Genomic DNA, 72,089 nt, shown 5'->3' with positions numbered 1-72,089 from the left:
CCAGATTCTCTGTTACGGGACCTCTCTCCTCTGTCTGGGTGCCAGGGCCTAAATGTGTGACAGTGGCCAGTTCCAGTGGTGGGTGACGTGAAGCCTGATTCTCTGCTATGACATGAAGACTGATTCTCTGCTGACATGAAGCCAGATTCTCTGTTACGGGACTTCTCTCCTCTGCCTGGTTGCCTGGGCCTAAATTTGTGACAGTGGCCGGTTCCAGTGGTGGGTGACGTGAAGCCTGATTCTCTGCTATGACATGAAGACTGATTCTCTGCTGACATGAAGCCTGAATCTCTGTTATGGGACCTCTCTCCTCTGCCTGGGTGCCTGGGCCTAAATATTTGACAGTGGCCTGTTCCAGTGGTGGGTGACGTGAAGCCTGATTCTCTGCTATGACATGAAGACTGATTCTGTGCTGACATGAAGTCAGATTCTCTGTTACGGGACCTCTCTCCTCTGTCTGGGTGCAGGGGCCTAAATATGTGACAGTGGCCTGTTCCAGTGGTGGGTGACGTGAAGCCTGATTCTCTGCTATGACATGAAGACTGATTCTCTGCTGACATGAAGCCTGAATCTCTGTTATGGGACCTCTCTCCTCTGCCTGGGTGCCTGGGCCTAAATATGTAACAGTGGCCTGTTCCAGTGGTGGGTGACGTGAAGCCTGATTCTCTGCTATGACATGAAGACTGATTCTGTGCTGACATGAAGCCAGATTCTCTGTTATGGGACCTCTCTCCTCTGTCTGGGTGCCGGGGCCTAAATATGTGACAGTGGCCTGTTCCAGTGGTGGGTGACGTGAAGCCTGATTCTCTGCTATGACATGAAGACTGATTCTGTGCTGACATGAAGCCAGATTCTCTGTTACGGGACCTCTCTCCTCTGTCTGGGTGCCAGGGCCTAAATGTGTGACAGTGGCCTGTTCCAGTGGTGGGTGACGTGAAGCCTGATTCTCTGCTATGACATGAAGACTGATTCTGTGCTGACATGAAGCCAGATTCTCTGTTACGGGACCTCTCTCCTCTGTCTGGGTGCCTGGGCCTAAATATGTGACAGTGGCCTGTTCCAGTGGTGGGTGACGTGAAGCCTGATTCTCTGCTATGACTTGAAGACTGATTCTCTGCTGACATGAAGCCTGAATCTCTGTTATGGGACCTCTCTCCTCTGCCTGGGTGCCTGGGCCTAAATATGTGACAGTGGCCTGTTCCAGTGGTGGGTGACGTGAAGCCTGATTCTCTGCTATGACATGAAGACTGATTCTCTGCTGACATGAAGCCTGAATCTCTGTTATGGGACCTCTCTCTTCTGCCTGGGTGCCTGGGCCTAAATATGTGACAGTGGCCTGTTCCAGTGGTGGGTGACGTGAAGCCTGATTCTCTGCTATGACATGCAGACTGATTCTCTGCTGACATGAAGCCAGATTCTCTGTTATGGGACCTCTCTCCTCTGCCTGGGTGCCTGGGCCAAAATATCTGACAATGGACTGTTCCAGTGTTGGGTGACGTAAAGCCTGATTCTCTGCTATGACATGCAGACTGATTCTGTGCTGACATGAAGCCAGATTCTCTGTTACGGGACCTCTCTCCTCTGCCTGGTGCCGGGGCCTAAATATATGACAATGGACTGTTACAGTGGTGGGTGACGTGAAGCCTGATTCTCTGCTATGACATGAAGACTGATTCTGTGCTGACATGAAGCCAGATTCTCTGTTACGGGACCTCTCTCCTCTGTCTGGGTGCCAGGGCCTAAATGTGTGACAGTGGCCAGTTCCAGTGGTGGGTGACGTGAAGCCTGATTCTCTGCTATGACATGAAGACTGATTCTCTGCTGACATGAAGCCAGATTCTCTGTTACGGGACTTCTCTCCTCTGCCTGGGTGCCTGGGCCTAAATTTGTGACAGTGGCCGGTTCCAGTGGTGGGTGACGTGAAGCCTGATTCTCTGCTATGACATGAAGACTGATTCTCTGCTGACATGAAGCCTGAATCTCTGTTATGGGACCTCTCTCCTCTGCCTGGGTGCCTGGGCCTAAATATTTGACAGTGGCCTGTTCCAGTGGTGGGTGACGTGAAGCCTGATTCTCTGCTATGACATGAAGACTGATTCTGTGCTGACATGAAGTCAGATTCTCTGTTACGGGACCTCTCTCCTCTGTCTGGGTGCAGGGGCCTAAATATGTGACAGTGGCCTGTTCCAGTGGTGGGTGACGTGAAGCCTGATTCTCTGCTATGACATGAAGACTGATTCTCTGCTGACATGAAGCCTGAATCTCTGTTATGGGACCTCTCTCCTCTGCCTGGGTGCCTGGGCCTAAATATGTAACAGTGGCCTGTTCCAGTGGTGGGTGACGTGAAGCCTGATTCTCTGCTATGACATGAAGACTGATTCTGTGCTGACATGAAGCCAGATTCTCTGTTATGGGACCTCTCTCCTCTGTCTGGGTGCCGGGGCCTAAATATGTGACAGTGGCCTGTTCCAGTGGTGGGTGACGTGAAGCCTGATTCTCTGCTATGACATGAAGACTGATTCTGTGCTGACATGAAGCCAGATTCTCTGTTACGGGACCTCTCTCCTCTGTCTGGGTGCCAGGGCCTAAATGTGTGACAGTGGCCTGTTCCAGTGGTGGGTGACGTGAAGCCTGATTCTCTGCTATGACATGAAGACTGATTCTGTGCTGACATGAAGCCAGATTCTCTGTTACGGGACCTCTCTCCTCTGTCTGGGTGCCTGGGCCTAAATATGTGACAGTGGCCTGTTCCAGTGGTGGGTGACGTGAAGCCTGATTCTCTGCTATGACTTGAAGACTGATTCTCTGCTGACATGAAGCCTGAATCTCTGTTATGGGACCTCTCTCTTCTGCCTGGGTGCCTGGGCCTAAATATGTGACAGTGGCCTGTTCCAGTGGTGGGTGACGTGAAGCCTGATTCTCTGCTATGACATGAAGACTGATTCTCTGCTGACATGAAGCCTGAATCTCTGTTATGGGACCTCTCTCCTCTGCCTGGGTGCCTGGGCCTAAATATGTGACAGTGGCCTGTTCCAGTGGTGGGTGACGTGAAGCCTGATTCTCTGCTATGACATGAAGACTGATTCTGTGCTGACATGAAGCCAGATTCTCTGTTATGGGACCCCTCTCCTCTGTCTGGGTGCCGGGGCCTAAATATGTGACAGTGGCCTGTTCCAGTGGTGGGTGACGTGAAGCCTGATTCTCTGCTATGACATGAAGACTGATTCTGTGCTGACATGAAGCCAGATTCTCTGTTACGGGACCTCTCTCCTCTGCCTGGGTGCCTGGGCCTAAATGTGTGACAGTGGCCTGTTCCAGTGGTGGGTGACGTGAAGCCTGATTCTCTGCTATGACATGAAGACTGATTCTGTGCTGACATGAAGCCAGATTCTCTGTTACGGGACCTCTCTCCTCTGTCTTTGTGCCTGGGCCTAAATATGTGACAGTGGCCTGTTCCAGTGGTGGGTGACGTGAAGCCTGATTCTCTGCTATGACATGAAGACTGATTCTCTGCTGACATGAAGCCTGAATCTCTGTTATGGGACCTCTCTCCTCTGCCTGGGTGCCTGGGCCTAAATATGTGACAGTGGCCTGTTCCAGTGGTGGGTGACGTGAAGCCTGATTCTCTGCTATGACATGAAGACTGATTCTCTGCTGACATGAAGCCTGAATCTCTGTTATGGGACCTCTCTCCTCTGCCTGGGTGCCTGGGCCTAAATATGTGACAGTGGCCTGTTCCAGTGGTGGGTGACGTGAAGCCTGATTCTCTGCTATGACATGCAGACTGATTCTCTGCTGACATGAAGCCAGATTCTCTGTTATGGGACCTCTCTCCTCTGCCTGGGTGCCGGGGCCTAAATGTATGACAATGGACTGTTCCAGTGGTGGGTGACGTGAAGCCAGATTCTCTGCTATGGCATGAAGACTGATTCTCTGCTGATGTGAAGCCAGATTCTCTGCTATGGGACCTCTCTCCAATTGATATTGGTTTATTTTTATATATTTTATTTTTATTTTAATTCATTTCCCTATCCACATTTGTTTGCAGGGGTTTTACCTACATGTTGCTGCCTTTTTCAGCCCTCTAGCTCTTTCCTGGGCTGTTTTACAGCCTTTTTAGTGCCCAAAAGTTCGGGTCCCCATTGACTTCAATGGGGTTCGGGTTCGGGACGAAGTTCGGGTCGGGTTGGGATCCCGAACCCGAACATTTCCGGGAAGTTCGGCCGAACTTCTCGAACCCGAACATCCAGGTTTTCGCTCAACTGTAGTTGCTATGACAACCATTCTCAGCTTGCAGTGAACCGCGGACGGTGTTACGGCAGTGTGTGGCTCTCCTAGAGATATTAGTTCCTTGCTTATAGGGACACAGAGTGAGAGAGTGAGTGCACATCTCTCCTTCCCTAATCACTTTCAGTAGAGGTGCTTTGTTTTTTTAACTTCTCATTCTTTGGTTTGTTCAAGTCTAATTAAAGGGTGCATGTCGCACATACACAATATATATACTTTTTAGAACTATCTTAATAAAAGTGAAGTTTTAATATATACCTGGGTCAAGATAGGTTCCATTGCCTAGTTAGGCATTTGTAAATATAGTAGAAAAATAACCTTACCCAGGTTGGTCCCAAATATATAAAAAATATATGAGGTTTCAGTTCGGCATTACAGCCTTTCTCAAGCCTCTTATGCTGACGTGAAACGTTGCAACCATTCTGGGCTAATAAAATAATTTTTTGGGGATTTTTGGAAAACTCTGTCCAGTAGTGATTTATGTTAATTTGACTATATATTAATTTACTTCTACTAAAAATGTGCTCGTATAAGCTGTAATATCTATATGTTACTCACATGTGGACGGGATAAATCCCACACCTACTGTGGAATTCACAGCTGTATAACCCACAAAGGCCACAGGAGGGCAGTATTTCCACAAAAATTTGGAGACAAAAAGGGGAGTTAAGATATTAACAGTGAAGATGGACACTACTGGTATAATAAGAGAAGACGCCTACACAACACCTGCACCACTGATAGCGGACTTAGGCTATTTTCACACTAGTACAAAACTCTTCCGGCAGAGGAACAGCCTGCCGGAGATCATTGTGTCCAGCATAGCTAGAAAGGGCCAGAGCACCATGCGCCATTGACTATCATGGGACCTGTCCAGGATCAGGTCTGTTTCTAGAATTAGTGGCGCGATTCGGCCGGACAAATACCTCTGCAAGCAACAGGACGGTTACCTACTGGGTCCCATTATAGTCAATGAGTAGTGATGAGCGAGCATGCACCATGAGTACCACATGTGCTCGAGCGCCATGCTCGAGTCTCCTTCCCGCACGTTTCACGGATGCTAAGCAGATAAGTTCAGAACGTGAATCTAACTCTGCGATCGACATACATTTAGTTGTGTGGGTGTAACATCCTGAAGTATGTCACTAAACTTCTGTTCCCCTGCTTCATAATGTTAGGTATATGCATATTGTCATCTGGTATAAGTTTGCATCACTCTCTCCATAATGTGCATTTTCCAGGCCTGTTGTATTGTATATTTGCTGTGGTTCTCAATATACACCAGCAGGTGGCAGCAATATGTAAGCAGACCATGGTTAGTTAATAGACCTAGACTGGAATAGACCATTCCAGGCTAGCTCCCCCCTTTCTGAGGAGGAGTGGAATGTTCCCACATCCTACTTCAGGGGGAGGAAGGAAAGTTCTAGTCAGAGTCTGTAACCAGCCCCCCTGCTGGGGTAGGCTATGTTAGTAGGAGCTCCCAGAAACAGGGACCCCAACCAAGGATCCAAGCCTCTGCTGAGGCCCAAGATCAACCTTCCCAGCCTGAGTCCCTTACCTCAGCTGGTGGACAAAGAAAGCAGCCCTTCACAGACGTATAGATCTCCAGGAAGAAACCATCATACCCTGCGAGCAGTCCTGTAAGTAAAGATCCAAAGACAAAGAGAAGATAAGTACCTCTTCAGCTAGTCAGACCTAAACTGAGCGGACTAAAGACAGAGCAGAGGATAGATACCTGCCAGTTTCTCTAGGCATATGATCAGATCCAGAATACATCTAAATTCCTGCCACATATTGCCAAAACCTGCTGGGACTCTAGACTATTGCTGTATACTGTATGGATCAAAGCTGCATATCATATCACCAAGTAAAGACAAGTTGGACCCTATTATCTGTGTGGAATCCCATCATTCCTCAATTACTCCTATTAACAACACTAATTTTGTTGCATGTGAGCCAGGATACAGGAGTCCAGCCGTACTACAGGTAGGAGACACCGTTGACACTACACAGAGACAATATCCCCCTCTGGCATTCCTCACCTGGTACGTGAGCTTATAACATCTTAAAGGGCCCTGCTACAGTACCTGCGCAAGCTGCAACTGGCGTCACGAACTTATATACATATAAACTGACCCACTGCATAGCAATCCCACTGACCCAGTGTCCTGCTCATTGCATGGGTGCAAGGCACAATCTTTTTACCCTGCCCTGAGCCCAGTGATCGAAAAAAAAAAACTTTTATCCGTCTGTTAGTTAGGTGGGCGGCGGCCATTTTATGCAAGCTCAGTGCTCCAGCACTGCATCTGAGCTTTTGTGACATTGAAATCCAATCTTGGAAAACTGCTCTAATAATCTGGTTGTAAAAAATCACCCTTATTTGGTAAATATACAACATCTGGTGCGTTTTCAGGATTAGTCAGTGTGAAATTTAAGCTAGAAATACAGCCATCATTTTCTGGTTTTTTTAAAACACACTTTTTTACATTCCTAGCTGCACCTGGACGTGTGAAATTCAACCGTTATATACAGCTTTCATATTCTGTTAGTAAGAAAAACCCGCTTTTTTGGCAATATACAACCTCTGGATTAGTCAGTGTGCAATTTAAGCTAGAAGTACAGCCATAATTTTCTAGGTTTTTAACCACCTCAGCCCCCATGGCTTAAACCCTCTTAATGACCAGGCCACTTTTTACACTTCTGACCTACACTAATTTCACCGTTTATTGCTCGGTCATGCAACTTACCACCCAAATTAATTTTACCTCCTTTTCTTCTCACTAATAGAGCTTTCATTTGGTGATATTTCATTGCTGCTGACATTTTTACTTTTTTTGTTATTAATCGAAATTTAACGATTTTTTTTGCAAAAAAATGACATTTTTCACTTTCAGTTGTAAAATTTTGCAAAAAAAAACGACATCCATATATAAATTTTGCTCTAAATTTATTGTTCTACATGTCTTTGATAAAAAAAAATGTTTGGTTAAAAAAAAAATGGTTTGAGTAAAAGTTATAGCGTTTACAAACTATGGTACAAAAATGTGAATTTCCGCTTTTTGAAGCAGCTCTGACTTTCTGAGCACCTGTCATGTTTCCTGAGGCTCTACAATGGCCAGACAGTACAAACACCCCACAAATGACCCCATTTCGGAAAGTAGACACCCTAAGGTATTCGCTGATGGGCATAGTGAGTTCATAGAACTTTTTATTTTTTGTCACAAGTTAGCGGAAAATGATGATTTATTTTTTTTTTTTTCTTACAAAGTCTCATATTCCACTAACTTGTGACAAAAAATTAAAACTTCCATGAACTCACTATGCCCATCAGCGAATATCTTTGGGTGTCTTCTTTCCAAAATGGGGTCACTTGTGGGGTAGTTATACTGCCCTGGCATTCTAGGGGCCCAAATGTGTGGTAAGGAGTTTGAAATCAAATTCTGTAAAAAATGGGCGGTGAAATCCGAAAGGTGCTCTTTGGAATGTGGGCCCCTTTGCCCACCTAGGCTGCAAAAAAGTGTCACACATGTGGTATCTCCGTATTCAGGAGAAGTTGGGGAATGTGTTTTGGGGTGTCATTTTACATATACCCATGCTGGGTGAGAGAAATATCTTGGCAAAAGACAACTTTTCCCATTTTTTTATACAAAGTTGGCATTTGACCAAGATATTTCTCTCACCCAGCATGGGTATATGTAAAATGACACCCCAAAACACATTCCCCAACTTCTCCTGAATACGGAGATACCACATGTGTGGCACTTTTTTGCAGCCTAGGTGGGCAAAGGGGCCCACATTCCAAAGAGCACCTTTCGGATTTCACCGGCCATTTTTTACAGAATTTGATTTCAAACTCCTTACCACACATTTGGGCCCCTAGAATGCCAGGGCAGTATAACTACCCCACAAGGGACCCCATTTTGGAAAGAAGACACCCCAAGGTATTCCGTGAGGGGCATGGCGAGTTCCTAGAATTTTTTATTTTTTGTCACAAGTTAGTGGAATATGATGATTTTTTTATTTTTTCTTTTTTCTTACAAAGTCTCATATTCCACTAACTTGTGACAAAAAATAAAAACTTCCATGAACTCACTATGCCCATCAGCGAATACCTTGGGGTTTCTTCTTTCCAAAATGGGGTCACTTGTGGGGTAGTTATACTGCCCTGGCATTTTCCAGGGGCCCTAATGTGTGGTAAGTAGGTAAATGACCTGTGAAATCCTAAAGGTGCTCTTTGGAATGTGGGCCCCTTTGCCCACCTAGGCTGCAAAAAAGTGTCACTCATCTGGTATCTCCGTATTCAGGAGAAGTTGGGGAATGTGTTTTGGGGTGTCATTTTACATATACCCATGCTGGGTGAGAGAAATATCTTGGCAAAAGACAACTTTTCCCATTTTTTTATACAAAGTTGGCATTTGACCAAGATATTTCTCTCACCCAGCATGGGTATATGTAAAATGACACCCCAAAACACATTCCCCAACTTCTCCTGAGTACGGCGATACCAGATGTGTGACACTTTTTTGCAGCCTAGGTGGGCAAAGGGGCCCAAATTCCTTTTAGGAGGGCATTTTTAGACATTTGGATACCAGACTTCTTCTCACGCTTTGGGGCCCCTAAAATGCCAGGGCAGTATAAATACCCCACATGTGACCCCATTTTGGAAAGAAGACACCCCAAGGTATTCAATGAGGGGCATGGCGAGTTCATCGAAATTATTTTTTTTTGGCACAAGTTAGCGGAAGTTGATTTTATTTATTTTTTCTCACAAAGTCTCCCTTTCCGCTAACTTGGGACAAAAATTTCAATCTTTCATGGACTCAATATGCCCCTTACGGAATACCTGGGGGGGTCTTCTTTCCGAAATGGGGTCACATGTGGGGTATTTATACTGCCCTGGCATTCTAGGGGCCCTAAAGCGTGAGAAGAAGTCTGGAATATAAATGTCCAAAAAATTTTACGCATTTGGATTCCGTGAGGGGTATGGTGAGTTCATGTGAGATTTTATTTTTTGACACAAGTTAGGGGAATATGAGACTTTGTAAGAAAAAAAATAATAATTTCCGCTAACTTGGGCCAAAAAAAATTCTGAATGGAGCCTTACAGGGGGGTGATCAATGACAGGGGGGTGATCAATGACAGTGGGGTGATCAGGGAGTCTATATGGGGTGATCACCCCCCTGTCATTGATCACCCCCCTATAAGGCTCCATTCAGATGTCCGTATGTGTTTTGCGGATCCGATCCATGTATCAGTGGATCTGTAAAATTCATACGGAGGTCTGAATTCAGCCTTACAGGGGGTGATCAATGACAGGGGGGTGATCAGGGAGTCTATATGGGGTGATCACCACAGTCATTGATCACTCCCCTGTAAGGCTCCATTCAGACGTCCGTATGTGTTTTGCGGATCCGATCCATCTATCAGTGGATCCGTAAAATTCATACGGACCTCTGAATGGAGCCATACAGGGGGTTATCAATGACAGGGGGGGTGATCAGGGAGTCTATATAGGGTGATCAGGGGTGATCAAGGGTGATCATTTTTTACAGAATTTGATTTCAAACTCCTTACCACACATTTGGGCCCCTAGAATGCCAGGGCAGTATAACTACCCCACAAGTGACCCCATTTTGGAAAGAAGACACCCCAAGGTATTCGCTGATGGGCATAGTGAGTTCATGGAAGTTTTAATTTTTTGTCACAAGTTAGTGGAATATGAGACTTTGTAAGAAACAAATAAATAAAAAATCATCATTTTCCACTAACTTGTGACAAAAAAAAAAAATTCTAGGAACTCGCCATGCCCCTCACGGAATACCTTGGGGTGTCTTCTTTCCAAAATGGGGTCACTTGTGGGGTAGTTATACTGCCCTGGCATTCTAGGGGCCCAAATGTGTGGTAAGGAGTTTGAAATCAAATTCTGTAAAAAATGGCTGGTGAAATCCGAAAGGTGCTCTTTGGAATGTGGGCCCCTTTGCCCACCTAGGCTGCAAAAAAGTGTCACACATGTGGTATCGCCGTATTCAGGAGAAGTTGGGGAATGTGTTTTGGGGTGTCATTTTACATATACCCATGCTGAGTGAGAGAAATATCTTGGCAAAAGACAACTTTTCCCATTTTTTTATACAAAGTTGGCATTTGACCAAGATATTTCTCTCACCCAGCATGGGTATATCTAAAATGACACCCCAAAACACATTCCCCAACTTCTCCTGAGTACGGCGATACCACATGTGTGACACTTTTTTGCAGCCTAGGTGGGCAAAGGGGCCCATATTCCAAAGAGCACCTTTCGGATTTCACTGGCCATTTTTTACAGAATTTGATTTCAAACTCCTTACCACACATTTGGGCCCCTAGAATGCCAGGGCAGTATAACTACCACACAAGTGACCCCATTTTGGAAAGAAGACACCCCAAGGTATTCCGTGAGGGGCATGGCGAGTTCCTAGAATTTATTTTTTGTCACAAGTTAGTGGAATATGATGATTTTTTTATTTTTTATTTTTTCTTACAAAGTCTCATATTCCACTAACTTGTGACAAAAAATAAAAACTTCCATGAACTCACTATGCCCATCAGCGAATACCTTGGGGTTTCTTCTTTCCAAAATGGGGTCACTTGTGGAGTAGTTATACTGCCCTGGCATTTTCCAGGGGCCCTAATGTGTGGTAAGTAGGTAAATGACCTGTGAAATCCTAAAGGTGCTCTTTGGAATGTGGGCCCCTTTGCCCACCTAGGCTGCAAAAAAGTGTCACACATCTGGTATCTCCGTATTCAGGAGAAGTTGGGGAATGTGTTTTGGGGTGTCATTTTACATATACCCATGCTGGGTGAGAGAAATATCTTGGCAAAAGACAACTTTTCCCATTTTTTTATACAAAGTTGGCATTTGACCAAGATATTTCTCTCACCCAGCATGGGTATATGTAAAATGACACCCCAAAACACATTCCCCAACTTCTCCTGAGTACGGCGATACCAGATGTGTGACACTTTTTTGCAGCCTAGATGCGCAAAGGTGCCCAAATTCCTTTTAGGAGGGCATTTTTAGACATTTGGATACCAGACTTCTTCTCACGCTTTGGGGCCCCTAAAATGCCAGGGCAGTATAAATACCCCACATGTGACCCCATTTTGGAAAGAAGACACCCCAAGGTATTCAATGAGGGGCATGGCGAGTTCATCGAAATTATTTTTTTTTGGCACAAGTTAGCGGAAGTTTATTTATTTTTTTTTTTCTCACAAAGTCTCCCTTTCCGCTAACTTGGGACAAAAATTTCAATCTTTCATGGACTCAATATGCCCCTTACGGAATACCTGGGGGGGTCTTCTTTCCGAAATGGGGTCACATGTGGGGTATTTATACTGCCCTGGCATTCTAGGGGCCCTAAAGCGTGAGAAGAAGTCTGGAATATAAATGTCCAAAAAATTTTACGCATTTGGATTCCGTGAGGGGTATGGTGAGTTCATGTGAGATTTTATTTTTTGACACAAGTTAGGGGAATATGAGACTTTGCAAGAAAAAAAATAATAATTTCCGCTAACTTGGGCCAAAAAAATTTCTGAATGGAGCCTTACAGGGGGGTGATCAATGACAGGGGGGTGATCAATGACAGTGGGGTGATCAGGGAGTCTATATGGGGTGATCACCCCCCTGTCATTGATCACCCCCCTATAAGGCTCCATTCAGACGTCCGTATGTGTTTTGCGGATCCGATCCATCTATCAGTGGATCCGTAAAATTCATACGGACCTCTGAATGGAGCCATACAGGGGGTTATCAATGACAGGGGGGTGATCAATGACAGGGGGGGTGATCAGGGAGTCTATATAGGGTGATCAGGGGTGATCAAGGGTGATCAAGGGTGAATAAGGGGTTAATGTGCTGTTCCTTTCATATTGAATTTCTGCACTGTATTATTTCTTGTTTTACCTATGTTGTTTAAGTCTATTGTTCTCTGCTGCCATCTGCTGGCCGGAATTTGTATGCTGCACGCCTCGTTCGTTGTCTATAAAGTTTTATCTCTGGGCGTGGTTTTAGCAGCCTTGGGCCTGGTCACTTCCTGTAGCCTTTTTCAGTGCTGCATCCTTTGTGACTGGAGACACACACCTCGGCTTGTGAAGGCATCAGTTTTTGACCAGCAGTTGCCTCAGCAGTTAGCCTCAGGAAAGACATCCACATCACAGCATCTACTGCATTCGTGTATTGTATCACCGTATGTCACTGCTCTGGATCAAATAAACCCACGTTTGATTGCATCCTCATGTCTACGTCTGGATCCATCTAACCTGAGCATCTGCCGGTCCGGTCTGCTCCACTGCTTGGATACGAAGGTAGGACAGTCACAAAGCCATTATCAGTTACACCTTCATTCGCCTTCATGTGGGGACAGAACAGTCAAAAACTGCCTTAAAGCCTTATACCCCAGTCAATATCCGTCTGAATGTCCAATGCCGGCTACAGGTTCCCTCAGAGCCCAGGGCCACACTCAGGAACCTCCCCTGCAACAGGCCCACTCCCAGCAAATCTGCCCAGCAACAGTGCATGTCCCACAAGCCCAAGGGGAAGCACGGCGTGTCCGCAGTAGATATACTCTCGCCTGGAAGTCCTCCACTACTCGCCAAGCCACTTTCTACATCCTATGTTAACCCTTGCTCGCATGATATAAGAACTGTTCACGCACGCGGGGCCTCCCTCAAACCAAAACCCCGCAATTCACTCAAAACACCTTGGGAAACTCATCGGGGTGCCTCATCTGAGCCGCACTGCAATTTTCAGCCCCCAATTCAAAAGTTCGATTTCTTAAAGAGACAGCGCACCTTAAATCAAAATGGCTGAAAAGGACCTCGTACAGTTCCCCAGTGATGAAACAAAACAAATGCTACCTGATACTGATCATTATGAAGAGCTGGAGGTAGAACCCACACTTCCAGCAGACCAAGTCACGCGACCAAGGCGCTCTCTCAAACCAACAATAAAGATCACAGAAAATTATCACACCAGGAAAGATGAGCTATGTGACAACCTGGAAGAGCTATGGGAACGAGTTTCCTCCCTCATATCAGGACTTAAGTCCTCCTCAGGCGATGCCACCAGCTTACAAGTTGCCGTCGGGCAGCTGAACGCAGCCCATGAAAGATACAAGAGATTGTCCACAAGGTATATAACCTTTCTAAAAGACTCTAATATTGAAGAAGCCCCGTCAGAATTGTGCAAGGCAGAATCAATAGACAGACAAAGAGACGCCATGGTGCTGGGTGCTAAAGATAAAGTGGAACTCCGTATCTCTCATTTGCAAGAAACTAGATCACACAGATCGCATTCATCCAAACATTCCTTGCGGTCCTACAGATCATCATGCTCTAGAAGCTCCGCCCTGAGCGACAGATTACTAGAGGCCCGCATAAATGCAGAGCTATCCAAAGTGAGGCGTTCCTTCACCGAAAAATAAATCCTTGCGAGAACAGAAGCACAGACGGCGGCGGCCAAGAGGGCAGAAGCCAAGAGGGCAGAAGCGGGGGCAGAAGCCAAGAGGGCAGAAGCGGAGGCAGAAGCCAAGAGGGCAGAAGCGGAGGCAGAAGCCAAGAGGGCAGAGGCAGAAGCCAAGAGGACAGAAGCGGAGGTAGAAGCCAAGAGGGCAGAAGTGGAGGCTGAAGCCAAGAGGGCAGAAGCAGAGGCTCGAATAAAGATCCTCGAATCAGAGAGGGAAGAGGAAATCGCATTAGCAAGAGTAAGACTACTTGAGCAAGCATTGAGCCAAGGCCTTGATTCAGTCTGCTTACCACCAGAGGAGATAGACGATCCAGTTGATCGCACCAGCGACTACGTACTGAAACAGTTATCTGCAACACCCCCAGTGTGCAGTACCGTCCAAGCCAACAACACTGAAACTTCCAAGTCAGCTCTACCTGCAGTGCCAGCGATACCCACAGCACCCGAGCAATCCAATAACAGTTGCCCAGACGCGCCCTCTCAAGGGCAGTTATTACAGCAAGATCGCCACCAGGTGTTTCCTGGCCTACCTCCACAGCTCAAGCAGCAGTCATCAGAATCTACAGAGGCTAGACCACAGCTCAACCCTGCAGCAACATCATTCTACCCGGAAGCATCTCACCCTTTCACGCCACGCAGCCTATACGCCCCAGGGGCATCACAAGTTGTCATGGCAACAAGCAGTGAGAAATCAGATATGTCTGAGTTTGCCAGGTTTATGGTGAGCAGAGAGCTAATTAACACCAGTCTCTCAAAATTTGATGACCGTGCAGAGAGCTACAGAGCCTGGAAGGCAACCTTCAAAGCTGCCATCGCCAACCTCAACCTAACCGCAGAGCAGGAGCTCGACCTCTTGATCAACTGGCTGGGCCCAGGCTCCACAAATCGCATCAAGAGCCTTAGAACTGTCTATGTGGGACAAGCAGAAGCAGGTCTCGCTGCAGCCTGGCAGAGACTCGAACGCACCTTTGGCAGTGCAGAAGCAATAGAGAAGGCACTATTCAGGAGACTGCAGAACGTCCCCAAGATCAGTCTCAAGGATGTCCACAAGCTTCAGGATTTAAGTGATTTGCTCATGGAACTGGAGCTCGCCAAAAGAGACCCTCGTCTGTCCGGGCTGTGCTACCTGGATACAGCCCATGGGGTGAACCCAATCGTCGTGAAGTTACCATACAGCCTGCAAGAGAAGTGGGCGGCATCAGTCTCAAGGTACAAAAGAGTGCATGACGTCACTTTTCCCCCATTTATTCATTTCTGCAGATTCATCGATGAACAGTCCCAGATGAGGAATGACCCCAGCCTCGACTTCCTGGAGTTCAATACTACAGCCTCAGTGACACCATCATCAAGGTATGAAAGTATTGTACATAAACACAGAGACTTTAAGAGCAGCGTGAATGTTAGAAATACTAACCTACCATCATCTGCAGTACCCACTGGTAGACAGTACACTACCTCATCAGGAGACAAGGCCTTCAATCGTGAATGTCCCATTCATAAAAAACCACACTCGCTGAACAAATGCAGAGGATTTAGATCCAAAACCATACAGGAGCGCAAGAAAGTCCTCACCGAGCTTGGGGTATGCTTTAGGTGCTGCGCTTCATTGGAGCACATGGCTAAGGACTGTAAATACATTATTAAGTGTGAGGAGTGTCATAGTGAAAGACATGCCTCAGCTATGCACCCAACTCCACTCACAAGGGATTCACCTGCTGCTGTCACCACCAGTCCTGCTCAAAGTCATGGGGGGGAGCCCCAGAACCACGCTAACACAGCCACCGCTGTTTCCTGCTCATGCTCGGACGTATGTGGGGAGGGCCAGAGTGAGAAATGTTGTGCCCGCATATGCCTAATCAAGGTCTACCCGGAGGGGTTACCAGAAAAGGCAGTAAAAATGTATGCCATCATTGACGACCAAAGCAACCGCTCCCTAGCAGGACCTAAATTCTTTGAAGCCTTTGGAATAAAGGGACCGTCAGAACCCTACATCTTAAACACCTGCTCGGGTCGCATAGAGACTAGCGGCAGGAGGGCACAAGGATTCATCGCTTGTTCCGTCAGTGGAAATACGGAAATACCTCTACCGACGCTGATCGAATGCGATCAAATACCCAACCATAGGGATGAAATTCCTACCCCGGAAGCTGCATTTCACCATCCACACCTAAGGCACCTAGCCAACGTTATCCCACCTATGGACAACAACGCCGAGATTCTACTCCTGCTTGGCAGAGACAATCTAAGGGTACACAAGGTGCGTCAACAGTGTAATGGTCCCGACTATGCACCATACGCCCAGAGACTGGACTTGGGATGGGTGGTCATAGGAAATGTATGCTTGGATCAACCAAGAATCCGCTCTTTCAAAACGTACGTGCGTGGAGATGGACGCACAACTTGCATTAAGCCTTGTCCTCATCACTATGAGGTGAAAGAGAAGCCTCCAGACCTCATACAACCACCTGACGACATTCCTCCCTTTGCCGACAACTTGGGAAGATTAGTCTTTCACACAAGCAAGGACGATGATAAAGTAGCTTTGTCAGTAGAGGACAGAGAATTTATCAAGATAGTGGACAATGAGTTCCTTAAAGACGAAACCAATCACTGGGTTTCTCCATTACCCTTCCGAGCTACCAGGGTAAGACTCCCGAACAATAGGGAACAAGCTCTGTCTAGATTTAACTCTCTTCAGCGTACCATGAACAGTAAGCCTGAGATGAGAGAACACATCGTTGCCTTTATCGACAAAATATTCTGCAACAACCATGCAGAACCAGCTCCTTCCTTAGGGAAGAACGACGAATGCTGGTACTTGCCTTCATTTGGAGTGTATCACCCACGGAAACCTAATCAAATTAGGGTTGTTTTCGACTCAAGTGCCAAACATCAAGGTGTATCTCTTAATGATGTCCTTCTCACAGGTCCTAATCTGACGAATAACCTAGTTGGAGTGCTGATGAGGTTCAGAAAAGAGCTCGTTGCCATCACCGCTGACATTGAACAGATGTTCCACTGTTTCGTAGTCAGAGAGGACCACCGGAATTTCCTCAGGTTTCTGTGGTACAAGAATAACGACACCAACGCAGAGATGGCAGAATATCGAATGAGGGTACACGTATTTGGAAACAGCCCTTCACCTGCCGTGGCAACTTACGGCCTTCGGCGAACTGCATTAGAGGGAGAATCCAAGTACGGTAAAGACGTCAGAGACTTTGTAGAAAAGGACTTCTATGTAGACGATGGACTCAAATCACTACCGACTGAAGAAGCGGCTATCGATCTACTCAAAAGGACTCAAAGTATGTTGTACCAAGCTAAACTTAGACTACACAAAATTGCTTCAAACAGCCTGGCCGTTATGAGGGCCTTCGAATCAGGCGATCATGCACCAGGTTTCAAGGACATTAACTTGGGACTGGACAGTCCACCTGTGCAGAGGAGCTTGGGCCTCAGATAGGATCTCTCGGCTGACTCCTTCGGTTTTCAGATAAGTTGTGCAGACAAGCCATTCACAAAACGAGGCGTCCTATCAGTGGTAAACAGCCTATTTGATCCGCTGGGATTTGTAGCGCCCATCACCATACAAGGTAAATCTCTACTGAGACAGTTTTCTGAAACAGTCAAGGATTGGGATACCCCACTTCCCTCCGAGAAAGAGCAAAAATGGGAAGCCTGGAAGCGATCCTTGTGTGCCTTGGATGAGATCCACATCCCGAGATGCTATATTAAAACCTCACTTTCCTCTAGCATAAAGAAAGAACTCCACGTGTTCTCGGACGCCTCCACGGAGGCCATCGCAGCGGTTGCCTATCTGAAGGTGACAGAACCCAACAACCAAAACCACGTTGGATTCGTCTTTGGTAAGGCTAAGTTAGCCCCCAAGCCCGATCATACTATTCCCAGACTCGAACTTTGTGGGACCGTGTTGGCAGTGGAGATTGCGGATTTCATACAACAAGAACTGGCTGTCGACATAGCTGAAGTCTAGTATTACACCGACAGTAAGGTCGTTTTAGGTTACATCCACAATCGGACCAAGCGATTTTATGTGTACGTTAGTAACCGCATAGAGAGAATCAGGAGGTCCTCCAAACCTGAGCAATGGCACTATGTACCATCCGAACTTAATCCAGCAGATCATGCCACTAGGCCTATGTCTATAGGTTCCTTTACTAACTCTACTTGGCTTACAGGTCCAGAGTTTCTGCTTGGAGAGGCAGACGAACGTGTACAGGAAGTTTTCAGCATCCAGGATCCGGATAATGATCCAGAAATCCGCGCTGAAGTTAGTGCATTAGTCACTGGAACTAAGCAAACCGCCAGCTTCGGTTGTCAGCGCTTCGAACGTTTCTCCAGTTGGATGAGACCCATCGAGAACGTCCCTGATGGGTGAACAGGACTGTATCTAGCTTCGCAGATCTTCTCCATTCCAAGTTGGAAAACAGGACTATCTATGTTTGCATTCTAACATGTTTTCTTTTACAGGTTGTTTATATTTTATGGACATTCGTCATAGTGAAATCCCCAAAGTGAATTTCAGACGGGGAGTGTGCTGTTCCTTTCATATTGAATTTCTGCACTGTATTATTTCTTGTTTTACCTATGTTGTTTAAGTCTATTGTTCTCTGCTGCCATCTGCTGGCCGGAATTTGTATGCTGCACGCCTCGTTCGTTGTCTATAAAGTTTTATCTCTGGGCGTGGTTTTAGCAGCCTTGGGCCTGGTCATTTCCTGTAGCCTTTTTCAGTGCTGCATTCCTTGTGACTGGAGACACACACCTCGGCTTGTGAAGGCATCAGTTTTTGACCAGCAGTTGCCTCAGCAGTTAGCCTCTGAAAAGACATCCACATGACAGCATCTACTGCATTCCTGTATTGCATCACTGTATGTCACTGCTCTGGATCAAATAAACCCACGTTTGATTGCATCCTCATGTCTACGTCTGGATCCATCTAACCTGAGCATCTGCCGGTCCGGTCTGCTCCACTGCTTGGATACGAAGGTAGGACAGTCACAAGGCCATTATCATTTACACCTTCATTCGCCTTCATGTGGGGACAGAACAGTTAATATGTGACAGGGGGGGGTGTAGTGTAGTGGTGCTTGGTGCAACATATTACTGAGCTGCCTGTGTCCTCTGGTGGTCGATCCAAACAAATGGGACCACCAGAGGACCAGGTAGCAGGTATATTAGACGCTGTTATCATAACAGCGTCTAATATACCTGTTAGGGGTTAAAAAAATCACATCTCCAGCCTGCCAGCGAACGATCGCCGCTGGCAGGCTGGAGATCCACTCGCTTACCTTCCGATCCTGTGAACGCGCGCGCCTGTGTGCGCGCGTTCGCAGGAAATCTCGCGTCTCGTGAGAGGACGCGCCGGCGCGTCCACTCGGAATCAATCAACCACCTCCAGGACGCGTCTGTGCGTACAGCGGTCCGGAGGTGGTTAAAAAACACACTTTTTTTACAGCCCTTGCAGCATCAGCACGTGTTATATACAGGGTTATATACTGCTGTCATATTCAGTTATTAAACAAACACACGTTTGGGCCAATGTCATTGTGAGATACACCCTTTATATACAGGGGTTCTATTCAGGTATTTGAAATACAGCCATTTTGAGCAAAAAAATATAATTGCGGCCTAGTGTGGGTCAGGGCGTGTGAGATACACCCTTTATATACAGGGGTTCTATTCCGGTATTTGAAATACAGACATTTTGGGCAAACAAATTGAATTGAGGCCTAGTCTGGATCAGGGTGTGTAAGATACACCCTTTATATAAAGGGGTCATATTCTTCTATTCATAAAACACCCTTTTTTGGGCAAAATACACAATATTTCCGCCCTTGCAGCATCAAGACGTTTGAAATTCCAGGGTTATATACTGCTGTTATATTCAGTTATTTAAACACCCGTTTGGGTAAAAAAAGTTTATTTGGCAGCCTTTGCTGCAGATGTCATTGTGAGATACACCCTTTATATACAGGGGTTCTATTCAGTTATTTGAAATACAGCCATTTTGGGCACAAATCTTTAATTGCAGCCTAGTGTGGGTTAGGGTGTGTGAGATACACCCTTTATATACAGGGGTTCTATTCAGTTATTTGAAATACAGCCATTTTGGGCACAAATCTTTAATTGCAGCCTAGTCTGGATCAGGGCGTGTGAGATACACCCTTTATATACAGGGGTTCTATTCAGGTATTTTGGGCAAACAAATTGAATTGAGGCCTGGTTCAGGGCGTGTGAGATACACCCTGTACATACTGTCATTCTATTCTACTATTAATTAAACACCCATTTAGGGCAAGATCCTAAATTCGAGAAATATGAGGAAAGCATCAAATAATGGACATGGCCCAGGTCGTGGTGCTGCTGGTGGAGCTCCTGTTACAGGGAGAGGACGTGGTCGATCTGTGCCAGCTACACGCACAAGTGAAACCCCTTCCTCAGGTGCGAGAAGGCAACAGAACCTTCAGCGGTATTTGGTCGGGCCTAATACCGCTCTGAGAATGGTGAGGCCTGAACAAGTACAGGCGATAGTAGATTGGGTTTCTGACAGTGGATCCAGTTCCTTCACATTGTCTCCCACCCAGTCTCCTGCTGAAAGACCACAGTTGGCACCTGCAGCCCATGTCCATCAGTCTTTCACCTCACCCCCTTGCAAATCAGCCAAGCAGTCTGAGCCCCAAGTCATGCAGCAGTCTCTTCTGCTTTTCGATGACTCTGTTAGCAGGGTTTCCCAGGGACATCCACCTAGCCCTGCCCCAGAAGTGGAAGAGATTGAGTGCACCGATGCCCAACCACTTATCTTTCAAGATGAGTACATGGGAGGACCATTGCAGCACGTCTCGGATGATGACGAAACACAGGTGCCAACTGCTGGGGCTTTCGAAAGTGTTCAGACCGACAAGGAGGGCAGAAGTGAAGACTGGATGGAAGATTATGTGGAGGACGATGAGGTCTTCGACCCCACATGTAATCAAGGTCATGCGAGGGACCTGTGTAGTTCGGAGGAAGAGGCGGTGGTCGCACAGAGCCACCAGCCCAGCAGAAGAGGGAGCAGGGTGCAAAAGCGGAGCGGCCGTCCTCTACAGAGAGTACGCCTGATACTGCCCACCGCAGCAAAGGACGAGCACACCAAAGCCAGCTCCAAGGAGTTCCCTGGCATGGCAGTTCTTCAGACAATGTGCTGACAACAAGACACGAGTGGTTTGCACGCTGTGCAATCAGAGCCTGAAGTGAGGAATAAACGTTCTCAACCTGAGCACAACCTGCATGACCAGGCATTTAAGTGCAAAGCACGAGCTGCAGTGGAGTAGACACCTCAAAAACCAAGAAAGGTCTCTGGCTCCTCCTGTTTCCTCTTCTGCAGCAGTCGCGGCCTCTTCATCCACCTCTGGAGTGCCACCTGCCACCCCGCAAACAGAGGATCTGCCAGCAACACCACCACCTGGGTCACCAAGCATCTCCACAATGTCCCACAGAAGCATACAGCTCTCCATCTCCCAAACGCTGGAGAGGAAGAGGAAGTACCCCCCTACCCACGCACGATCCCTAGCCCTGAATGCCAGCATTTCAAAATTACTGGCCTTTGAAATGCTGTCATTCCGCCTGGTGGAGACTGATAGTTTTAAAGGCCTTATGGCGATGGCTGTCCCACTGTACGTCGTGCCAAGCCGCCACTACTTTTCAAGGCGAGCCATCTTATCCCTGCACAACCAAGTAGGGGACAAAATCAGGTGTGCACTGCACAACGCCATCTTTGGAAAGGTGCACCTCACTACGTATACGTGGACCAGTAAGCACGGTCAGGGACGTTATATATCTCCATAACAGCACACTGGGTAAATGCAGTGGCGGCTGGGCCTGAGGCGGATAGCAGTTTGGCGCATGTCCTTCCATCACCGAGGATTGCAGGGCGCTTCAGTTTGCCTCCTGTTGCTTCCTCCTCCTACTCTGCTTCCTCATCCTCTACCAGCTCCTCATCCGGTCAGCGTAACACCTTCACCACCAACTTCAGCACAGCCAGGGGTAAACGACAGCAGGCAGTTTTAAAACTTATCTGTTTGGGGGACAAACCGCACACCACGCAGGAGCTGTGGACGGGCCTTGAACAACAGACCGATGAGTGGTTTGTGCCATTCAGCCTCAAGCCCGGCCTGGTGGTGTGCGATAATGGGCAAAATCTCGTAGCAGCTCTGGGACAAGCCAGTTTGACGCACACCCCTTGTCTGGCGCATGTGCTGAATTTGGTGGTGCAGAGATTCCTTAAAAATTACCCCGATATGTCAGAGCTGCTGCATAAAGTACAGGCCGTCTGTGCACGCTTTTGGCATTCTCACCCTGCTGCTGCTCGCCTGTTAGCGCTGCAGCGTAACTTCAGCCTTACCGCTTACCGGCTCATATGCGACGTGCCCACAAGGTGGAACTCCACCTTGCACATGGTGGCCAGACTGTGCGAGCAGCAGCAGGCGATAGTGGAGTTTCAGCTGCAGCAGGCACGGGTGAGTCGCTCAGCGGAATAGCACCACTTCACCACCAATGACTGGGCCTCCTAGCGAGACTTGTGTGCCTTGTTGCGGTTTTGAGTACTCCACCAACATGGCCAGTGCCGATGACGCAGTTCTCAGCGTTACTATCCCACCTCTATGCCTCCTTGAAAAAACACTTCGGGCGATGATGGAAGAGGATGTGGCACAGGAGGAGGAGGAGGAAGAGGGATGATTTTGTAGGGTTTCCGGCCAGTCATTCACAAGTGGCTCCGAGGGTGGGTTCCTGCACCTACAAACGCCAGGTACACAAATGTCCAGCAAGGGCACCATTCTGGAGGATGACGAGGTGGAGGATGAGGAGGAGGAGATGGAGGAGGAGGAACCATGTTCACAGCAGGGTGGCACCCACACCAGCTCATGGCCATCACTGGTGCGTGGCTGGGGGATACAGAGGACACAGACGATACACCTCCCACAGAGGACAGCTTTTTGTTGCCTCTGGGCAGCCTGGCACACATGAGCGATTACATGCTGCAGTGTCTCCGCAATGACCGCCAAGTTGCCCACATTCTAACTTGTGCTGATTACTGGGTGGCCACGCTGCTGGATCCCTATTACAAGGACAACGTACCGTCCTTAATTCCATCACTTGAGCGTGATCGTAAGATGCGCGGGTTTAAGCACACGCTGGTAGACGCACTGCTATTGGCATTCCCACCTGACAGCGGTGGCACAGTGGAAGCACAAGGCGAAGGCAGAGGACGAGGAAGAGGTCGCCAACGCAGCTGGGGCACCGCCAGCACCTCAGAAGGCAGGGTTAGCATGGCCGAAATGTGGAAAAGCTTTGTCAGCACGCCAGAACAACCAGCAGCACCAGCTGATATGGAACGTCTTCGCAGGAGGCAGCATTTCACCAGCAAGGTGGATCAGTATGTGTGCACACGCCTACACGTACTAAATAATGGGTCTGCCCCCTTCAACTTCTAGGTCTCCAAATTGGGCACACGGCCTGAGCTTGCCCTTTACGCCTTGGAGGTGCTGGCCTGCCCTGCAGCCAGTGTATTATCTGAACGTGTGTTTAGCACGGCAGGGGGCGTCATCACAGACAAGTAGAGATGTCGAACATAAAATTTTCCGTTCGCGAACGGCGAACGCGAGTTTCCGCAAATGTTCGCGAACGGGCGAACCGGGTGAACCGCCATAGACTTCAATAGGCAGGCAAATTTTAAAACCCACAGGGACTCTTTCTAGCCACAGTAGTGATGGAAAAGTTGTTTCAAGGGGACTAACACCTGGACTGTGGCATGCCGGAGGGGGATCCATGGCAAAACTCCCATGGAAAATTACATAGTTGACGCAGAGCTGGATTTTAATCCATAAAGGGCATAAATCACCTAACAATCCAATTTTTTTTTTTTGAACAACGTGGTTTAAAACATCCAGTGTGTGTATACGATCAGGTATGATGTTGTATCGATCAGGTAGTGTCAGGGTTACGCCCGCTTCACAGACATTGACAGACCAAACTCCCCTTTTAATGCACCGCAAACAGTCCATTTGCCCAACCGCAAACTCCCTATTTGTACAAGGTTGGATACCAAGCTAGCCATGTCCCGTTGATGTCATTGAAGGTTTCTTCCTCCACCCAGCCACGTACAACACCAAGGGTCCCGGAAAGGTGAACTGAATTAATTTTTCGAACGGGGAAATGGTTAAAAAAATGATGGCTCCCTCCCCTTTGTTTGAATCCATGGTCACTGCGTCTGCGCCGTGCAATTTACTCACACCCGATATGAGTGCTATTTTCTGTAGTTCTCTCTTCTCATCAGTTTAATCCCTGTTATATCCCCAATCTGGGGTCCATTTATTAAATTGATTTTTCGAACGGGGAGATGGTAAAAAAAAACGCTGGCTCCCTCCCCTTTGTTTGAATCCACGCCACGGTCACTGCGTCCGCGCCGTGCAATTTACTGTCACACCCGATATGAGTGGTATTTTATGTAGTACTATTCTCATCAGTTTAATCCCTGTTACGTCCCCTATCCGGGGACTTGTGTCGAATTGATTAACCATTGTCGAATTAACGAACCATTACGACATTCTGGAATAATTTATTTCTGAGCTTTGTACTTGCTTTGTATTGGAATTGATGGAGATTTTTTAAATTGTCTGCATTATTTCTAATAAACTATTAAGAGACTTTATTATGATTTTTTTATTTTATGTATTAAAAACCCACCCATACAACTTAAAAAAAATATAAAAATAAAAAATTATGTTTTTTCTATGAAAAATTATCCAGCCGATCGCTTTTGGTCTGATCATAATGAAGCAACGGCCTTATCATCTGGGGTGTGGCAACATTGCCAACACACTCATAGAGGTGATGATCGCTTCATTGTGATACGCAAGCCCCTTCACCACAACAAGGTAACGATCACGAAGGGGAATTGACACTTGTATGTGCCTTTTTTTTTGTTTTGTTTTTGCAGCCACAGTGCAGCACCAGAGGCCAGAAAAATTAGGCATGTACACATGCCTGAAAAAATAATGTTATTGTTGCAGCCGCTGTTGTAGCAGCGGCCGGAAAAATTGATGTTTTCAAGGCAGAAAGGTGACTAAAACATTGCGGCTTGAACCCTAGTTGGTGGCGGAGAATTCACGAAAGTCATCCGGCATGCAGACATTAAATACAGCAGCGTGGGGACCATTTTAAAGGCCAAGGCATGTCATCAGGCCTTTTGTTAGTCAAACGTATCCCCCACTGTCAGTCCCTTCGGGATCCATGCCTCATTCATCTTAATGAAGGTGAGGTAATCAACACTTTTTTGACCGAGGCAACTTCTTTTGTCAGTGACAATGCCTCCTGCGGCACTGAAGGTCCTTTCTGATAGGACACTTGAAGCGGGGCAGGCCAGAAGTTCTATCGCAAACTGGGATAGCTCAGGCCACAGGTCAAGCCTGCACACCCAGTAGTCAAGGGGTTCATCGCTCCTCAGAGTGTCGATATCTGCAGTTAAGGCGAGGTAGTCTGCTACCTGTCGGTCGAGTCGTTCTCTAAGGCTGGATCCCGAAGGGCTGTGGCGATGTGTAGGACTGAAAAAGCTCTGCATGTCCTCCATCAACAACACATCTGTAAAGCGTCCTGTCCTTGCCGCCGTGGTAGGAGGAGGATTACTTTCACCTCTTCCCTGTTAGATTCCCGTTGTGCTGTGACATCGCCCTTATACGCTGTGTAAAGCATATTTTTTAGTATTGTTTTGAACTGCTGCATCCTTTCTGACTTTCGGTAAGTTGGTAACATTTTCGCCACTTTCTGCTTATACCGGGGGTCTAATAGCGTGGCCACCCAGTACAGGTCATTCTCCTTCATCCTTTTTATACGAGGGTCCCTCAACAGACATGACAGCATGAAAGACCCCATTTGCACAAGGTTGGATGCCGAGCTACTTATTTCCCGTTCCTCGTCCTCACTGATGTCATTGACGGTCTGTTCTTCACCCCAGCCACGTACAACACCACGGGTCCCAGATAGGTGACAACAACGAGCACCCTGGGATGCCTGCTGTGGTTGGTCTTCCTCCTCCTCAAAGCCACATTCCTCCTCTGACTCCTCTTCCTCATACTCCTCTTGCAGAGTTGCCGTAGGTCCAGCAAGCGATGATGACAAGGCTGTTTCTGGTGGTGATGGTGACCACAACTCTTCCTCTTCATGCTCATCTACAGCCTGATCCAGCACTCTTCGCAGGGCACGCTCCAGGAAGAAAACAAATGGGATGAGGTCGCTGATGGTGCCTTCGGTGTGACTGACTAGGTTTGTCACCTCCTCAAAAGGACGCATGAGCCTAAAGGCATTGCGCATGAGCGTCCAGTAACGTGGCAAAAAAAATCCCAGCTCTGCAGAGGCTGTCCTAGCACCCCGGTCATACAAATACTCGTTGACGGCTTTTTCTTGTTGGAGCAGGCGGTCGACATTAGGAGTGTTGAATTCCAACGTGTAGGGCTGTCGCAAATTAAGCGCCTCACTGGCATGTTGTTTCGGCGCTGAATGTCTGAAAAGTGTGCCATGGCCGTGTAGGAATGCCTGAAATGGCCACACACCTTCCTGGCCTGCTTGAGGACGTCCTGTAAGCCTGGGTACTTAGACACAAAGCGTTGTACGATGAGATTCAACACGTGTGCCATGCACGGCACATGTGACAACTTGCCCAAATTCAATGCCGCCAACAAATTGCTTCCATTGTCACACACCACTTTGCCGATCTCCAGTTGGTGCGGAGTCAGCCACTGATCCACCTGTGCGTTCAGGGCGGACAGGAGTGCTGGTCCGGTGTGGCTCTCTGCTTTCAGGCAAGTCAACCCCAAGACAGCGTGACACTGTCGTATCCGGGATGTGGAATAGCCCCTGGGGAGCTGGGGGGATTCAGTTTGATGTGCAGCCAGACACCGCAGCAAAAGAGGACTCAGCCGAGGACGTTATGGAAGAGGATGGAGTAGGAGGAGTAGAGGAGGTGGCAGTAGGCCTGCCTGCAAGTCGTGGTGTTGTCACCAACTCTGCTGCAGAGCCACACATTCCATGCTTGTCAGCCGTCAGCAGGTTGACCCAATGCCTGCCCTGACCATGCTTTGCAGACCAGGTATCAGTGGTCAGATGGACCCTTGCCCCAACACTGTATGCCAGAGATGCCATGACTTCCTTTTCAATCACTGAGTAGAGGTTTGGGATTGCCTTTTTTGAAAAAAATATTTGTCCGGGTACCTTTCACTGTGGTGTTCCAATAGCGACAAATTTTTTGAAGGCCTCAGATTCCACCAGCTGGTATGGTAAAAGCTGGCGGGCTAAGAGTTCCGTCAAGCCAGCTGTCAGATGCCGGGCAAGGGCATGACTCTGACATTTGCTTCCTACGCTTAAACATTTCCTTTACAGACACCTGACTGTGGGCAGATGAGATGGAACTGCTGAAACGTGAGAGGCGGAGTGGCGGGTGGTTGAGAGGGGGCAAGGAGGACAGCAGTGGTTGACGTGGCTGAAGATGCTGGACCAGGAGGAGGATGGTGGCTTTGAGCTTGTGTGCTGCTTCTACTCGTCATCATGTGTTGATCCCATAGGCCAGTGGTTCTCAACCTTTCTAAAGCCGTGACCTCTTAATACAGTTCCTCATGTTGTGGTGACCCCCAACCATTAAATTTTTTTCCTTGCTACGTCATAACTAATTTTGCTACTGTTATGATGACCCACCAAAAACACGCACAGACACCAATACACCAAATGTTAATTCAAATACACAAGTATTCATTCATAACCACAGAACTTTAGCATAAATACAAAATATTTGTAAACCAAATAAATAACTTTAAAATAAATAATAAACAACAAATACCCCCTAAAAAATAAATCAGTGGTGCGCACAGTACCCCTCAAATAAATAACTCAGTGGTGCTCACAGTACAAACCCCCCCCCAAAAAAAAATAAAAAAAAATAAAACTGTGGTGCTCAGGGTACCCCTCAAATAAATAAATCAGCGGGGCTTCAGGTCTCCCCCAAATAAATAAATCAATGGTGCTCAGGGTCCCCCAAATAAATAAATCAGAAGTGCTCAGTGTGACGGTAGTAGAAAATATCCCCGTCAAGCATTCCCTTCTTCCCATAAAAGAAAATCACCCAATATTCCACGAGTAGGAATATCCCTGGAATCGCCGAATAATCCACACATGAGTCAAAACTTAATGCTGGAACAAGACTGATTTACTGGTACACAGAACTCACAATTTATGCAGCATAAAACTCCTCCTCTGGGCCAGGCTAGATAATTGAGTTTTAACAATACACACAGCTCAATTATCTGCTGGCCAGAACATTTACAATTTTTAACAATTTCAGAAAAGTACTTTCTATCCCACATACAAACATAATCTCAACATCTCTGTTCGGTACACAAATACATTCATTCTTGACATTTGGAACTGACAATATAGACCTTAAAATAGCAGGGAGAGAATTAAACTGAAACATATAGGCAATTGCATAAAAGTCCTTCACACTCAGGATCCCCCAAATAAATAAATCAGCGGTGCTTCATGTCCCCCCAAATAAATTAAGCCTTGCTCAGCCAAATAATTAAAATAAAATTAGCCAGGCTCAATTAAATCATTGGTGGTAGTGGTGCTCAGCGGCGGTGTCATTAACGAAAAAACTCGGACCTCAGCAGACAGGCGGCCCGACTTACCCGTCCAGACGTCAGGCTCCTGCAAGCACAGGCAGTGATAGGACATCACTTCCTGTGCGCGAGGATAAGGGGCCGCTGCCGTTGTGCGGGCGACCCACAATAGGAAGCCTCAGGCGACCCCCCGGAAAGGGCCGATTGACCCCCAAAGGGGTCGCGACCCCTAGGTTGAGAACCGCTGCCATAGGCGTTTGCGATGTGCGATCATGTGCCTTCGCAAAGCAGTTGTACCTAGGTGGGTGTTGGATTTCCCACTACTCAGTTTCTTTTGGCACAGGTTGCAAATGGCATCGCTGTTGTCAGAGGCAGACACAAAAAAAATGCCACACTGCTGAGCTTTGGAATGACGGCATTCTGGTGGTGGCAGCAGCATGTGTTGATTGGCGTGCTGTCTGGCTGACCCCGGGTGCCGATACATGCTGTCTGACTGTGCCACTAGCTCCTTGCGATGACCTCCCCCTGCTTCCAACTCGTCTCCTCATTCTCTCTGTCTCCCCTTCTGAACTTTCCCCTTCTTCTTCTTCTCTTCGAGCAGGCACCCACGTGACATCCACGGACACATCGTCATCATCAACCACTTCACTTGTATCTGAAACCTCAGCAAAGCAAGCAGCAGCGGGTACAACATCATCATCATCATCATCACACTGTACGTACAACATCCTGAGTGTGACCAGAATCTATACCGCACAAAGAGCCTGTTACTAGGATTACAGATAAAACAACCTGTAACGAAACACCTAGCACCCCGACCGGGTACCTCCGTCGATAGGTGCTCCTAGTGCTTCCAGAGGACTCCAAGCACTCTACTTGACACCGTCAGCGCTGCAGACCCCACGAACCGCCGAAGCTTGGTGGAGGTCCCTCCGTCTCCTACCCACCCTGGACCTACGACAAGGCTCCAGGCTCCAGTGGGTGAACCTCTCCTAAATCCAGAGACAGGAACCAGGAACAAGCTCTTACAAGAGCTTATACTCAGGGGAGAATTGTGATATAGCAATCCCCAAGAGTGTAGTTATCGCATTCAATTAACACAACCAAGATAAAGGATTGATCAAACCGGTGCTAATATAGTGGGCTAAACCCTTTAATCCAATGACTATTCACAATAATGGGTAGCTTATTAATACTTAACGTTTAATTATATCAAAAGTTATCGCATTCCCCAAACATGAGCCAAGACTTCATGAAGGTATAAAAGCAACCACTTTATTCTAACACACAAGCATTTTATACACATCTTCCAACAAGGCCACCACCGACAGGGTTTTGTAAAAACAGCAAATCACATGCATTTACAGTATTCAACCTTCCCAGCAATTGTACACAAAATCCCCTTCCCTCTGTCTGTAACGCAATAAACAAAATACAATGAGCATTGTCTGAGACGCAATTAACTAACACAATGAGCATTGTCTGAGACGCAATCCACAAAATACAATTACCAAACGTAATGGACTAACTTGAACCCTGGTCTAATTTGTGGGGGTGAGAGTTCAAGTTAGTCCATGTCCTTTGTGAACAAATGAGGCCTGGCTGATGAGAGGGCCCATAATCCTGGGGCAAGAGGCTAGTAGCCAGGCCCCTCCAAAACCCAGTGGCTAGGTTGGTTTCGCCACACAACCTGAGTGTGACCAGAGTCTATACCGCACCATGAGCCTGTTACTAGGATTATACATACAACTGTCTGACTGTGACAGAATCCATACCGCACCAAGAGACTGTTACAAGGATTAAAGATACAACAACCTGAGTGTGACCAGAATCTATACCGCACCAAGAGCCTGTTACTAGGATTACAGATACAACAACCTGAGTGTGACCAGAGTATATACCGCACCAAGAGCCTGTTACTAGGATTACAGATACAACAGCCTGAGTGTGACCAGAGTCTATACCGCACCAAGAGCCTGTTACTAGGATTACAGATACAACATCCTGAGAGTGATCAGAATCTATACCGCACCAAGAGGCTGTTACTAGGATTACAGATACAACAACCTGAGTGCGACCAGAGTCTATACCGCACCAAGAGCCTGTTACTAGGATTACAGATACAACAGCCTGAGTGTGACCAAAGTCTATACCGCACCAAGATCCTGTTACTAGGATTACAGCTACAACATCCTGAGTGTGACCAGAGTCTATACCGCACCAAGAGGCTGTTACTAGGATTACAGCTACAACATCCTGAGTGTGACCAGAGTCTATACCGCACCAAGAGGCTGTTACTAGGATTACAGATACAACATCCTGAGTGTGACCAGAGTCTATACCGCACCAAGAGGCTGTTACTAGGATTACAGCTACAACATCCTGAGTGTGACCAGAGTCTATACCGCACCAAGAGCCTGTTACTATGATTACAGATACAACATCCTGAGTGTGACCAGAGTCTATACCGCACCAAGAGCCTGTTACTAGTATTACAGATACAACATCCTGAGTGTGACCAGAGTCTATACCGCACCAAGAGCCTGTTACTAGGATTACAGATACAACATCCTGAGTTTGCCAGAGTCTATACCGCACCGAGAGCCTGTTACTAGAATTACAGATATAACATCCTGAGTGTGACCAGAGTCTATACCGCACCAAGAGCCTGTTACTAGGATTACAGATACAACAAGCTGAGTGTGACCAGAGTATATACCGCACCAAGATCCTGTTACTAGGATTACAGTTACGACTGACTTGAGATGTCCTTTTGCAGTAAGCCGAATTGCACTGACTGGGTCAGGTGTAGGTATAGTTAATAGTTTTTGTTTGTGACGCCAATTGCAGGGTGCGCAGGTTACAGTCCCAGGGCCCTTTAAGATGATATAACTCACGTACCAGGTGAGGAAGGCCAGAGTGGTATAATGTCTCTGTATAGTGTCAACGGTGTCTCCTACCTTGGTACGGCTGGTCTCCTGGGTCCTGGCTCACTGTAACGGTCACGTCCACACACACACAGGGGGAAGTATAGTGACCACTGCGCTCCACCCTCACCCCTGACCCTGCATACTTGCCTCACGAGTCCTGATGACAGGGGACAACTGAACGACAGTCCCTAACTTAGGATATGTGCAGGGAAGACAGACAAGACAAAATACGGAACATGAACAAACCGGGTCAAAACCAAGAGAGCTACACAGTACAAAGGATTAAGCAAAGAATGGTCAGGAGAAGCCGGGGTCAAATACCAGGAGAGCAGAGACGTACAAGAGGAGTCCTAAGAGAGTAGTCAGGTGGGAGCCGAGGTCACAATACCAGGACGGATGTGCAGTACAGGAGGAGCAGGCAGAGGATCGTCAGGGAACAGGATCAGGTAAGTATTCAGCAGTCCAACAAATAGCCAGGAACCTAGAAATTAACAGGCAACCTGTAGCCAGCAGGCTGCCTGTATTTATAGTGGGGAGTGAGGGCCATGTGACGTGGCCAGCGTCACATGACCGACAGACCAACCAGTCGAGCGCCGAGTGATCAGCTCGGCGCTCAAGGCAGACTAGGAGCAGGGAGCCACCCAGCCAGTAAAGCCGCCCTGGGAATGAGGTCAAACACAGATCCTCATTCCCAAAGCTAAGCAACAGTTTTGCGGGAAATGGGGGACCGAGTGCACCTTCGGAACCCCGTGACACTCACTTGCAATAAATTGAGTGTTGCTAGTAGGAGTAATTGAGGAATGAATGAGATCCAGACTTGAAGTATAATTCAACTCGTCTTTACTGAAGGCAGCATAAATCCATACGAGATACAGCATTAGTCCTTTAGGTCCCAGCAGGTATTGGCAATATGTGGCAGGGATCAATATCTCTTCTGCTCCTATCATGTGCCTGGAGAATCTGGCAGGAATCTATCTTCTGCTCTGTCTATATTCTGCTTGGTGTGGGCCTGACTAGCTGAGGAGGAATTTGGCTTCTCCTGGTCTCTGGATAAGTACTCACAGTTATGCAATAATCTGTACATCTACCTCAAGGCAAGTGATTCTCAGTAATTGTTCCAGTTATTTATCTAAACAGACTCCTCTTTATTCTACCTCCTCATTTGCACCCAAGGGTGATGGTATCACAAATCAAGGACCCTCCTTCCCTGCACCTTAAACCCTGTACCACCAAGGGCACCTCAACCAACATCTGGCAGGAGATCCCTCAACACCAGATTGTGGGGGTTGGGTACCCCACACCATGCTGAATCCTTGCCTCGGGTGCTGGAAAGCTTACACTCTCTTCCTACTAACTCCTAGGACTGGGGGGCCTTCTGGGGGTGAAGTCTCGGTGTCTTTGCCTTCGTAAACCTAGAACCTATGGATGTACCCAGATGGATTCTTGCACAGCGTATACATTTTAATGCCATACCTTGCCCACTTGCCGGGCAGCTACTGGCAAAATGTTACCCTCCGTTTAAAATGTATTAGGGATTCATCTATGCAGATTTTTTGGGGGGATGTACACCTCAGCTAACTTGGTGCTAATGTGGTCGAGGAACAACCTAATTTTAAATAGATGGTCAAACTTCAGGTCAATTTGCGTCGGGCATGTCATTACTCACAGGGAATGGCTCTTCCTGGAGGCTGCAGGTGGCTGCTTGCTTGTCAACCAGCTGAGGCTGTTGGCTCAGGATGGGAATGTTGATCTTTGGCCTCAACCGAGACAAGATCCTGGTTTGGGATCCCTAGAACTGGGAGCTCCTACTAACACAACCTTCCCCTAGCTGGGGTGGTTGGTACACTAACTTTAACTTCCTTTCCTCTTCATGAGACAGGACATGGGACAGCCCACTTCTGCTCACAGAGGGGGAGCTAAACTGGAATGTACTATTCCAGTTTAGAAACACTAACCTGTCTAAGGTCCTGCTAAACATTGCTGCCACCTGCTGGTGTACATAGAAAACTACAGCAAATACATAAAACGTGCCTAGCAAATGCATATAATAAAGGATGCGATATCAAAGTACACAAGATGACAATATACATACACTTAACATGCTGTAGCGGGGTAAAAGAGTTTAGTAACATAACTCTGGGATGTTACACTTTGAATGGATTACAACTACCGCTCTGCATTGCAATAATCTGTACATCTACCTCAAGGCAAGTGATTCTCAGTAATTGTTCCAGTTATTTATCTAAACAGACTCCTCTTTATTCTACCTTCTCATTTGCACCCAAGGGAGATGGTATCACAACATCAAGGACCCTCCTTCCCTGCACCTTAAACCCTGTACCACCAAGGGCACCTCAACCAACATCTGGCAGGGGATCCCTCAACACCAGAGTGTGCCCCGAAAAAATCTGGTGCTTTCCTTCCCATCACTGTACACTGGCTAAGGGAGCTGTTAATGAAATTATGACTATGAACTACTACACCCATCAGGCCACCGCACTCACACATTGCCCCTGTGGTCCCTGACGCTGCACCGTGGAGGAGGCACAATGTGGGCATTAGTACTGTGTGGTAGCTCAGGCTCTAGATAACCTTGTTATACATTGGGATGGCTCGGTCTTACATGGCAGCACAGGGCCCCCTGCTGGGGGTTTCACAGGGGCAGTTATCGTCCCACAGGGACCTTCGGATCCAGCGGACATCACGGCAACGACACCTTGGATGCGGTAGAACCAGTTGGTTCATTCGCTTACTGCAGGGTGTATTGGTGCCGGCGGGTATCATCTGATAGATTTTATTAGGTAAGTGGGACTGGTCAAGTGTAGTTATACACTGGGCGGAGGAGGGATGTAGTGGGAAAAAAAATCCCACGTCATGGTAAACGTGCTGCAGAACTTTACCGTCTTTGTGTACATTTGAATAGCAATTGTGGGGGTTGGGTGGGGGTACACCATGCTGAATCCTTGCCTCGTGTGCTGGAAAGCTTACACTCTCTTCCTACTAACTCCTAGGACTGGGGGGCATTCTGGGGGTGAAGTCTCGGTGTCTTTGCCTTCGTAAACCTAGAACCTATGGATGTACCCAGATGGATTCTTGCACAGCGTATACATTTTAATGCCATACCTTGCCCACTTGCCGGGCAGCTACTGGCAAAATGTTACTCTCCGTTTAAAATTTTTTGGGGGATGTACACCTCAGCTAACTTGGTGCTAATGTGGTCGAGGAATGGCCTAATTTTAAATAGATGGTCAAACTTCAGGTCAATTTGGGTCGGCCATGTCATTACTGTAAACTGGTCTGGTATGAAACATCTATACTCCAGTACTATCTAATTTTCTGGATTATTTTTTTTTACTAGGCCCATGTGCAGCACGAGCCCTCAAAACATCATCATCTCTGCTGCATTTAATGGAGGTCGAGTATATGAGGGTGCAGGGTTCTGAGCAATAAATATGTGGACAACGTCTGTGAGGCCTGCAGTATCAACCTGGATTCCAGAGCTGCCCACAAACTCTGGAATTTTGCGCTGATAGTCCTCAGGGGTGGGTCCATATAGGGTGACGCTGCCTTAGATTCTGGCGTGGAGCGTCTTCTAGAGGATCCCTCATCAATGGAGGAGGAGGAATGTGGCATGCTCTCCCTCGCTGGCTGTGTCTGACTCGGAGGCAATGATGGTGTATACCTCCTCGGCTGAATGCAGTCTTTGGGATTAACGGGTCATTTTTATTGAGGAGTGTAATGTGTGTGATTTCACATGTGTCAAGTGTGTATTTATTTTGATGGTGATCGGCACTGATTCGGCAGTGTTCAAAACTTTGGAATAATACTATATGGAGATCCGTCTCCGTACAGTATTAGAATTTATTCACAACGTCGCTCGTGACTTGGATAGTTGATTTTTAAAGTGGAAAACAATTTTAAAACTTGAAACCAAACTCGGCTTCGCTTCTGAGGTTCTAGTACGAACTGAAGCCAAATTTGGTTTCAAGTTTTAAAGTGTTTTTTGACTGGAGTTATTCAACAAAGTAACGCGCGACATCACGAATGAGCTAAAAGTTCTTGCTATTGAACACTCTCATTGAGAAGTACGAATGTCATTAGCGCAGGCGCTTCAGCGAACAGAGCAAATGGAGGACCCTTCAGGAAGTAATGGTGAGAGGTAGCGGCCCTGATGAGGTGTTGAGGCACTAACTCAGACCGTCGCTCCCTGGGGATTGGCGCAGTGGAAAGGTGGTTTGAAAAATCAGGCCAGAAGTGAAGGTATCACAGTCTCTATCTACTTAGTGTAACTTGTGCACATCCAGCAGTATTAAAGGCTATGTACACCTTTGAGGGTAATCTTTAAAAAAAAAAAAAATTTGAAACCTGAAAATAATTTTTTTAATTGGTCTTCATTAAAAACTAAAATTGGTCTTTATTAAAAAAAAATTGAGCCCCTTTCTCTGTGCGGCCTTCAGATTCTTCAGTAGCAGGCTCTGTATTTTTACTGTTTGCCGTCATTATTTTTCAATTCTTATCTTAGGGGGAGTTCATACTCGCATTTAGCTTTCCGTTTTAGCATTCCGTTATAATATGCTTAAAACGGAAAAAAACGGAACTGCCATCATGGAAAGCCAAACGGAACATATTTAAATACTTTCCCGTTTAGATCCGTCCTAATAGAGATCAATAGAATATGAAAATGGAAAGCAGCATTTTGGATGGAAAAAAGGCCCTGTCTGCAAATGCAACGCTGCTTTCCATTTTAGATTCTATTGATCTCTATTAGGACGGATCTAAACGGAATGTAGTTATAAATATATACTAACTCTAAATCCTTATGATGGAAAGAGCACATCAAATTCCAACTAAATATCCGCCTCCTGGGGCACCCCCCTCCCCCATGCGTTGTATTGATTGAGTTCTTGTCAGACCATGTAAGAGGTTGGAATAATGGTCTGAAGCCTTCTTCTGGGTTTGAAATAATAAGGAAATGTGATGCCGATATTACAAGTCTCCAAGAAATGCACCCAACAGAAGACACAGTCTTATCAATGGAGACATTTCTGGTCCGGCTCATTTGGCTCGTCATACTCGTCTGGGGTTAGTATTGAGATTGCTAGGAGGAGACCGCTTGTATTGATGTCTTTGGAGATTGATGCAAATGGTCGTTATGTGTTCTCTTGTAGGATCTATACAGCATTACGTATACGGCCTCTGTATACTCCTCCACCATTTAAATATTCGGAGAATGGGTCATCAGTTTAAAACATCTTGGAAAACCCCTATACGGCTTTGCTGCTAAAAAAAAACTATATTACATAGAAACATAGAAACATTGTATAATGCCTCCATTAGTGCGCCCCAGAATTATTAATGCCCCCATTAGTGCACCCAATATTAATCATGCCCCCTTCTCTGCTTGTGCAAAACAAAAGCCCACCCCTCCTCCATTTGATGAGCGCCCCCTGCTGACTGGAAGCTCAGGACACGACCTGCGCTCCAGCGTGATGGCGTCTCACAGGTCCTGTCCTGAGCATCCAGTGCTCAGCAAGTGTTCACCGCGGCGCCATCCAGTGGAGGAGGGGAGTTTGTTTTTCTTTTACTTCACACAAGTGGGGGTGGGGGAGGTAAAGGCTGCACTAAAGAGCGGTCCACAATGGAAGCCTCATTAGTAACAGTCTGTACTGGAAAATACCGCCAATTAATATTACCGGAAGAAAAAACTAACAGCACCGGCAGGGCCACTAAATTACTACCACTGGGCCGGTGGCAACTCCATTCCCGAGTACAGGGGCTGAAGACTTATGTCCTGAGTAAAGGGGCTGAAGACTTATGTCCTGAGTAAAGGGGCTGAAGAATTATGTCCTGAGTAAAGGGGATGAAGACTTATGTCCTGAGTAAAGGGGATGAAGACTTATGTCCTGAGTTAAAGGGGATGAAGACTTATGTCCTGAGTTAAAGGGGATGAAGACTTATGTCCTGAGTAAAGGAAATGAAGACTTATGTCCTGAGTAAAGGAAATGAAGACTTATGTCCTGAGTAAAGGAAATGAAGACTTATGTCCTGAGTAAAGGAAATGAAGACTTATGTCCTGAGTAAAGGGGATGAAGACTTATGTCCTGAGTAAAGGGGATGAAGACTTATGTCCTGAGTAAAGGGGCTGAAGACTTATGTCCTGAGTAAAGGGGCTGAAGACTTATGTCCCGAGTAGTAAAGGGGCTGAAGACGTATGTCAATGTGAGGTTTTTCTCAGTAAATCAGTAAAGATTTCTCACCTTCTTCTCACTTTCTCTTTCTGGGGACTGAGGGCAGAACGATGGGGGAACTGATAGCACAAGGAGCGAGAGGACAGAATGTGAGGACACTGAGGGGTGTGAGGACTTTCCCAAGGCCAGAACTCCAGAATCTTTGCACAGCCGCAGGTCGGTGAGGGAGACACTAATCAGCTCTTGGCGGTCATAGCTGGAGAAACATAGTGACATAAAAGCGTTGACAGTTTGTTTGCCGTCCACCATAAGTGGACAGGCGGGGAGGGACAGCGATTGGGACTTAGGGAGCAGGGATCTGGGACTGCTGAAGATGAATAGGCTCATTGAACAATGCAGCCACTTCAGATATAGTTTTTCTTCACTATAACACAGTAGACGGCAGACGGTGGTGCACCACAAGTCCCAGCCAGCTAATGAACAGCACAGCGGAGCACAGAACTTCCCTGCAGGCAGTCAGCAGCTAGAATGGCGGTGTGCAGAGAGGTTCTTCCTATTCTGGAGGCCCCTTTAGTGCTGCGACTGAATGGTAAAGCATCCCAGCTAATCGCAGTGCTTACACGGGACATCAAATAATGGCATCCATTGTCTAATCTCAGGGGTGATTGGTGCTGTCCATTTCAGGACCAGTAACCCCCATTGGAGCCCACCTGTAGCCCCCTCACTGGCAGGCCAATCACAGCGAACGGGGCTGCAGGGGGTGGTGCAATCTCCCTGGACCCTTAGTTGAGGCAGCAGCCATCTTAACCCGTTACAATGTGATTAGGCATAGTGACAATTGTTTAGTTGCACCATACATATACTGTGACGGTCTGGAAGGGGTTGAACAAGCCGTTCGTTACCACCATGAACCAGAATGGGGGAGATACAAAATATTTGGTTTTAATGTCCTGGCTGGTTGGTGTATTGTAAGATTCCTGCAGGCACTCCATGTGAGGGCAGTGGTGCTGATTCTCTAGATTTTATTTTCTTTCTTTTCTGTAATTGATGATTCCAAAAACTCAGACATGGGTGTGAATTAAAGAGCAAGTATTTATTTTTGGGTTTTACAATATGCAGAGATATAGTGGAGGACATGCACCTTCAAACCTCAATTAATTGCTTACACAATGCGAAACTGTCTACAGAATACAGAGCTGGAGACGCTGAAGAAGACGCAGAAAAGATCTGATGTTTTTGGAGTTTTGAAGCTTGGCAGCTACCAGCAGACTTTATTCTCCGGGGGAGCAACAGTGACTGGTTCTCCATAAATCTCAACCTCACAAAGGGTCAGCATTTCGTAGCGACCTGGGATGACCACACTGACGAACTGACCTTCCATCCCATTACAGCAGAATGGCAAGGTTATAGTATTAACCCTGGTGACCGTGCCACACCTGGAAGGGAGAACCAGCAAAAGATTGTGATGATTATTGTAGAGAAAAGCAAGATTGGGACATTGTTGGAAAAAAACATAACATGGGACATTGTAGAGAAACAAAAGACAAGACACTGAGGAGAAACACAGGATGGGACATTGTGGAGAAACAAAAGACAAGACACTGAGGAGAAACACAGGATGGGACATTGTGGAGAAACACAGGATGGGACATTGTGGAGAAACACAGGATGGGACATTGTGGAGAAACACAGGATGGGACATTGTGGAGAAACACAGGATGGGACATTGTGGAGAAACACAGGATGGGACATTGTGGAGAAACACAGGATGGGACATTGTGGAGAAACACAGGATGGGGTATTGTGGAGAAACACAGGATGGGACATTGTGGAGAAACACAGGATGGGACATTGTGGAGAAATAAAAGATGGGACATTGTAGAGAGACACAGGATGGGACTGTAACGGCACCGTTTCAGCAGACAAGGGGTTAAAATCCGTTTAGGCGATATGCCCCTTTCTGAGAGACAGGCACAGCTACTGCAGGATACACCAAACTCCCGAACTGGATACAAAGTAGCACTCCAAACTGGAACCTCACGAATAGCTGCTAGCAGACGAACAGGGATCAGCTTACACTTCTGGCAATCGGTCTTCTAACAGCATACAGTGAATCCCCCCAATAACGAGACAAGGCTCCGTGTTGAGGGTCAAACAGTGGTCTGACTGTACTTCACGTACAGCCTCTTTTATTCATAAACCACAAACATAGTACTGCCCACAGGGGTTTGAAATACAACCAATCAGTAATTTACAACACATACAATGTAACTACAGCAACCAATCGTTCACGCCCCCAGAGGACCAGAATGAAGACTGTGACATAGGACAACATATCCCCACAATGCATCATGGTCTCCTCCTCTCTGTCCCGGAGACAACCTGAGGAGCAATCCAATTATCTCTGAGGACAAAGGGAGATCACCAATACACATGTGAGGACAACAGAACAGACATCACCATTTAAACACACAATGGGACAATGGCACAATAGAAACACACCCAGCATTTTCCTCCCAAGCTGACAAGTTACACTTATTATAAACTGTTACAACTTTGTGAGTTTACATTGGCCATACATATAACTTACATCAATTTAAACAGTATAACTTTGGGACAAACCTATCCAAAATTCACTTGAATAGGTTCAGGGGTTTAAAAGTTAGTATATGGCCCATAATCCAGGGGCAAGAGGCCAGCAGCCAGTCCTCTCCAAAACCCAGTGGCGAGGTTGGTTTCGCCACACATCTCCCCCCCCAGGGAAGACTAACCAGGTACCTGACCTCACGCCGGTCGGTACCTGAGTTAGTCTGGCAGCCCACCCACAACCCAATACTGGACCTGTTGCATTTGGTAGCCTGTCTCTGTCCAGTGAGTCCACCAAGGTTATGTTGGAAGCTGGTACTCCCGGTCTCTGTGTTGCTCCCTGGCTTGGAGTCTGGTTGTTGGAGGGGGAGACCCACTGTCTCTACCCCCTGTGCTATAAGTGCAGAGACCACGGTCCCATCTGCACTGTTGTGGGGCTTACTGTCTCCCCCTGGTGCGTTAAGCTGCCGCTGGGAAGAGGGGGTAACAAGCTCCTCTCCCATACATACTTCCAGCCGCTGGGGAGGGCGACCGACCGTCTCCGCTCCCAATACAGTGTCCTGCTGCTGGGGAAAGGAGACTGGGCTCTCTATTCCCTGCTGGACACTCTGCCGCTGGGGAATGGAGACTGGGCTCCCAATTCCCAAAAAATCACTCTGCTGCTGGGGGGCAGGAACAACTACCTCTGCCCCCTTCAACTCAGCCTGCCGCTGGGGAGGGAGGACGCTGCTCTCCTCTCCCTGCATTTCACACTGCCTTCCCAGCATATCACTCTGCTGCTGGGGGGCAGGAACAACTACCTCTGCCCCCTGTAACTCAGCCTGCTGCTGGGGAGGGAGGACGCTGCTCTCCTCTCCCTGCATTTCACACTGCCTTCCCGGCATATCACTCTGCTGCTGGGGGGCAGGAACAACTACCTCTGCCCCCTGTACCTCAGCCTGCCACTGGGGAGGGAGGACGCTGCTCTCCTCTCCCTGCACTTCACACTGCCTTCCCGGCATATCACTCTGCTGCTGGGGGGCAGGAACAACTACCTCTGCCCCCTGTAACTCAGCCTGCCGCTGGGGAGGGAGGACGCTGCTCTCCTCTCCCTGCACTTCACACTGCCGCTGGGGAATGGAGACTGGGCTCCCAATTCCCTGCAGGACCTTTGGAGAGACCTCGGTCCCATCTCTACCGGCCACCTGGGGTCCTTCCCAGTAACACTCTACAATATCTGCCCAGCTGAATGGGTCTGGATCTGGGTCTGTCACCTTACCGTCCTGCTGAGCCTTCTCAATGGAGTGGAAGAGATCTCGGTAGTCCTGCTCCAGTTCCCACTCCAGGGTTGCTAGGTGAGCCAGTTCTTGCTCTACTTCATGGGGGTCACCCCACTCATGCCTAGCCTCCCTCTCATAGAAAATGTCCTGAAGTCTGGACTGTACAGGGCTCCCGAAGTCAGGCTCTGCAAAGGACTCCCATAACAAGCCAGGACCATAAAACTCCTCTTCCTCTGGCTTGTCATATTCGGCTGTCCAGGGTATGTACTGTGCTATATACCACCAAAGCGCCTGGTAGGCATCCTCCAGCCATAGCTCCTGCCATACCCGGTGCTCTAGTTCCTTCAACCATTCCTCCAGGGGCTGCTCTCCCAGGAAGGGCATCCGCAGGGCCACTTGCTTCTGCAACCGCTGCTCTTCACTGGGGAGACTCTCACCCCGCTGGTATTGTAGATTATCCAGGGCCTGGTACCAGATGCCTTTCCTTAATGCATCCCGGCCATCCAGGTCCTCCTCCTCGTATAACACTGCTGGTTCCATCCTGCTGCTGTCAGGGACGCTGTACTGGGGCATGCGTTGTCCTTTAATTGTAGAATCCACAAAAATGGTGTCTCCTGTAGCTGTCCTTCTGTCTGTAGGAACGATCCCGCTGCTTGCCACCAATGTAACGGCACCGTTTCAGCAGACAAGAGGTTAAAATCCGTTTAGGCGATATGCCCCTTTCTGAGAGACAGGCACAGCTACTGCAGGATACACCAAACTCCCGAACTGGATACAAAGTAGCACTCTAAACTGGAACCTCACGAATAGCTGCTAGCAGACGAACAGGGATCAGCTTACACTTCTGGCAATCGGTCTTCTAACAGCATACAGTGAATCCCCCCAATAACGAGACAAGGCTCCGTGTTGAGGGTCAAACAGGGGTCTGACTGTACTTCACGTACAGCCTGTTTTATTCATAAACCACAAACATAGTACTGCCCACAGGGGTTTGAAATACAACCAATCAGTAATTCACAACACATACAATGTAACTACAGCAACCAATCGTTCACGCCCCCAGAGGACCAGAATGAAGACTGTGACATAGGACAACATATCCCCACAATGCATCATGGTCTCCTCCTCTCTGTCCCGGAGACAACCTGAGGAGCAATCCAATTATCTCTGAGGACAAAGGGAGATCGCCAATACACATGTGAGGACAACAGAACAGACATCACCATTTAAACACACAATGGGACAATGGCACAATAGAAACACACCCAGCATTTTTCTCCCAAGCTGACAAGTTACACTTATTATAACTTGTTACAACTTTGTGAGTTTACATTGGCCATACATATAACTTACATCAATTTAAACAGTATAACTTTGGGACAAACCTATCCAAAATTCACTTGAATAGGTTCAGGGGTTTAAAAGTTAGTATATGGCCCATAATCCAGGGGCAAGAGGCCAGCAGCCAGTCCTCTCCAAAACCCAGTGGCGAGGTTGGTTTCGCCACAGGGACATTGTGGATGAACACAAAATACTGTAGGACATTGTGGAGAAACACAGGATGGGACATTGTGGAGAGACACAAGCATGGGCGTAGGAAGCGGGGGGGGGGGACGGATCCCCCCCAGGAAATAATGTGGGGGGGACAGGTTTGGTCAAATCCCCCCCAGCGGCAGTGTGTGCGGCGGCGGCGGGGCAGGCACTGAGATGCGCGCTTCCATTGTGGAAGCGAAGCGCTCATCTCCATAGTGATCTGTTTGTATCGTCGTCCTCAGGACAGCGATACAAACAGAAGGCTGCGGAGGAGCAGTTCAGGGAGGTGTGTCCCTTTCCTGTTCCTCTGATAGGCTGCCGGCACTACTAGGCCGGCAGCCTATCAGAGGCCGGCGTAGGCGGCGCAATGACGTCATCGCGCCGCCTGAGCAGTACAGCGCTGGAGTCGGGACACAGGCCGGAAGAGGCCTGCATCGCATCGCTCCAAAGAGGTAAGTATAAGTGTTACTTTTTTTTTTGAACTATATACAATACTTCGTTTTTTAATTGGCACATAATTGGGGGGGCCCTGTTATTACTGGCACATAATGGGGGGGGGCTGTTATTACTGGCAAATAATGGGAATGGGGCCCTGTTATTACTGGCACATAATGGGGGGCCTTTTTATTACTGGCACATAATGGGGGGCCCTGTTATTACTGGCACATAATGGGGGGCCCTGTTATTACTGGCACATAATGGGGGGCCCTGTTATTACTGGCAAATAATGGGAAGGGGGCCCTGTTATTACTGGCACATAATGGGGGGGCCCTGGTATTACTGGCACATGATTAGGGGGGCCCTGGTATTACTGGCACATGATTGCGAGGCCCTGGTATTACAGGCACATGATTGGGGGTGCCCTGGTATTACTGGCATATGATTGGGGGGCCCTGGTATTACTGGCACATGATTGGGGGGGCCCTGGTATTATTGACACATGATTAGGGGGGCCCTGTTATTACTGGCACATGATTGGGGGGCCCTGGCATTACTGGCACATGATTGGGGGGGCCCTGGTATTACTGGCACATGATTGGGGGGCCCTGGTATTACTGCACATGATTGGGGGGGCCCTGGTATTACTGGCACATGATTGGGGGGGCCCTGGTATTACTGGCACATGATTGGGGGGGCCCTGGTATTACTGGCATATAATTGGGGGGCCCTGGTATTACTGGCATATGATTGGGGGGGGGGGGGCTGGTATTACTGGCACATGATTGGGGGGGCCCTGGTATTACTAGCACATGATTGGGGGGGCCCTGGTATTACTGGCACATGATTGGGGGGGCCCTGGTATTACTGGCACATGATTTGGGGGGGCCCTGGTATTACTGGCACATGATTGGGGGGCCCTGGTATTACTAGCACATGATTGGGGGGGGCTGTTATTACTGGCTGATGAGAGGCGCTGGGGGGGCTGATGAGAGGCATTGGGGTGGCTGATGAGAGGCACTGGGGGGCTGATGAGAGGCACTGGGGGCTGCTGGAGAGGCACTGGGGGCTGCTATGAGGCATGGGGCTCTTATCTGAGGTCTGATTGGGGATCATTCATATTGGGGTCTGAGCTGAGGTGTGATCTGAGGTCTTATTAACATTGGGGATCTTATTGGGGCTGTTAGCTGAGGTCTGAATAACATTGGGGGTCTGATTGGTGGTCTGACCTGAGGTGTAATGAAAAATATTTTTTTCTTATTGTGCCCACTTCCAGCCCGGAGCCCAGAGCACTGATCCGGAGCAGCTTGGAGAAAAAGGCCTCACAGTCTCCCACACTCCTTCTGCCCGGCGAAGCCAGCCAGCACCCCTGAGGCCAAGCCAGCCAGCACCCCTGAGGCCAAGCCAGCCAGCACCCCTGAGGCCAAGCCAGCCAGCATCCCTGAGGCCAAGCCAGCCAGCATCCCTGAGGCCAAGCCAGCTAGCACCCCTGAGGCCAAGCCAGTCAGCACCCCTGAGGCCAAGCCAGCCAGCACCCCTGAGGCCAAGCCAGCCAGCACCCCTGAGGCCAAGCCTGCCAGCACCCCTGAGGCCAAGCCAGCCAGCACCCCTGAGGCCAAGACTGCCAGCACCCCTGAGGCCAAGCCAGCCAGCACCCCTGAGGCCAAGCCAGCCAGGACCCCTGAGGCCAAGCCAGCCAGCACCCCTGAGGCCAAGCCAGCCAGCACCCCTGAGGCCAACCCTGCCAGCACCCCTGAGTCTTCAGAACTGTAAGTAAATTATATTTAAGGGGAGATTATTGTTTCGGAGGGGGGGGCAGAGAAAGTACCCGGAATAACTGAAATATATGCCAAACGTTTGGTTAATTTCTGTGACCTGATAAACAAAGAACTGTTCCTTTTCCATATTTTCTTGTTGTGAGATTTTTCACACACACACACACACACACACACACACACTTAAAATTTAACGATATAAACAACTCGCAGTTTACTGAATAAGAATATACCCGGCGAGCAAAAATGCTGTCCCCCCCCAGATTTTTGGGTGTTCCTACACCAATGAACACAAGATGGGACATTCTGGTTGCTTGTTCTCGATGAATACAAAGTGAGCATATTTTGTCTTATACGAACTTACACTGGGTTGTTGTTGTCAGGGTTGTTCCCGATTCTGACCTCGGCTCCCAGCAGCCAATCCTTACAGCAGTCCTTCCGCTTTGTTAGGACGACATGTGATATCTTGTAGGTCTGTTTCAGGTCCACCTTCCACCAGGGACTGTTCATTTCAGAGGTCATACTGCATGACTGTGCTTCTGTGTTTGTGTTACCATCTATGCCCTTTGAAGCGATTGTGATATCTGACCAATTGGAACTCTGGGAGGCTTCTCCATTTCTTGCTATATTTGTGGCTAAGGAAAGAAGAACAGAGGAGCTTTCAGTAATATGTGGCTGAGTTGTGAGTCCTGATGTCCTTTGTTGTCCTGCTCAGGGATGCTTTTGCCATAGTGCTAATGATTTACCGGCACCAGGCTTTGTGGCAGCAGTGATCCTCCCAGCAGTGTTTGCATCCAGGGATCGAGTCGAGGGGGAACGCGTGGGAACGGCGTTCCTGCACTTTTTTCATGGCAGGAACGCCGTTCCCTTTCAAGGCAAAAGGACCAGGAGGAAGCGGTGAAGGCTTTGTACTCACCGCCGCCTTCCTGGTCCTCGGCTGTGAGGGCTGGTGGAGGGGGCACTCGGGGCTGGTGGATGGGGCAGCACTGGGCGCTAGTGAATGGGGCCCTGGGGGCTGGTAAGAGGCACTGGGTGGCTAATGGAGAGGCTCTGGGGGCTGATATAGAGGACTGGGGGCTGATTAGAGACACTAGGGGCAGATTAGAGGCACTGGGGGCTGATTAGAGGCACTAGGGGCAGATTAGAGGCACTGGGGCTGATGAGATCTGCTGGGGCTGATATAGAGGCACTGGGGGGCTGATGAGAGGTACTGGGGGCTGATGAGTGAGAGGCACTGGGGGCTAATATAGAGGCACTGGGGGGCTGATGAGAGGTACTGGGGGCTGATGAGAGGTACTGGGGGGCTGATGAGAGGTACTGGGGGGCTGATGAGAGGTACTGGGGGGCAAATGAGAGGTACTGGGGGGCTGATGAGAGGTACTGGGGGGCTGATGAGAGGCACTGGGGGCTGATGAGAGGCACTGGGGGGCTGATATGAGGCACTGGGGGGCTGATATGAGGCACTGGGGGCTAATGTAGAGGCACTGGGGGGCTGATGGAGAGGCACTGGGGGGCTGATGGAGAGGCACTGGGGGCTGCTATGAGGCATGGGGCTCTTATCTGAGGTCTGATTGGGGGTCATTCATATTGGGTTCTGATCTGAGGTCTTATTGGGGTCTTATTAACATTGGGGGTCTGATTGGTGGTCTGACCTGAGGTGTAATGAAAAATATTTTTTTCTTATTGTGCCCACTTCCAGCCCAGAGCCCAGCTGCCCAGAGCACTGACCCGGAGCAGCTTGGAGAAAAAAGGCCTCACAGTCCCACACTCCTTCTGCTCGGCCAAGCCAGCCAGCACCCCTGAGGCCAAGCCTGTCAGCAACCCTGAGGCCAAGCCTGTCAGCACCCCTGAGGCCAAGCCATCCAGCATTCCTGAGGCAAAACCAGCCAGCACCCCTGAGTCTTCAGAACTGTAAGTAAATTATATATAAGGGGAGTTTTTGTTTTGTTTTGATCACAATGTGTACATTTGGCTCAGTCCACAGCGACACAAATTACAGCATGCTAGATTTTCTGTGCCTTTTTTTTTTTTCCCGCTACACGTAGCTTTCAAAAGCCCATTCACATGTATTGTATTTTAAAGGGGTTTTCCCATCTCAGACAATGGGGGCATATCGCTAGGATATGCTCCCATTGTCTGATAGGTGCGGGTCCCTATATATATTTGTTTATTTCATGTTAATTTTGCAGTTGTTTGTGTAAACTGGCACTTTACAATAAATGTTGCACTGAATTTTCAGCGAAATATAATTTTTTTTTGGGGGGGGGGGGGGGGTTTGCAGTGGATCTTGGGTGAGTTCCCACACTTTTTTTCCCAGGACTTGACCCCTGTTTGCGTCCTCTGGACACTGTGGACCACTATGGTGGAGGAGGTGTCCATCAGCTCTCTGATGGACCATTATCCTCTTATCGGCGACACTATTCTCTAGGTCTTCAGCAGTATGTCAGAGCCGTGACACAGGGTGGCTGCTCTGTTCATTGCCGAAATGGTTTAGGTGAATTTCTATTATTTTTGAAGGTATTCTCGACTCCTGGACTCCCTTGGCGTCAATTTTCTACTATTTTTCTGAAGTACAGATTTTATTTTTATTTTTTGGAGGGGGGGGAGCTGGGTTAGAGCAGTTTCTGCCAGATACCTGGGGCTACCAGCTGGTCTTGAAGTGCTGCTGCTCCTGGCAGTTGGTACCAGCCACCATACTGATAAAACCAAGACTAGAGAGAGAAGGAGTGTCTGTGGCCTGAAGCCTGTGCACAGTGTCCAAATAATGACCCCATGTAGTTGCTTTATAATACCACTGCCGACACCATGATCAGGTCCTGTTGAATGCAGGGTGCTGGAGACCCCACGTAGAGTATGGTCCAGGGCACCTAATCCCTCTGCCCATGTTATAATCCAGACCAGGCATATTATAGACCTGCTAATAGTTAACATCTCACCTCCTGGATCAGGACCACTGCACCCCAGAGTCAGAGCCAGAGATCCGAACAGAACCAGAGACGACAGGAGATTCATTCTGGAGGAAGAAGAGTAACACAAAGATGGAGGAGAATATTACTACTCAATAACAGTCCCTGAATGTAATAAATGTTATAATAAGGAGAGACTGTGCGGTCACTTACTGAGCTGAGCTGCAGTCACTCTAGGAGTTGCGTTGTTGGGTTCACCCCTATCAGTTCTCCTGCTGCAGCATGTTGTCCAGTATATCTGTAAACCAGAATACTGCACAGTGTGTACATTGTCCACATGTGCTCTGTATTATTTGGGAGGTCCAGTTACAACCTATATTCTGGCCTTGAAGTAAGACAGTAATCTGCCAGGTCTTGGAGAAAGCAATGCAATTGTGAATGCAGCTTTGGGTGTGACTACAGTATAATATATCTCCGGATCAGTAATTGTCTATAACTTAAACTGGTGAAATGCTCTGCAGCAGGCAACATCATAACCCTATTATATACAGTATAATGACCAATCCATGGGGGGGGGGGGTAATTGTGACAATTTCTTACAATTCACAAAAAATGCACCAAAATGATACTCAACTGACAATACTAGATAATTCCTCAAGCCGATGATAAAAGCTGAGAACTTTGCCAATATCTTCCAGTCAGGAACATATCGGAGCCCCTCATGCACCACGTCACGGTGTCTCAGCGAGCATGGGGTCCTACCACTAAACTGCCTGTGGTGTGTGAACAGGGTCACGCTACAGTGTCTGGGTTTGGAGCATTTCCACCCGTTTAAGCCACTTTTTTCAGTGAGTTTTTGTCTTTATGTGTATGTGCAATAGAGAAGGACCGTGGTACGGTTACACTGAAGCCAAATTATGCAGTGGGTCAGGATATGGGTATAATAGTCTATGGTTTGTTCGTGACGCCAATTGCAGTTTGCGCAGGGCCCTTTAAGATGTTATAACTCACGCCCCAGGTTAGGAATGCCAGAGTGGTGTGATGTCTCTGTATGGTAGTAGTAATGGTGTCAACGCTGTCTCCTACCTGGGTACGGCTGGACTCCTGGATCATGGCTCACTTGCAATAAAATGAGTGTGGTGCTAGTAGGAGTAATAGAGGTATTTGCAGCAGTAATTAAGATCCAACCTTTGTTAAAGTTCAAACTTGTCTTTACTGGTTGTAGCTTTCATCCAAGCAAGATACAGCTTTAGTCTTAGGTCCCAGCAGGTATTGGCAATGGTTGGCAGGAATTTATGTTCTGCACTGTGGCGAAAATAACCTCGCCACTGGGTTTTGGAGTGGCCTGTTTGCCAGCCTCTTGCCCCAGGATTATGGCCCATATACTAACTTTGAAGGAGAAGACAGACCGGCCGCACAGCCTAAATCTGTGGAACTGTTATGGGCAGGAAAGCCATGCTTGCGGTCGGCCAAATGTGACTTCCATGGAATTCGGGAAGCCCTGCTCGGATCTGGGTGATTTTTGGATACCCAGATCAGAGCTATCCATGGATGTATACATTATGGGGATATGTGGGGTTTTGAGGTGTTTTCTGTGTTTTGAGAAAAATGTGTGGTTTCTGTCTGTGAGTGATTAAGTTAGGCCATTATATTTGGTAATTGTATCACAGGCAGAGCCCAATGTGTTTTGGTAATTGTATGTTGTTAATTGCGTCGCAGACAATGCCAGTGTGTTTGTTAATTGCGTCACAGACAATGCCATTGTGTTTGTTGAATAGGGTTAGTTTTGTGTTTAAACTGTACAGGATTGGCTGCTATGTCATGTCCTCAGTATGTCATGTGTATATAAGTCAATGCTGTGTGTTCAATAAAGAGTTCCTGTTTTACATTCAACATAGAGCCTCGTCTCATGTGTGTGGGGATTGCTATACATGTATACTCTCCTGGCTATTACTCCTAGCTCTTGTAAGAGCTGTTCCTGTTTCTGGTTCCTGTGGTGGTATCGGTTTCGAGTGGAGTGCTTGGAGGCCTCGGGAAGCACTAGTAGCATCTATACACGGAGGTACCCAGTCGGGGTGCCAGGAGATCTTTTACATGCACTTTCTATCTTATGCTGTATGGGGACTGACTAGCTGAGGAGGAATGATATCTCCTGGGTCTCTGGTCTGTACTCACAGCTATCTTCATAGGGTACGGTTTCTCCCTGGAATTCTGGTGTTGTCTGCTTGCTTCTACCAGCTGAGACTGCAGGGTTTAGGCTGGGGATGATGATCAAAGTCTCAGCCGAGACAAGATCCTGGCTTGATTCCCTATATCTGGGAGATCCTACACGCACAGCCTTCCCCTAGCAGGGGTGGCTGGCACACTGACTCTAACTTCCTTCTCTACCCATGAGGCAGGATGTGGGCGCAACCCACTCTGCTCACAGAGGAGGGTGGGCTAAACTGGAATGAACTATTCCAGCCTAGGAATACTAAATTAAACTTAACTCCTTGCCAGAACATTGCTGCCACCTGCTGGTGAACATGGAAATTATAGCAACATACAATTAACAAGGTTTATAATGCACAGTTGTGAATGACATAATGTAAAATTACATCAGATAACAAAGTTAATGCATTTAACAGATTGTAGCGGGGTAAAAGAGTTTAGTAACACAACTCTGGGGTGTTACATATGGAATGTGCCACTTTATTTTGTTGGTAACGTTCTTTTGCACCTGGTATCTTCTGTGTCACATGGTCTGTTGTGGGTGCGGCTCACAGCTTTATCCTACCTCACAATGCTTTGGTGACACCACTATGGAGGCAGGTGAGAGCCTGGCAGTGAGGTAATTTCTAGCTCTGTTCAAACCCTGTTCACACACCACGGGCAGTTTAGTGGTAGGACCCCATGCGTCCTGAGACACCGTGACGTGGTGCATGAGGGGCTCCGATATGTTACTGTCTGGACGATATTGCCAAAATTCTCAGCTTTTATCATCGGCTTGAGGAATTATCTAGTATTGTCAGTTGCAGATCATTTTGGTGCATTTTTTGAAGTGATTTGTGTATGTATATATTTTTTCATCTGCACAATGTATCATTTTGTGTAAGATGTCCTTGTGGTGTATTTGGTCCGCCCCAAAATCCTCCATTGTACGCATTTTTTGCTGGGGATTTCCGTTATCTGAGGACCGCATGTGGAGGAATAGATCCCCCAGTTATAGACAGGGGGCAATAGACTGTATTCTGTCCTACAGTCATCCTCTCCCCTGAAATGGCTGATAACAGGGAGCAATAGACTGTATTCTGTCCTACAGTCATCCTCTCCCCTGAAATGGCTGATAACAGGGGGCAATAGACTGTATTCTCCTGTCCTACAGTCATCCTCTCCCCTGAAATGGCTGATAACAGGGAGCAATAGACTGTGTTCTCCTGTCCTACAGTCATCCTCCCCCTGAAATGGCTGATAACAGGGGGCAATAGACTGTATTCTCCTGTCCTACAGTCATCCTCTCCCCTGAAATGGCTGATAACAGGGAGCAATAGACTGTGTTCTCCTGTCCTACAGTCATCCTCCCCCTGAAATGGCTGATAACAGGGGGCAATAGACTGTATTCTCCTGTCCTACAGTCATCCTCTCCCCTGAAATGGCGGATAACAGGGGGCAATAGACTGTATTCTCCTGTCCTACAGTCATCCTCTCCCCTGAAATGGCTGATAACAGGGGGCAATAGACTGTATTCTCCTGTCCTACAGTCATCCTCTCCCCTGAAATGGCGGATAACAGGGGGCAATAGACTGTATTCTCCTGTCCTACAGTCATCCTCTCCCCTGAAATGGCTGATAACAGGGGGCAATAGACTGTATTCTCCTGTCCTACAGTCATCCTCCCCCCTGAAATGGCGGATAACAGGGGGCAATAGACTGTATTCTCCTGTCCTACAGTCATCTTCTCCCCTGAAATGGCTGATAACAGGGGGCAATAGACTGTATTCTCCTGTCCTACAGTCATCTTCTCCCCTGAAATGGCTGATAACAGGGGGCAATAGACTGTATTCTCCTGTCCTACAGTCATCCTCTCCCCTGAAATGGCTGATAACAGGGGGCAATAGACTGTATTCTCCTGTTCTACAGTCATCCTCTCCACTGAAATGGCTGATAACAGGTAGCAATAGACTGTATTCTCCTGTCCTACAGTCATCCTCTCCACTGAAATGGCTGATAACAGGTAGCAATAGACTGTATTCTCCTGTCCTACAGTCATACTCCCCCCTGAAATGGCTGATAACAGGGGGCAATAGACTGTATTCTCCTGTCCTACAGTCATCCTCCCCCCTGAAATGGCTGATAACAGGGGGCAATAGACTGTATTCTCCTGTCCTACAGTCATCCTCTCCCCTGAAATGGCTGATAACAGGCGCAATAGACTGTATTCTCCTGTCCTACAGTCATCCTCTCCCCTGAAATGGCTGATAACAGGTAGCAATAGCCTGTATTCTCCTGTCCTACAGTCATCCTCTCCCCTGAAATGGCTGATAACAGGAAGCAATAGACTGTATTCTCCTGTCCTACAGTCATCCTCTGTTCTCTTGGTCTTTATTGACAATATGGAGTCCTTTTTTGTGTACAGAGCTGAGATGCTCTAGTAGCTGCCTGTGGATTTTCTGTTAGTTTGGGACCTGAGGGGCTCCTTATCTCTGATCTAATAAACACTCATTATAGCTCAATCCTTATCTTACTGATAAGAATGTAGATTAAATAAATGTTTAGGACCTCTTAGTAGTTTAGAGATGAGGGTTGTTAGATGACCAGCACAAAGTGAAAGTACCAGTCACACAGTTAGAAAAACAGCTAACCCTTTGTGACAGAATGGCCCAATATTTTCAATAAAGGTCAAATGAAACATTTTTAGCAATAAATTATTAAAATGCAATCATAAGCAAAAAATGCCTCAAAAGGTGTACATGGCAATGGTGAGAGCTTAATATGGTCAAACCAGGTGACAGATTCCCTTAAAGACCCCAGGAGACCCGTTCTACTTTACATTCTCCGCACTGCGCTGTTCTGGAGCAGGACGTCTGTATGGAGGCTCGAATATTTAATTTATATCCAGAAACGACATTAAAGCTAAAGAGTCATTATTGATGGCACCCCCATAGTCAGCGACAAGTTCCTGCAGAGTCTTGTCCTATATGGACTGTACTCACCTGAGAAGGGTCCTACAGCTGCTGTGACTGAAGCCGCCTCAGTGCCGAGCTTTTATGCCTCATTACGCCCCATCGTCCCCTCCCACTGTCACCCTGAGCAGATCAAGGTGTTGTCCATCCTCAAACGACACAGAAGAAACCAAACCTGTTCTCCTGCTGTGGACATTATTTACCCCCAAGCAGGGGCGTTGCTAGGGTCTCAAAAGATCCGAGGCCCAAGCCCCAATGCATACTGCCCAATTCTATAAGTTGACCAACCGACTCCAACCCCCCCACCTCCGCAAACACTAGCACTGAAGACATTTTACTGTACTTGTTATACAGCAGCACATACCTCTCACACCCAGGGCCTCCAGGTGACGTCTCCTCTGATGTAGATCTTCTCTGTCATCATCTTCTCCATTCGGTCCGGACATCTTCTCTCAGCCGCCTTGTCTCTGCAGAGTGTGACACATGGACATCTTAGCTTCCTCACTTTTCTGTACACCCAAATACTATCCTGAAGAAAAATGAGTGCCCACCCCCCATAGTAATAGTGCTCTTCATATTCCCACCAATAGTGATTTCCTTTCAAGAATGCCCTCGTTAGTAATACTGCCCCCTACAGTGCTCCCAACAGTCATAGTGCTCCCCAAGAGTGCCTCCATTAGTAGAAGAGCCCTCCAGTATTAATAATACCCTCACAGAGCCCCCAGTAGTAATAAGGCCCCCATAGTGCTCTTAGTAGATATAATGCGGATCTATAAGTCCCTCCTATAGAGCCCCCAGTAGTAATAAGAACGCCTAATGTCCACTGGATTTAAAATGCCCCCTGCAGTGCCCCCAGTATTTATACTGCCCCCTACTGTTATAATGCTCACCCTGACGAGCCCCAGTATTTATAATGCTCCCTGCAGTGCCCCTTGTATTTATACTGCCCCGTACTATCATAATGCTCACCCTGAAGTGCCCCCAGTATTTATAATGCCCCCTGCAGTGCCCCCCTGTAGTTATATTCCTCCATTTTGTGTCCTCAGAAATTATAATTCCTCAGCCCCTCCACCATACAGTCCCGTGTAAATAACATTATTTCCCTCTCTCCGCCATAGAGTCCTATGTAAATACCATCACACCATCTCTCCTGCCCCTCCAATATACAGTTGTCACGGCTGAGGATGGGGAAAACCCTCAGCCGTGCGATGCCAGGAGATGTTAGTCGCTGCTCGGCCAGGACCACAGAATAAGGGAGCAGGTCACCTCCTAACGCATCCCTAATCTGACCCTGACTCCTAGCTGCATGAGCCGACCTTGAAGGTAGGAGGGCTCATGCTCAGGAACCTTGGATCCCTACTCACCCTCCGCCGATCCCTGAGCTAGGAGCTGGGTAGACCACCTGTTCCTCCTGGACGCGGAGAAACAGGAGTCTAAACTGGCCGAGCTGCAAGGGGATATAAACATAAACAGCCTATGGATATGGCAGGAGAGTGAAAGACTTCCACCCCTACCTGCCACAGACACACTGACTGGATCCCTGGACACAAGTGCTGAAGTCCACACACAGACATAAACACACAGGAAGCCAGAACCATAGCTGCACTAGTAACAGACACCACATACACATAAACTTAACATCACATAACAACATCTATGACCACAAGGGTGGCCCTCACTGGCAGGTGGTATAAGGGACCAGGAGGATGCCTCCAGCTTACAGACAAGGCTGGAGTACCTCTCAGCTTCAGGTCTCCCCTGAGGCTTTATAGCCCAAGGTGGCCACCCCCACGCAGACACACCCAGTGTTCACACACACAGAAGGGAATTAACCCTTCTCACACCAGGGAAGGGAAGACGGCCACTTAAAGGAGAAAGTGCACACATAACTAAAACCCTGTGCACACCAGACATACAAAAGACACACCTAACAAAGATAGGTTGCCAGGTGCAACCGCATGCACATTGCAGCAAGCTGCCCAGCACCAGCTCAGGCTGCTAAACTGCAAAATAACTACATGTTGCCAGCGGTAACCACAAGTGAGGCAACATACTAGCGGCCCTCACCTGTGGTTGAACAACCAAACCAGACCAGGCAACAGCATGCGGATACAGGAGTCACGACCATGACCATGGCCGTGACAACAGTCCCACGTAAATAACATCACATACAGTCCCAGTTTAACCCCTTAAGGACACAGCCTTTTTACACCTTAGGACCAGGCCATTTTTTGAAAATCTGACCAGAGTCCCTTTTAAGTGCTGATAACTTTAAAACGCTTTGACTTATCCAGGCCGTTCTGAGATTGTTTTTTCGTCACATATTGTACTTCATGACACTGGTAAAATGAAGTCAAAAAAATTATTTTTTTTGCACCAAAAAATACCTAATTTAACAAAAATTTGGAAAAATTAGCAAATTTCAAAGTTTCAGTTTCTCTACTTCTGTAATACATAGTAATACCCCCAAAAATTGTGATGACTTTACATTACCCATATGTCTACTTCATGTTTGAATTGTTTTGGGAATGATATTTTATTTTTTGGGGATGTTATAAGGCTTCGAAGTTTAGAAGCAAATCTTGAAATTTTTCAGAAATTTACAAAAACTCAATTTTTAGGGACCAGTTCAGGTCTCAAGTCACTTTGCTAGGCTTACATAATAGAAACCACCCAAAAATGACCCCATCTAAGAAACTACACCCCTCAAGGTATTCAAAACTGATTTTGCATACGTTGTTAACCCTTTAGGTGTTGCACAAGAGTTATTGGCAAATGGGGAGGAAATTTGAGAATTTCATTTTTTTGTCTAATTTTTCATTTTGACCCATTTTTTCCACTAACAAAGCAATGGTTAACAGCCAAACAAGACTGTATCTTTATTGCCCTGACTCTGCAGTTTACAGAAACACCCAATATGTGGCCGTAAACTACTGTACGGCCACACAGCGGGGCGTAGAGTGAAAGGTGCGCCGTTTGGTTTTTGGAAGGCTGATTTTTATGGACTGGTTTATTTACACCATGTCCCATTTGAAGCCCCCCTGATGCACCCCTAGAGGAGAAACTCCCTAAAAGTGACCCCATCTAAGAAACTACACCCCTCAAGGTATTCAAAACTGATTTTACATACGTCATTAACCCTTTAGGTGTTGCACAAGAGTTATTGGCAAATGGCGATGAAATTTGAGAATTACATTTTTTTGCCTAATTTTCCATTTTAACCCATTTTTTCCACTAACAAAGCAAGGGTTAACAGCCAAACAAGACTATCTTTATTGCCCTGACTCTGCTGTTTACAGAAACACCCCATATGTGGCCGTAAACTACTGTACGGCCACACAGCGGGGCGTAGAGTGAAAGGTGCGCCGTTTGGTTTTTGGAGGGCTGATTTTGCTGGACTGTTTTTTTAACACCATGTCCCATTTGAAGCCCCCTGATGCACCCCTAGAGTAGAAACTCCATAAAAGTGACCCCATCTAAGAAACTACACCCCTCAAGGTATTCAAAACTGATTTTACAAACTTTGTTAACCCTTTAGGTGTTGCACAAGATTTAATGGAAAATAGAGATACAATTTCAAAATTTCACTTTTTTGGCAGATTTTCCATTTTAATATTTTTTTTTCCAGTTACAAAGCAAGGGTTAACAGCCAAACAAAACTCATTATTTATGGCCCTGATTCTGTAGTTTACAGAAACACCCCATATGTGTTCGTAAACCGCTGTACGGGCACACGGCAGGGCGCAGAAGGAAAGGAATGCCATACGGTTTTTGGAAGGCAGATTTTGCTGGACAGTTTTTTTTTACACCATGTCTCATTTGAAACCCCCCTGATGCACCCCTAGAGTAGAAACTCCAAAAAAGTGAACCCATTTTAGAAACTACGGGATAGGTTGGCAGTTTTGTTGGTACTAGTTTAGGGTACATATGATTTTTGGTTGCTCTATATTACACTTTTTGTGCGGCAAGGTAACAAGAAATAGCTTTTTTGGCACCGTTTTTTTTTTTTTGTTATTTACAACATTCATCTGACAGGTTAGATCATGTGGTAATTTTATAGAGCAGGTTGTCACGGACGTGGCGATACCTAATATGTATACAATTTTTTTTATTTATGTAAGTTTTACACAATGATTTCATTTTTAAAGCAAAAAAAATGTTTTAGTGTCTCCATAGTCTAAGAGCCATAGTTTTTTCAGTTTTTGGGCGATTATCTTAAATAGGGTCTCATTTTTTGCGGGATGAGATGACGGTTTGATTGGCATCTATTTTGGGGTGCATATGACTTTTTGATTGCTTGCTATTACACTTTTTGAGACTTAAGATGACAAAAAATTGCTTTTTTTACACCGTTTTTTTTTTTTTTTTTACGGTGGTCATCTGAGGGGTTGGATCATGTGATATTTTTATAGAGCCGATCGATACGGACGTGGCGATACCTAATATGTATACTTTTTTTTATTTATGTAAGTTTTACACAATGATTTCATTTTTGAAACAAAAAAAAATCATGTTTTAGTGTTTCCATAGTCTAAGAGCCATAGTTTTTTTTAGTTTTTGGGCGATTATCTTGGGTAGGATATGATTTTTGTGGGATGAGATGACGGTTTGATTGTTACAATTTTGGCGTACATGTGACTTTTTTGATCACTTTTATTACCTTTTTTGGGAAGTAAGGTGGGCAAAATTTCAATTTCATCATAATTTATTTTTTATTTTTATGGCGTTCACCGTTCGGGTAAAGTAACATGACCGTTTTATAGATCAGGTCGTTACGGACGCGGCGATACCAAACATGTGTAGGGAATTTTATTTTTTTCATTTTTAATCAGTGATAAATGTGTTTTTTGATTTTTACTTTTTTTTCACTTTTATTCACTTTTTTTTTGACCCAGACCCACTTGGTTCTTGAAGATCCAGTGGGTCTGATGTCTGTATAATACAGTACAATATATACTGTACTGTACTGTATTTTACACTTTGTCTGAACAGATCTATGCCTTTTAGCACAGATCTGTTCAGCACCATGGACAGCAGGATGCCTGAGACGGCGTTCTGTTGCCATGGGAACCTTCCCCGTCTGCTCAGTACTGGTCAGAACTGCGCAGACGGGGAAGGGTAAGGAGGGGATCTGTCGGGGGGGCTGTCTGGGGGCTCTCTCCCTCTCCATCGGGGGGCTGCAAAGGCACTGCAGCCCCCCGATGGGAGAGGGAGGGAGCTCCCTGCGCTGTTAACCTTTTCCATACAGCGGTCCGTACGGACCGCTGTATGGAAAGGGTTAAACGGCTGACATCGCATCGCAGATGTCAGCCGTTTATACCAGGGTGCCAGCAATGTGCTGGCACCCTGGTATACCCACTAGAAGCCAACGATTATACAAGGGGAGGCGGGCGGGGGATCGCGATCCCGCCTGCCGCACCGCCCGCCTCCCGAACCGCCCGCAACCCTCCCCCTGCACCTCCCGCCACCATAAAATCATTCGGGGGTGCAGTGGGGGGTGAATAAAACGTTATTTTAGGCATATAAAGTTTATGATCCCCGCGGTCAGGGACCGCGGGGATCAGAAAATGCAGAAATCGCAGCAAACCGCAGGTCTGAATTACCATTACCATTACCATTACCACTCCGGTCTGCTCCGCTACATTTAAAGGGCCATACCCACCTAGCAACGCCATGTCTACACCTGAGGAAATCGGACAGGTGGCCCCCGTCGTGCCTTCTGAAGTATCCCCAGCCGACCCTAGGGCCCCAGCCGCCGCGGCACTGCCATGCCTGATGCCGCTAACTATGCCGTACTATTTTGGGGCCCCCTGGTTCCCACGTTATTCAGGGGAAGCCCATAAGTTAAAGGACTTTAGGGAGCAGATACTGGCCTTGTTCCGGCTTTATCCCATAACTGCCGAACAGCAAATGGAGATCCTCCTAGCTCAGTTAGAAGGGGCCGCCCACAGGGAAGTCATGTCGTGGCCCTGCTCTGAGAAAAGTAGCCCGGAACAAATCTTTGATCGCCTGGGCACCACATTTGAGGCCAGAACGGTGTCAGAAGTTAAAATGTGTTTCTTCAACAGAAAGCAGCAGCCTGGAGAGTCGCTCCGCGATTTTGCCCTGTCCTTACAAGAGACACTGAGAGCTGTAGTCCAAGTGGATCCTAAAGAATCTGAGGACCAGGACCGGACTCTTAGAGAGCAATTCATTGCGGGCATAAGTACTGAGCATTTAAAGGGCCAGCTACGCATGTTGTCAGCTCAACACCCCCACTGTGCATTTCTGGACTTTAAGGAATTGGCCATCAGTATATTAGGCCAGAACCCTGCTCCAGGGCCAGCAGCCTCCTATGAACCCCAGGCTTGTCAGCCCAAGACTGTGATTATGGGGTCTGCAGGGGTCAGTCAGGCCACCCATGCTCCAGTCACAGATGTAGTGGCAGCCCTCATGGAGCAAGTGAACCATCTTACTCTAAGTCTAGAGAAGGTGTGCAAGAAAATAGAGAAGTGGGAGAGACCATTGTTACTAGAAGATGAAGGTCCTTTTCCTCCAAGGCTCCCACCTGCATATGGAGACGTATACCCAAAAGAGCCTGATGGGCGACCGAGGTACAGGCCCAGAAGTAGAAAACAGCCTGTCTGCCACCACTGCAAGAAATATGGACATACTGAATCAATGTGCTGGCAGTTAAACGGGCAACCCCTGAGGCAGAGGACCTCCACTCGGGAGGTAGAACAGTAGGTTCAAAGGATCCAAGCTGGATGCCTAAGTATGTAGGATCCCGTCCAAAAGTCAATATATGTATCAACGGGATACCCTTTGAAGCCCTGTTGGACACTGGGTCACAGGTCACCACCATTCAACGGCCTGCCTTTGACAAGTTCTGGGATCCAAGTCTCCTCACCCAGCCACCAGAGTCCTGGCTAGATATCATTGCCAGCAACGGTAAGCCAGTGAAAGTGCATGGGTATTGGGAACCTACCCTTCAGGTGGGAGAAGCCACCCTGCCACAGCAAGGCGTGATTGTGGTACAAGCAGGAGATAAAGGAGGACACCCTGTGATATTAGGGACTAACGTTCTAATAAATTGTTACTCTGAAAAGCTTGACGCATTAAATCAAACTATATCTTCAGCCTCACCTGCTTCCAGAAGAGTTATTCAAAAGACTATTAGTGTGCTGTGTGCTCAACAAAGGATCGCCAACAAGAAAGGAGAAATTTGCACTGTCCGGATCCGGGATAACCGGCCGGTAATTCTGCCTCCAAACTCCCAGATCATCCTGTGGTGCCGTGCGGTGTTAGGGATCCAGGGCCAGGACTATCAAGCCCTAGTGGAACCTATTCCCTTTGAAAATCATCCCTTCGTACGGACAGCCAAAAGCCTGGTGACCGTGTCTCAAGGTAAAGTGCCTGTCCGCTTAATTAACTTTGGTGATCATCCCATTACTCTCCTTAAACACTGCTCCGTTGCTCAGCTTTTCCAGGTGTCTTTCCAGGATGTGATCCGTCTGCCTGCCACGGAGGCGTTCCAGACCACACAGAGCAGCAGCACCCCTACAACATCCTGGTGGGAAGAACTACATGTGGGGGACGAATCCACCCCAAAGGAGCAAATAGAGGGAGTCCTGAAGCTGGTGAAGGAGCACCACCAGGCTTTCAGCAAGCTCTCCACGGACTATGGAGAGGTCAGTGTAATCAAACACACCATACCCACTGGCTCTCATCCTCCTATTAAGGAGAGGCACAGACCCATACCGCCTACTACCTATCAGTCTGTGAAAGAGATGATAAAAGAGATGAAAGACTCTAATATAATCCGGGACAGTCATAGTCCCTGGGCTGCACCCTTAGTACTTGACCAGAAAAAAGATGGCAGCATAAGGTTCTGCGTGGATTACAGAAAAATTCATCAAATCACCCACAAAGATGCATATTCATTGCCACGCATTGAAGAGTCCTTGACTGCCCTGGGGTCATCAGCCTATTTCTCCACCTTGGACTTAACCAGTGGGTACTGGCAAGTACCCATGGCCCCAGAGGATCGAGAAAAGACGGCTTTCACTACACCTATGGGCCTGTTTGAATTCAATTATATGCCGTTTGGACTGTGTAATGCTCCAGGAACGTTCCAGAGGCTGATGGAACGTTGTTTAGGCCATAGGAATTTTGAGACTGTACTCTTATATCTGGATGACGTCATTGTATACTCCAAGACGTATGAGGACCATTTAAAGCACCTGGGTGAGGTGTTTCAAGTTATAGTAGTAAGACTAAATATGGCCTTAAATCAAGCCATCCAAGTGCCACCTGCTGAAACCAGCGGTCAAATACCTTGGGCACGTTGTCAGTGCCGAAGGAGTACAGCCTGATCCTGATAAACTTGCTGCTGTCCGCAACTGGCCTACTCCGACGACCGTGAAAGAGGTGAGTAGCTTTCTCAGTTTTGCAGGGTACTACAGGCGAACTTTTGAGGGGGCATCCAAAGAAGAGCCCGAAAACTCCTATTCCTGTTGAATGGAACCAAGAACGAGAAATTGCCTTTCAACTCCTAAAGAAGAAGTTGACTGAACCCCCTGTTCTGGGTTACCCAGATTATCAGAAGCCATTCCTCCTCTACACAGATGCCAGTAAAAGAGGCCTGGGGGCTGTGTTGGCTCAAGTGCAAGATAACAAAGAAAGGGTAATTGCCTACGCCAGCAGATCCCTGAAGGGAGCTGAAAAGAATGACCAGAATTACAGTTCTTTCAAGCTGGAGTTTCTTGCCTTAGTGTGGGCTGTGACCGAAAAGTTTAAAGACTATCTCGCTGCCACACCATTTGTTGCCTTCACGGACAATAATCCCCTGGCACATCTGAATACAGCCAAATTAGGGGCACTGGAGCAAAGATGGGCCTCCCGCCTTGCCAACTATGACTTTACTGTGAAGTACCGGGCAGGCCGCTCCAACGATAACGCCGATGCTCTGTCGCGGCTTCCCACTACAGAGGCCCCAGATGTGCTAAAAGATGCCTGGGAAGAAGTGGAAATGCCCGCGTTCTACAAAAAATTTGCCCAGCAGGATAATATCCGTACTGAAAATCTCCCTGCTGCTGATCCTCCCTCCTCAGATGATCCTGAGTCCAGAGGCGATCAAGAAAGGTGGATTAAGCTCCAGTCCGAAAGTAGAGTCCTCGGTGAACTGCTCGACTTCCTTACCAGTGGGAAAATCCCTGAGAGAATCCGCAGGAAGAGTGCAGACCCAGAACTAGTGAGACTGTGGAGACATCGCCACCAACTATTCCTTCAAAGAGGCCTGTTGCTCAGAAGGAGTCTGGATCCAGTGTCCTGTGATAGAGTTTACCAAATTCTCCTGCCACGTCGGGATGCCAGCCTGGTACTGGACATGTACCACAACCAGTCCGGACACTTCGGTGTGCAAAAGACTGAGGCCACCATACGGAGAAGATTCTATTGGATTGGGATGAGAGAAGATATCGATAAATGGTGCCGAGAATGCACTGCCTGTGCTGTGGGGCGGACTGAACGCCATGACCAGAGGGTGCCTCTCCATCCTATTGTAAGTACAGCTCCTTTAGAACTTGTCGCTATTGATCATGTGAAGTTGGAGCCGAGTCGCTCTGGGTATACGTATGCCATGACTATAATTGATCACTTCACTCCCTGGGGGTACAAGTGCCGGATGTGATCAACCCACTGCCCAGGACTGATTGGGTGGTGGAGCACCAGAGGCGTCTTCTTAATGCCAAGGAGATCGTGCAAGAACGCATGGAAAATGTCCGGGAACGCCAGCAAAAAGACTATGACCAGACTGCCCATGCGGGACCCCTGGCTCTTGGAGACAAGGTATGGTTGAAAAACAACCACCGGACCAGCAAGTTGGACAGCAAATGGGAAAGGATTCCCTACATTATTACTGCCATACCCAATGCTGCAGCCCACATTTACCAGGTCTCCAGAGATGGAAAAGGTCCCCAAGTCGTTCACAGGAACCGCCTCAAGCCCTGTATAGAAGGGGAACCAGCGGCAGAGGAGATGAAGCCTGAGCCTTCTGAGGAAGAGTTGCCGGCTCCACCTATGGACCCTATGCAGGCTGTGGAGAACTTGATCCATGATAAAGAGCCGCTCCACTGGGCCCTCACGCCTTGGTTGAATTTACTGGTTCCTGCTCCCGTTCCTGTTAGTCCTCTGTCTCAGGACATCTTACCCCAGAGAGCTCCTGACGTAGCTCCAGAGTCGGTGAGCTCCCCTGACCTTCCTGAGTCCAGGCAGGAAGAATCCCTGCCACTAAGGAGGTCCACTCGTTCTACCAGGGGACAACCACCTGTGAGGTTTGGGGACTACATTATGGGCCCAGGTAGCCCCTCACGGGAAACCCCTGTTTAACCCTTTTGCAAGCCTGGGTACGGACTCATGTGATCCTTTGAGCCTCCAAGGACTTATGTTTGTTTGCATTTTTATGGACTATCCTGGTATCATTGATACGCTGCACCAGGTCAGCGCCCCTGTTCCCTCATATTATCCTGAGAGAAGAGAACGACGCCCCTTTTCACCATTCCTTTCAGTTACACTGTTTGTTAATCTTTATATTGTTGCTGTGATAATTGCCATGTATGTCGGTTCTCTATTTTGTCTTTCAGGCTGCAGTATCCAGCCGGGCAGGGCCCCTCCATGTTTCGCCGAGGACGGGCAACGTTATAGCGTGGTAGTATGTAGTGCCCCTCTAGATAGGCGTGGGCACTACACAAGGGTTAATGTGCCTTATTACGTTTAATGTCATGTGTATGCATTTCCCTGTGTTAACTGGGTGTCAGGCCTGTCACGGTGCAGTTTAGCCTCCCAGACGTTAGAGGGAGCCAGAGAGCCCTGGTTATATATAGGTAGGCCCAGACAGGGGAGTGGTAGTTCATTCCAGGGGACTAGAGGAGTCACTTTGTCTACCTGAAGCTTCTGAGGCTAGGATTAGATCAGTTGAGTCACCCCAGTAAAAGGACAGAACCTCCTGGGAGAAACCCGCAGTCATTCTCAAGCCAAGTAAGGATATTTCCAGCCAAGATAAGTAAATTAATAGGCAGAGTAACTATGAAGCAAAGCAAGGATTAATACGGGAGGAAGATATATATTTACCAAGGATTTAAGCCAGCATTTAGGCATCCTGGCCTTGGGATTGAAACCAGACAGGAGTTCTAAAAGAACAGTGTACACTATTTCTGAGGAAAGGTACAACCTGATTCTGAGTGTGTTGTGGATTTACCCTCTGAGTATCTTGCATGATCAATACCTGCCATCTTGTGAAATAAGCCTGCTTGTGAAGCTTGTGATATAAAGGACTGCATTACTATCTCGATGTACAAAGTTGGACTGATTAAGTAAAGCAACGTTTGGTTCACTATACCACCTGTGTACCTCACTTATTCCTACTATAAATCGGTGTGCCACCGTTACAGGCACTGGCGTCACGAATCCAAAAGGGACCTTGCCCCAGGCACTCAAAATACCTGTAACATCCAGGGCACCTCATCCACCATCAGGCCTGGTCCCTACATACTGAGTGTGCCCCAGAGGAACTGTGTCTACCTCTCCTTCACTGCCGCATGCCTGCCCAGGGCTCTCCTCTTCAAATAGTGAGTAACCCTCGATTGCCTATAACTGTGACCTCACTTCGCTATACCCTGCAGGACTGGCGTGCTGCAACATGACCTGTGATGTCACCACAGGTCCTTCAGCTCTTGCAGGGCATTAAATCAATTGTATTGACGTCTTAAGGACTTACAGTTATATCTCTCTGGCAGGCAGGACATTTGGGGCATTGGACAAAACATCAGGGGCCTAGGACAAAACATCAGGGGCCCAGGCCCCAAATGGTTTAACCTAGCAACGCCCCCACCACCAAGAATGGCTCAAGGGGCCCTCATCATATGTATGATTTATGTCACAGCACTGCCTGGAGACGCATAGACATTAGATTGTAGGTGGATATCAGAGGACTGTCCGGGCCCCATAGACATTAGATTGTAGGTGGATATCAGAGGACTGTCCGGGGCCCCATAGACATTAGATTGTAGGTGGATATCAGAAGACCGTCTGGGGCCCCATAGACAATAGAGTGTAGGTGGATAACAGAGGACTGTCCGGGGCCCCATAGACATTAGATTGTAGGTGGATATCAGAAGACCGTCTGGGGCCCCATAGACAATAGAGTGTAGGTGGATATCAGAGGACTGTCCGGGGCCCCATAGACATTAGATTGTAGGTGGATATCAGAAGACCGTCTGGGGCCCCATAGACAATAGATTGTAGGTGGATAACAGAGGACTGTCCGGGGCCCCATAGACATTAGATTGTAGGTGGATATCAGAGGACCGTCTGGGGCCCCATAGACATTAGATTGTAGGTGGATATCAGAGGACTGTCCGGGACCCCATAGACATTAGATTGTAGGTGGATATCAGAGGACTGTCCGGGCCCCATACACATTAGATTGTAGGTGGATATCAGAGGACTGTCCGGGCCCCATAGACATTAGATTGTAGGTGGATATCAGAGGACTGTCCGGGGTCCCATAGACATTATATTGTAGGTAGATATCAGAAGACCGTCTGGGGCCCCATAGACATTATATTGTAGGTGGATATCAGAGGACCGTCTGGGGCCCCATAGACATTAGATTGTAGGTGGATATCAGAGGACTGTCCGGGACCCCATAGACATTAGATTGTAGGTGGATATCAGAGAACTGTCCAGGGCCCCATAGACATTAGATTATAGGTGGATATCAGAGAACTGTCCGGGGCCCCATAGACATTAGATTGTAGGTGAATATCAGAGGACTGTCCGGACTCCATAGACATTAGATTGTAGGTGGATATCAGAGGACTGTCCGGGGCCCGATAGACATTAGATTGTAGGTGGATATCAGAGGACTGTCCGGGGCCCGATAGACATTAGATTGTAGGTGGATATCAGAGGACTGTCCGGGGCCCGATAGACATTAGATTGTAAGTGGATATCAGAGGACTGTCCGGGGCCCGATAGACATTAGATTGTAGGTAGATATCAGAGGACTGTCCGGGACCCCTTAGACATTAGATTGTAGGTGGATATCAGAGGACTGTCCGGGGCCCCATAGACATTAGATTGTAGGTGGATATCAGATGACTGTCCGGGGCCCCATAGACATTAGATTGTAGGTGGAAATCAGAGGACTGTCCGGGACCCCATAGACATTAGATTGTAGGTGGATATCAGAGGACTGTCTGGGCCCCACAGACATTAGATTGTAGGTGGATATCAGAGGACTGTCCGGGACCCCATAGACATTAGATTGTAGGTGGATATCAGAGGACTGTCCGGGACCCCATAGACATTAGATTGTAGGTGGATATCAGAGGACTGTCCGGGGCCCATAGACATCAGATTGTAGGTGGATATCAGAGGACTGTCCGGGACCCCATAGACATTAGATTGTAGGTGGATATCAGAAGACTGTCCGGGACCCCATAGACATTAGATTGTAGGTGGATATCAGAGGACCGTCTAGGGCCCCATAGACATTAGATTGTAGGTGGATATCAGAGGACTGTCCGGGTGCCCCATATACATTAGATTGTAGGTGGATATCAGAGGACTGTCCGGGGCCCGATAGACATTAGATTGTAGGTGGATATCAGAGGACTGTCCGGGACCCCTTAGACATTAGATTGTAGGTGGATATCAGAGGACTGTCCGGGGCCCCATAGACATTAGATTGTAGGTGGATATCAGATGACTGTCCGGGGCCCCATAGACATTAGATTGTAGGTGGATATCAGAGGACTATCCGGGGTCCCATAGACATTAGATTATAGGTGGATATCAGAGGACTGTCCAAACCCCATAGACATTAGATTGTAGGTGGAAATCAGAGGACTGTTTGGGACCCCATAGACATTAGATTGTAGGTGGATATCAGAGGACTGTCCGGGACCCCATAGACATTAGATTGTAGGTGGATATCAGAGGACTGTCCGGGACCCCATAGACATTAGATCGTAGGTGGATATCAGAGGACTGTCCGGGCTCCATAGACATTAGATTGTAGGTGGATATCAGAGGACTGTCCGGGACCCCATAGACATTAGATTGTAGGTGGATATCAGAGGACTGTCCGGGCCCCATAGACATTAGATTGTAGGTGGATATCAGAGGACTGTCCGGGACCCCATAGACATTAGATTGTAGGTGGATATCAGAGGACTGTCCGGGACCCCATAGACATTAGATTGTAGGTGGATATCAGAGGACTGTCCGTGGCCCATAGACATCAGATTGTAGGTGGATATCAGAGGACTGTCCGGGACCCCATAGACATTAGATTGTAGGTGGATATCAGAAGACTGTCCGGGACCCCATAGACATTAGATTGTAGGTGGATATCAGAGGACCGTCTAGGGCCCCATAGACATTAGATTGTAGGTGGATATCAGAGGACTGTCCGGGTGCCCCATATACATTAGATTGTAGGTGGATATCAGAGGACTGTCCGGGGCCCGATAGACATTAGATTGTAGGTGGATATCAGAGGACTGTCCGGGCCCCATAGACATTAGATTGTAGGTGGATATCAGAGGACTGTCCGGGCCCCATAGACATTAGATTGTAGGTGGATATCAGAGGACCGTCTAGGGCCCCATAGATATTAGATTGTAAGTGAATATCAGAGGACTGTCCGGGCCCCATAGACATTAGATTGTAGGTGGATATCAGAGGACTATCCGGGGTCCCATAGACATTAGATTGTAGGTGGATATCAGAGGACTGTCCAGGCCCCATAAACATTAGATTGTAGGTGGATATCAGATGACTGTCCGGGGCCCCATAGACATTAGATTGTAGGTGGAAATCAGAGGACTGTCCGGGACCCCATAGACATTAGATTGTAGGTGGATATCAGAGGACTGTCTGGGCCCCACAGACATTAGATTGTAGGTGGATATCAGAGGACTGTCCGGGACCCCATAGACATTAGATTGTAGGTGGATATCAGAGGACTGTCCGGGACCCCATAGACATTAGATTGTAGGTGGATATCAGAGGACTGTCCGGGGCCCATAGACATCAGATTGTAGGTGGATATCAGAGGACTGTCCGGGACCCCATAGACATTAGATTGTAGGTGGATATCAGAAGACTGTCCGGGACCCCATAGACATTAGATTGTAGGTGGATATCAGAGGACCGTCTAGGGCCCCATAGACATTAGATTGTAGGTGGATATCAGAGGACTGTCCGGGTGCCCCATATACATTAGATTGTAGGTGGATATCAGAGGACTGTCCGGGGCCCGATAGACATTAGATTGTAGGTGGATATCAGAGGACTGTCCGGGACCCCTTAGACATTAGATTGTAGGTGGATATCAGAGGACTGTCCGGGGCCCCATAGACATTAGATTGTAGGTGGATATCAGATGACTGTCCGGGGCCCCATAGACATTAGATTGTAGGTGGATATCAGAGGACTATCCGGGGTCCCATAGACATTAGATTATAGGTGGATATCAGAGGACTGTCCAAACCCCATAGACATTAGATTGTAGGTGGAAATCAGAGGACTGTTTGGGACCCCATAGACATTAGATTGTAGGTGGATATCAGAGGACTGTCCGGGACCCCATAGACATTAGATTGTAGGTGGATATCAGAGGACTGTCCGGGACCCCATAGACATTAGATCGTAGGTGGATATCAGAGGACTGTCCGGGCTCCATAGACATTAGATTGTAGGTGGATATCAGAGGACTGTCCGGGACCCCATAGACATTAGATTGTAGGTGGATATCAGAGGACTGTCCGGGCCCCATAGACATTAGATTGTAGGTGGATATCAGAGGACTGTCCGGGACCCCATAGACATTAGATTGTAGGTGGATATCAGAGGACTGTCCGGGACCCCATAGACATTAGATTGTAGGTGGATATCAGAGGACTGTCCGTGGCCCATAGACATCAGATTGTAGGTGGATATCAGAGGACTGTCCGGGACCCCATAGACATTAGATTGTAGGTGGATATCAGAAGACTGTCCGGGACCCCATAGACATTAGATTGTAGGTGGATATCAGAGGACCGTCTAGGGCCCCATAGACATTAGATTGTAGGTGGATATCAGAGGACTGTCCGGGTGCCCCATATACATTAGATTGTAGGTGGATATCAGAGGACTGTCCGGGGCCCGATAGACATTAGATTGTAGGTGGATATCAGAGGACTGTCCGGGGCCCCAAAAAACATTATATTGTAGGTGGATATCAGAGGACTGTCCGGACCCCACAAACATTATATTGTAGGTGGATATCAGAGGACTGTCCGGGCCCCATAGACACTAGATTGTAGGTGGATATCAGAGGACTGTCCGGGCCCCATAGACATTAGATTGTAGGTGAATATTCGAGGACTGTCCGGGCCCCATAGACATTAGATTGTAGGTGGATATCCGAGGACTGTCCGGGTCCCACAAACATTATATTGTAGGTGGATATCAGAGGACTGTCCGGGGCCCCATAGACATTACATTGTAGGTGGATATCAGAGGACTGGCCGGGCCCCATAGACATTAGATTGTAGGTGGATATCAGAGGACTGTCCGGGCCCCATAGACATTAGATTGTAGGTGGATATCAGAGGACTGTCCGGGCCCCATAGACATTAGATTGTAGGTGGATATCAGAGGACTGTCCGGGCCCCATAGACATTAGATTGTAGGTGGATATCAGAGGACCGTCTAGGGCCCCATAGATATTAGATTGTAAGTGAATATCAGAGGACTGTCCGGGCCCCATAGACATTAGATTGTAGGTGGATATCAGAGGACTATCCGGGGTCCCATAGACATTAGATTGTAGGTGGATATCAGAGGACTGTCCAGGCCCCATAAACATTAGATTGTAGGTGGATATCAGAGGACTGTCCGGGCCCCATAGACATTAGATTGTAGGTGGATATCAGAGGACTGTCCGGGCCCCATAGACATTAGATTGTAGGTGGATATCAGAGGACCGTCTAGGGCCCCATAGATATTAGATTGTAGGTGAATATCAGAGGACTGTCCGGGCCCCATAGACATTAGATTGTAGGTGGATATCAGAGGACTATCCGGGGTCCCATAGACATTAGATTGTAGGTGGATATCAGAGGACTGTCCGGGCCCCATAAACATTAGATTGTAGGTGGATATCAGAGGACTGTCCGGGCCCCATAGACATTAGATTGTAGGTGAATGTCAGAGGACTGTCCGGGCCCCATAGACATTAGATTGTAGGTGAATATCAGAGGCCTGTCCGGGCCCATAGACATTGGATTTTCAGTGGATATCAGAGGACTGTCCGGGCCCCATAGACATTAGATTGTAGGTGAATGTCAGAGGACTGTCCGGGCCCCATAGACATTAGATTGTAGGTGAATATCAGAGGCCTGTCCGGGCCCCATAGACATTGGATTTTCAGTGGATATCAGAGGACTGTCCAGGGCCCCATAGACATTAGATTGTAGGTGGATATCAGAGGACTGTCCGGGCCCCATAGACATTAGATTGTAGGTGGATATCAGAGGACTGTCCGGGCCCCACAGACATTAGATTGTAGGTGAATATCAGAGGCCTGTCCAGGCCCCACAGACATTAGATTGTAGGTGAATATCAGAGGACTGTGTCCTGGGAGGGCGCCAGCAGAGAGGATGAGGACAGTAGTAGTTACTGCAGCAATCCTCAGTCTGAGGCCCTCCTGAGACCTTGCTGCATTAGGAGGGGCACACCCTTTCTTCTCCTCAGGGCACACTGAGGTTTGTGGGGGTCTTTTGCCTGGTAGTAGTTGGGGTCCCCTTGGTGGCAATGGTTCCTTGCGAGCACAAGGCAGAGCTTCCAGGAGGTGCTAACAATGGTGAGTCCAGGTGGTACAGGTAGACACCGTGTAAGGAGGCCGGGAGAGGTTACCACTGCGCTGACCTGTGACTGTACGGGCGGCACAGTTCTTGTATTGGACAATGTGTTTCACTAAACTCAGATAGAACAGACGTTTTCTGAAGACGTTATTTATCAGAAGCTTCATCCGCTATTACTGTCCAGGAGCTGAAACTTCTCTTTTTGGATGGTGTCTTTGGGGAAATTTACCAAAAAAATACATTTTTTTGTGTTAAGTCTCCAGTAACGCCAAAAATGCATGGTCTGCCCAAGATCCATAAGAACGTCTCTGCTCTTCCTACAGTATGACACTGGGCTGTCGGGGCGGCTCGATACCCTCCTGCGCAGGTTTTTTGAGGTGCAGGCGGGATATCTTCTGCTGTTTTGCACATTTGGCTGACCGGAGGTGTCCAGGCATTACACACCTCATGATATCGTGATCATCTTGACTTCTCATCTCCAGCGTTACAGTTCCTACAGCGACTTGTTAGGGTACTTTCACACTTGCGGCAGAGTGATCCGGCAAGCAGTTCTGATTCAGCAATCTGCATGCAAATGGACAGCATTTGTAGATGGATCCGTTTTTATTTTTTTTTCACATTTTTAAAGGTCTGCACATGCGCAGACCGGAAGGAGGGATCTGACATTGGGGTATTTTGAATGCCGGAATCGGCACTAATACATTCCTATGGAAAAAAATGCCGGTTCCGGCATTCAGGCAAGTGTTCCGTTTTTTGGGCTGGAGATAAAACTGTAGCATGCTGCGGTATTATCTCCGTCCTAAAACGTCTCCATTCAGAATGCATGGGGATAAAACTGATCAGTTCTTAGGATTGAACTCTATGCCGGAAAATAAAAACTATAGTGTGAAAGTACCCTTAGGCTACTTTCATATTAGAGGCAGGACGGATCCGACAGGCTGTTCACCCTGTCGGATCCGTCCTGTCG

General features: G+C 47.7%; 1 protein-coding gene across 1 annotated transcript; it reads right to left on the bottom strand.

The window, feature by feature from the left end:
* Positions 1 to 38,746: 38,746 nt before the first annotated feature.
* Positions 38,747 to 48,429, bottom strand: LOC121001598 (pentraxin fusion protein-like). Its single transcript, XM_040432761.1, has 3 exons — positions 48,095 to 48,429; positions 45,523 to 45,793; positions 38,747 to 39,003 (listed from the first exon to the last, which is right to left on the bottom strand). The coding sequence occupies exons 1-3, from the start codon at positions 48,168 to 48,170 to the stop codon at positions 38,826 to 38,828; spliced, it is 525 nt and encodes a 174-aa protein (XP_040288695.1). The 5' UTR covers positions 48,171 to 48,429; the 3' UTR covers positions 38,747 to 38,825.
* Positions 48,430 to 72,089: the final 23,660 nt, after the last annotated feature.

The sequence above is a fragment of the Bufo bufo genome, chromosome 5 (genome assembly GCF_905171765.1).
Source record: "Bufo bufo chromosome 5, aBufBuf1.1, whole genome shotgun sequence".
Lineage (NCBI taxonomy): Eukaryota > Metazoa > Chordata > Amphibia > Anura > Bufonidae > Bufo > Bufo bufo.
This window is presented reverse-complemented; position numbering and strand designations above follow the sequence as displayed.

What these genes read in the sequence shown, in the direction of transcription:
- LOC121001598 (XM_040432761.1), bottom strand. Translation starts at nt 48,170, where the DNA reads ATGAATCTCCTGTCGTCTCTGGTTCTGTTCGGATCTCTGGCTCTGACT. An exon ending in CAGTGGTCCTGATCCAGGAG is followed by an intron (nt 45,794 to 48,094) that starts GTGAGATGTTAA and finishes TTCTTTCCTTAG; the next exon opens with CCACAAATATAGCAAGAAAT. An exon ending in CCTGACAACAACAACCCAGT is followed by an intron (nt 39,004 to 45,522) that starts GTAAGTTCGTAT and finishes TCTCCCTTCCAG; the next exon opens with GTGTGGCACGGTCACCAGGG.